The sequence below is a fragment of the Erinaceus europaeus genome, chromosome 1 (assembly GCF_950295315.1).
Source record: "Erinaceus europaeus chromosome 1, mEriEur2.1, whole genome shotgun sequence".
Classification (NCBI taxonomy): Eukaryota; Metazoa; Chordata; class Mammalia; order Eulipotyphla; family Erinaceidae; genus Erinaceus; species Erinaceus europaeus.
Window position 1 is genome coordinate 67,682,953 of NC_080162.1, and position 72,089 is coordinate 67,755,041.

The window sequence follows — 72,089 nt, forward strand, 5'->3', positions numbered from 1 at the left end:
GATTAGATGTCCATAGGTGTGGGGGCTTACATCTAGGCTCTCAATTCTACCACTAGTCAGTGTGTCTATTCATGTTCCAGTACCAAGAAGTTTTGATGACAATGGTCCTACAATACAATTTGTGATCTGGGAGTGTGATGCCTCCAGTTCTGGTCTTTCTTCTCAAGATTGTTTTGGCAATTCGAGGATTTTTCTGGTTCCAGATAAACATTTGTAGCATTTGTCCTATTCTCCTAAAAAATGTGGTTGGGATCTTGATGGAGATTGCATTAAATCTGTAGATGGCTCTGGGTAGTATATTCATTTTGATGATATTAAATCTTCCAAACCATGAACATGGAATATCTTTCCACTTCTTTGTGTCTTTTTCAATATCCTTGAGTAGTGACTCATAATTTTTAGTACATAAGTCTTTCACTTCTTTGGTTAGGCTTATTCCTAGATATTATATTCCTAGATATTTTCTGGAAATATTTTGGTTTCTTCCTTTATTTGCTCTTTGACACAGTAGTTGTTAAGTTGTGTACTGTTGAGCTTCCACATTTTGGGACTATTACTAATCTTTTGTTGATTCTTAAGTTTTAGTTTAATTCCACTGTGGTCTGAGAAGATGCTTGGGATGATTTCAATGCTCTTGAATTTGCTGATGCTGTCTTTGTGGCATAACATATGGTCTATCCTTGAGAATGATCCATGTGGACCTGAATAGAATGTGTATTCCAGTTTCTTGGGATGACTGACTCTGAAAATATCCAATAGTTCTAGTTTATCTATCTCCTCATTTAGCTCCCTCGTGTCTTTATTGATTTTCTTTCTGGATGATCTGTCAAGTTAAGAGAGTTAGGTATTGAAGTTCCCTACTATGACTGTGATGCTGTAAATATATTGCTGTAGCTCTTTCAGTAGACGTTTGATGTATTTAGATGGCTTCTCATTGGGTGCATATATGTTAATAATTGCTAAGCCCTCTTCATTGACCCCTTGATTGATTGATCCTCTAAGCATGAAGTAATGTAAATCTCTAGCTTCATTAATTTTATTTATTTTATAGTCTTTTGTGTCAGATATGAGAATAGCTGTCCCTGTTCTTTTTTGTGGGCCATTGGCCTGTATAATAGTTTTCCGTCCTTTCACTTTGAGTCTTTGTTTGTCTTGTTGAGTTAGGAGGGTTTCCTGTATATGGCAAATTGGTTGGTTGTGTTTTCTGATCCATCTTCCAACTTTGTGCCTTTTAATAGGTGAATGCAGGCCATTGACATTTATTGATATCATAGACTGAAGATATTTTAAGGCCATTCTTATAGAGTTTTAGAGTGTTCTGATATATTTATATATATTTATACATATTTATGGTGGTCTGACTGTTTATAGGAGACTTTCAGAAATTCTTTCAGGGAAAGCTTGGTGATAGTTGATGCCTTCAACTGTTGCTTGTCTGAGAAAGTTCTGATGCCTCCATCTAGTCTGAATGACAGTCTAGCAGGATACAGTAGTCTTGGTTGAAAGCCTTTCTCATTGAGTACTCAATAGATATCTTGCCGTTTTCTTCTGGCCTGTAGTGTTTGTGTGGAGAAGTCAGCTGCTAATCTTATGGGTTTTCCTCTGTAGGTGACTTTGTTTTTCTCTTGCAGCCTTCAGGATCCTTTCTTTATCCATATTCCTTTCCATTATAAATATGATGTGTCTTGGTGTCTTTAAGTCTGGGTTAATTCTGTTTGGGACCCTCTGGGCTTCTTGAACCTTTATGTCTTTTATGTTGTCTATACTAGAGAAGTTTTCAGCTATTATGGCCTGAAGAATGGTTTCTTCCTCTCCCTCTCTTTCTTCCTCTGTTAAGCCAATAATGCCTATATTGTTTCTTTTGAAGTCATCCCATAGGTCTCTGTTGTTGTTTTCAGTATCTCTTAATTTCTTTTTGAGATCTCTTACTTCTTTTTTAGTTGTTTCTATTTCATCCTTGATCTTGCCTCATTTATTCTATTCTATGTCCCCTCAAGTGTTTTCTGGAGTTCACCTATTTTGTTACTCTGTTCTGAAACTGTTTTAGCTTGTTCAGATAATTGTGTTCTTAGCTCAGCTATTTCAGCTTTCAGCTCTCTAGTAACCTTGAGATAATTAGTGTTTTCTTCCAAAGTCTCGTTTGTTTTTTCTGCATTTCTGATGAAAATTCTTTCAAACTCTTTACTCACTGCTGTGATTATTTCTTTAACTAGTGTTTGGATGTTGACCTCATTATTTTGTGCTTCAACCTTTGGGGGTCTTTTAGCTTGACTCTTGTCCTGGTTCATTTCTCCAATATTTCTTCTTGTTGGTTTAAACATTTTATATAGTATGTTATGAGGTCCCTCTCTCAGTACTTTTCAAATTACTGATCACTATTGCTTGGATTGACTTGTGTCTAAGTAAGGTAATTAAAGGGTTCACAGTTGTGGAAGTTGACAGTTGTTTCAATGTTATTCTAATCCCTGAGTTGGAGCACAGTGTTTAAAAAGCCTCTTTTGTTCTTTTTCTTCCCTGTAGCCTATGGGAGCCTGAGGGCTTTTAAACTATAAGTAGGCTTCTTAGCTTAATTACTGACTCCTGACCAAGAGATAAAGCAGGGTGGGGCAGAGATAATCCAGTGATTATGCAAAGAGACTCTCACAGCCCCACTGGTAGGCCACTGAGGTATAGAAGTTCTCCTGAGTTTCCTGGATAGTTCTGTGTCCCCTGGTGTCAGCACAGGGCCTCCCTGCACCTGCTCTAGGTTCTGGAGGCAGTAGAATGGAGACTCACAGTTGCATCTGGTGAGTCTTAGGGGAGTCCTCTCTGCCCTTCAGCTGTCTTTTTGTTGATGAAACAGACTGGAAGTGGAGTCTCAACAGGTAAACTGCTGGACTGTTACCAGCCAATTAATCTCTCCCTAGGTTTCTCTCTGTCAATGAGCCACAGTGTTTGCACTCACCGGTGATTTGGTGGGTTCCTGAAGTCATTCTAGTCCTGTCTTTGGTATTCTTAGTTGACCCGGGATAGTAGAGGAGAGAAACACAGCAGTGGCTGCTCCATAGCCCCACCCTATTTCTTTCTTATTTTTGGTTTTTTGTGGTGGTGCAGGCAATTGAACATGGGACTTCTGAGCCTCAGGCACAAAACTCTGTTGCATAAACCTACATGTTATCTCTCTAGACCTCTAGCTCAGTTGTAGTGCTACTAAAACCTAGCTTGTAAAGTCTTCCACTGGAGTGGGAATGTGGGCAGCAAAGCTCAAGAGCTGGCATTACAATCTTTTTTTTTTTTTTTTGCCTGAGCCTGAATTCTGATATGCAGATTGATCCTAATTATTGTTTGGGGATGTGATGTCATGGCTGGAAGAAGAACCAGAAAGCTGGATCAGGAATAGAATCGCTCCCAATATGGGAAAGGTGTATAAATATTGCTGATTGTAAACCCCATCAATTTGATGTGACCTGGGGTGCATATTCAGCTTAGGAGCCTATGTGACCTCTGCATCACTGTAGATCTAAGCTCACATTCTGTGGTCATAAGTAGGAATTTTCCAAGCTGCCCCAATTTCAGAACCCATCTTCCTCATGTGGAACATAGAGTATGTTGTCCATCCTCCCTTTGCAGGATGGAACATTCTCTACCATTGTTGATCCAAGTTAAGGGCAAGGTCCTATGTGGGGCCCAAAAAAGGGTCTATTCTGTTGTTCCTGATAGAGATGACAGGTAACAATGAAGAAAGGGATTTATTCAAGGTCTAAGCCCATCATGTCTGTTTGTGAATCTTATGACTCCCCGAATAGGGCCGCAGCTGATGGGGTGGCATGATAGTGACTAAAAAGTCATCATTAACGTATGCTAGTCTCTTGCACTTATTCAGCTTTTTCCATCCTTGCTTTGATAAGGTTAGCTTTAGAGTGAGGGAGTGAGAGAACTGTAACAGAATGCAGGTGAGGAGCGAATCTAAGTCTAAGTAAACACTATTTCATTATGAACGTGATACTGACTCACTACAGACTATTGTGTATTTTTGCTTTCAGGCATATATTTTGCCATAATTTATGGATACATGTGAACATATGCTCTATTATATGGGACCTGGTCTATATCTAGGATTTGGGACTTTGTTAGGAAGTGAACCTCCTGGAATGGAATTGGAGAATCCTATGATAAGAAAGGTCTCACCGGAGTAATGAAGCTGAAGGGTTGACATTCCATGCCTGACAAATCTGGACACAGTCTGAAGTGAAACATGCTGAGGTGATACTCGTTGAGTTGATAAGGCTGGGATCGGCAGATGCAATATTATTTAGTATGAATTGAGGGAAGCATGCAGGAAAGTGAGCCCCACTCTAGAGGTTCCAGAACTGGGGGAAATATAGCTCTACAGAGGAAGAGGGAGGTTCCTGCTGTCTTAGGGTTTAAGAAGGGTTTAAGATAGTTATTGCTATAATATTGCTATGATATTATTTGGCAATTGGGTTAACATTGAAAAACCCCTTTGTAAGGATATGCTCTATCATACACAACATCACCATAATTTATGTCCTTTGACATTATTTGTATATAGCTGTGCCACTGACTGCTTCTGTTCTTCTCCCTGGTCTAAGCCTTTAAGAGAGTCAACATATCAAAGACTCAGCCTATGTTTTTAAAAGACTCAGCCTGTGATTTAAAAAGTTTGAGATAATCTATCAATTTTTCCCCTCTTATATCAATTAAATAGTTATTTATCTGAGTACAAATTGATAGGAGTATACATAAACACCATTCCTACCACCGAAGTATTGTGTACCATCCCACTCCCTCCCTTCCCGCCCCCCACCCCATGAAACTGAACATCCACCCTCACCCTCACCCCAGGGTTTTATTTTGGTGCCCTACTCCAAATTCAGTCAAATCCTGCTTTGAGTTTCCCTTTCTGTTATTCTTTCTCAACTTCTGTTTATGGATGGGAGCATCCCATATTTATCTGTGCAGTAAGGTCATTTATTTGAGTGTTTTCTTGTTCTCTAATATGTGCTTGTATGGCTATGAGTTTCCCTCTCAGTACTACTTTAGCTGTGTTCCAAATATTTTGGTAGCTTGTGTCTTCATTTTCACTTGTTTCCAGGAACATTTGAATTTCTTGCTTGAGTATCTGTCTGACCCCGCAATTTATAAACAGCATGTTGTTGAGTTTCCAAATTCTGTGACTTTTAGTAATTTGCTGTTTGTTGTTAAATTTTAGCTTTACTCCACTGTGGTCTTAGAAGGTACTTGGGATGATTTAAATGCTCTTCAATTTGTTGATGCTGTCTTTGTGACTTAACATGTGGTCTGTACTTGAGTATGTGCTGTGTGGATTTGAAAAGAACATGTATTCCAGTTTTTTGGGGTGAAGAACTCTGAAAATGTCCAAGAGGTCTAGTCTGTCCATCTCTTCATTTAATTCTCTTGTTTTTTTGTTGATTCTCTGCTTCATTGATCTGTCTAAGTGTGAGAGTGGGGCATTAAAATCTCCCACTATTATTGTATTACTATTGATGTATTTCTGTAATTCTTTCAATAGGTGTTTGATGTATTTATTTAGATGGTCCCTCATTGGGTGCATAGATGTTAATAATTGTTAAATACTCTTGGTTGATTGATCCTCTAATCATTATGTAATGGCCTTGCCTATCTTTTATTTAATTTAAAATCTATTGTGTCAGAGATGAGAATGGCTGTTCCTGCCTTTTTTGTGGTCCATTAGCCTGTAGGGTACTTTTCCATCCTTTCACTTTAATCCTGTGTTTTTCTTGTTGGGTCAGATGGGATTCTTGTAAGCAGCATATAATTGGGTTGTGTATTCTGATCCATCCTCCCATTGTGTGTCTTTTAATGAGTGAGTTTAAGCCATTGACAATAATTTATATTATGTATTTAATGTATTGTAATGCATTATTCAACGTATTTTTATTTGTTCTGATATATGGCAAGTATTATAGTGAAGTTCTTGCTTATAAGAGGTCTTTTAGAACTTCTTTCAGGGCGGGCTTGGTGATGGTTGCCTCCTTTAAGTGTTGTCTGTCTGAGAAGGTTTTGATCCCTCCATCTAGTTTGAATGAAAGTCTAGCAGGATATATTATCCTTGGTTGAAACCCTTTTTCATTCAGGGCTCAATAGATATCTTGCCATTCTCTTTTGGCTTTTAGAGTTTGAGTGGAGAAGTCTGCTGATAATCTTATGGGTTTTCCCCTGTATGTGACTTTCTGTTTTTCTCTTGCACCCTTTAGGATCCTTTCTTTATCCTTATTTCTTTTCATTGTAACTATGATATGTCTTGGTGTCTTCAGGTCTGGGTTGATTCTGTTTGGGACTCTCTGAGCCTCTAGAATCTTAATGTCCTTTCTGTAGTTTAGATCTGTGAAGTTTTCTTCTATAATTTCCTCTAGAATGTTTACTTTCTCTTCCTCTCTTTCTTCCTCTGGCAGGGCAATTATACAAATGTTACTTTTTTTGAAATCACCCCATATGTCTCTGTTATTATTTTCAATGTCTCTCAATCTCTTTTTGAGCTCTTTTACCTCTTTCTTTTTTTTCTGTAGCTCATCCTCTTTCTGGATAATTCTGTTTTCTGCTTCTGTTGGACTGCTTTCCCTTCCCTCAGCTTCTTTCTTCAGTTCAATTATAGTATTAGTTTTTTCTGCTAATTGACCTTTTAGTTCAGCTTTCAGTTCTCTGATTGCCTCAAGGTAGCTTGTGTTTTCCTTGAGAGCTTCATCTGTTGTTTCCCTAATTCTGATAGCCCTTTCCTCCATAGTTGTCTTCATTTCTGTGATGATTAGGTTTATTATTGCTTGCATAATTTTCTTATCTATGGTTACTTCTGACTTATTTGGAGTGTCTTATGGGCTCCTGTCTTGATTTATTGTGATAGCAGTTTTGTTTGCTCTTGATTTAACCATTTTTTTATTCATATGATTTTTTTTTATTTTTCTGTTCTTTTATTCTTCAGTTGTTGTGTTTCAAGTACAAGCCATTCTATATGAAATACCTTTATGACAAATGTAGTCACCCAACCTCAGAAATCACAATAGTAACTGAAGCTAGGAGTGATGGAATTCAACCAATACCAGTTAGCCAAACAACACCTTCTGTCCAGGAAAAAATTGTGGCCAAATCCAAAGGGAAAAGAAAGAGAAAGGTAAAAAGGGAAATCAAGAAGAGACAATTATGCCACTCTACTCTCCACTGTAAATTCTAGGTATAGCAAGAGGAGAAAGGGAAGTAGAAAAGAGAGATATACACACAAAGAGAGTCCATTCTGAGTTAAATTTCTTCCCCAAAATAATTCACAAAGGAGTATCAGTGAATTCAGAAAGCAAAAGAAGGAGGAAAGAAGAAAAGAAGAGGAGAACAAGAAAAAAAAAGAGCAGAGAAAGAAAAAAAATTTTTTTTTTTTTAATTAGCTAAGAGGTGGGAAAAAGGAGAGTGGAGGGAAGAGGTAGAAACAAGTTCCTCTCACACTGGATAGGACACCAAGTCACCTAGCAATGAAAAAACAACAATAGTTAATTTTGGTCAACCTGAAGAAGGAGGGGGCAAAAGGGACACAAATATATATTAATAGTAGTAATAAAACACAATAGAGTAAAAAACCCTAATAGTCAGTCTGCAGATTGGACTGCTCCAGATGGATTGGCTATAGGCAGCCTGAGCAAAGACAGCCAACTGGAAGAAGTATCCAAAAAAAGAAAGAAGAAAAAAAAAACAAAAACACCCAGGTAGTCTTTAGTCTTTCCCAGGCAGGGGTGAAGCTCTGACTGTTAAGAGATTTTGTCACTCAAATAGAACTCCAGCCACTTATAAAAAGAGAGAAGGATAGGAAAAGGCTTGGAATGACACCTCTGGTGAGCCAGAATCTTGATAATAAAATAGCTCAGCAGGGAGCCTGCTAGGAGCAGCTGCCCAGCACCTGGGGGCTGGTCCTGGGGTAGGTGGGGAGGGGTGAGTTTCAGAAATAATCAAAAGATTTTCTTTCTTTTCCCCTCTGGCCTCTGTTTTCTAACCCAAGGGTGGTATCACCCTTAGGACCCCTTATTCACCCTTCTGTTGAAGGCCCAGTATCCTACCCTATCCAGAGAACTCCAAGTCACAGGCTGCTGCTTGTTGGAGCTCATGCCATCTGATGTGTCCAAGTTTCCATCTTGGCTCCGCACCCCCTAATAAATGGTGAGACAGGTTTGCAGGTATCTATCTTTCACTTCTACTCTCTATCTTCCCCTCCTCTCTTGATTTCTCTCTGTCCTATCCAGAAGCAACAGCAATGGCAACAATAACAGTAATAACAACAAGGACAATAAAAAATGGGAAAAATAGCCTCCAGGAGCAATGGATGCATGCACCAAGCCCCAGCAGTAACCCTGGGGGCAAAAAAAAAATATACTTCCATCTATCACAAGCAAGTGTTTTATTCATTTCTCTGGAAATTATAATAGACACATTCTAAGTTCCACAGAGTTAGTAGTAATATTTAAGTAAAATAAGATGTATTCATGATACTAACAGATCCAATAGTTACTGTCATTACTTTATAGATTTATTTTTGGCACTCACAATATCACTATAGAATCATTTTTGCTTTTGAACGACCAAACTGAGACATGAAATAGCAGTAATATTACAAAAAAAAAATCTAAGAAGAACCAAAATAAGAGACTAGTCTATAGAAAAAAAAGTATAAAAAGGCAGAGGGTAAGTATCCACCTGCCAATTCCCATTTCCAGTGGAGAAGCAATTACAGAGGCCAAAGCTTCCACCTTCTGCACCCCATTGTGATCCTGGGTCCATACTTCTAGAGAGATAAAGAATAGGGAAACTTCCAAGCAATGGGGTGGGACTCTGAACTCTTGTGGTGGAAACTGTATGGAATTGTATCTTACAATATTATAAATCATTATTAAATCACCAATAAAAATGTTTAAAAGTAATAATAAATAAAAAGAGACTATTCTGTACTTGGCTTCTTATTTATCATACACATGAAACTCAAATACGTATAGTGGGATTTACCATTCAAAGGTATTTTTCTCATTTTATCATACATTTAAGTGTAATAATTGTCTATTTCCTAATACTGTTAATTGTAACTTTCAATATATTTCAGTTAAACAACTCTAATCTCAAAAATATCTTAATAGTTTAAAATATCATATGGTTAAACTCTTTGAAATTATTATCTTCTTGGGAGAAATATCAATAATGTTGACAATACATTTATATAGAAATTTGGTCATGTGTTCTACAAGTGATTCATATCCAAAGGATAATTTATTCAATGTACAACTATACCAAAACTTTATTGTTGAATAAAAAAAATCAATAGATTCAAAAATCACTCAATTGACTGCACTACCCAAAATCTGGGTAAGATTTTTGGAAAATGTGGTCATCTATTAAAGCCCTTAATTGAAACTTAGTGAGGAAATATAGAGGATGTTAAAATCCAATGTGAAAAGCAGAAGGAAGATAATATTTGAAATTCTGTAGGAATTGTGTTACAAGGAAAATGATTATTTTGTACGCACAGTTCTTGATTATACTATAGACCTAACAGCCAACAACACAGAAATATCTATCCCAGCATGCTTCCAGAGATTTGAAGGAATTTTTTTTTAATTTTTATTTATAAAAAGGAAACACTGACAAGAACCATAGGATAAGAGAGGTACAACTCCACACAATTCCCACCCACCAGAACTCTGCATCCCATCCCATCCCCTGATAGATTTCCAATTTTTTATCCCTCTGGGAGTATGGACCCAAGGTCATTATGGGGTGCAGAAGGTGGAAGGTCTGGCTTCTGTAATCGGTTCTCCTCTGAACATGGGCATTGGCAGGTCTTTCCGTACTCCCAGTCTGTCTGTCTCTTTCCCTAGTGGGGCAGGGCTCTATGGATGCAGGGCTCCAGGACACATTGGTGGGGTTGTCTTCCCAGAGAATGCTGGTTGCATCATGGCAGCATCTGAACTTGGTAGCTGGAATCTTGTTGTTCTGGGAAAATTCTTACACAAAGAATGAGGGAGATAAATTTCATTGTTCTCATGTTTGAGATCTGAAGACTATAATCTACTCCACTCAGTATTTCTCTGGTATCAAGTAAAGGAGAGTTCATGTTCCTTATGGTATAACAAGCACCTTCCCCCACAAATGGGCACACATGGATTTTTGCCTTTGGTGTAGACTTTTCTCTGACTCACATTGACTGTGGATCTTTGTCTGCTTAGGTTCTGGATTCCCAGTGCGAATTTAACAAGGGCTGAAATTTTGCTCCATTCAATTTCATTTCTTTGGTTGTGAAATTATGTTCCCTGTATTAGCTGAGGTCATCTTTTGCATAGAGCTGTGACAGATTTCTGAGACAGTCATCAGAGATCCTATTTCTGTCTGAATAGTTCCTTTGGACCACTTTCCTCATCACAGCACCATCACCGGCTATATGATAAACTTCAAATGCTTGAACACATTTCTCTCAGGATTTGCTTCTTTAGTCCACTCTCCATACAATAGTTAGAATGCTCTCTTTGTATTAAAAAGACTCAGTCTGTGCATTAAAAAGTTTGAGATATTCAATCAATTTTTCCCCTCTCATATTATTTAAATAGTGATTTATATGACTGCAAATTAATAGGAGTGTACATAAACACCATTCCCACCACCAAAGGACTGTGTCCCATCCCATACTTGCCCCTTCCAATCCTGTGAAGCCGAACATCTACCCTGACCTTCAACCCAGGGTTTTTACTTTGGTGCCCTACTCCAAATTCAGTCAAATCCTGCTTTGAGTTTCCCTTTCTGTTCTTTTTTCTCAACTTCTGTTTATGAGTGGGATCATCCCATACTCGTCTTTATCTTTCTGACTTGGCTCACTGAACATAATTCCTTCTAGCTCCATCCAAGATGGTCAGAGAAGGTGGGTTCATTGTTCTTAATAGCTGCATAGTATTCCATTGTGTATATATAGCACAGCTTTCTCAGCCACTCATGTGTTGTTGATTTGCTTCCTGGTTTTAGCTATTATGAATTGTGCTGCTATAAACATAGGTGGGGAGAGTGAAGATTCAGAACTCTGGTGGTGGGAATGGTGTGGATTCAAACCCCTGTCAACATGAAATTCTTTTTAATATAAAAAAATTTAAAAAAGAAAATAAAAGCACTTTTCTAAAGCCAATTAACCTATAAATCAGTACATTTTTACACTCTACTTTTTAAAAATATTTATTTATGTATTCCCTTTTGTTGCCTTTATTGTTCTTTTTATTGTTGTTGTTATTGATGCCATCACTGTTGGATAAAACAAAGAGAAATGGAGAGAGTAGGGGAAGACAGAGAGGGGGAAAGAAAGATAGACACCTGCACACCTACTTCACTGCTTGTGAAGCGACTTCCCTGCAGGTGGGGAGCCAGGGCCTTGAACCGGGATCCTTACTCTGGTCCTTGTGCTTTGCACCACGTGCATTTAATCCGTTGTGCTACCACCCAACTCCCCACTCTACTTTTTATTATATTAGAAATCTAATATTGATTTACACAATTATGAGATAACAGGAATATAATTTCACACCACTCCCACCATCAGAGTTGTATGTCCCCATTCCCTCCATTGGAAACTGCAGTGCTTCTCCCAAATGTCAAGGATATTGATTGACTATTATTTCCATCACTATCTATATTTACATATATTTGCCTTATGGTCCTGCCTTCTCTTTTCTAAGTTACACCTACACCTACTACTACTTCGTTTTTTTTTTTCTCGGGGTCTTGATGGATTTGGAGTTCAGATCCCTCTGGTCATCTTCCCCTAACATTTACCCCCCTCTGGGAGTTTGAACCAAACTCCTTATGGGTTTCAGAAGATAGGAATTCTGGCTTGTGTAGTTACTTTTCCACTGGACATGGATGTTGGCAGGTAGATCTATACCCCCAGCTTGGTTATATCTTCCCCTAATGTCATGGGGCTCTGGAAAGGTGAGAAAGTTGAGATATAAGAACAAAAAGGGAAACACAAAGTAGAAATTGTATTGGGTTTGTAGCATTGTACCAAAATAAAGGACTGTGGGGGTAGGGGTGGGATTAGGGGGGATTTCAGGTCCTGGTGCATGATGGTGGAAGAAGACCCAAGATGAGGGTGAGACTGTTCTGCAGAAAATTGGCAAATTTTACACTTGCATCAACAGTGTATTCACTGTACACCATTAATCCCCTCAGAAAATTAAAAGGAAGCTCATGACCCTCTCTTCTCAACTAAGTCCTTATAATCACATGTTGTCAGAGTCCATGACTATAAATGAGTCAATAATGTTTTGTTGTTGTTGTTTTTATTTTAATGTTTTGTATTTATATTTGTTTTTTTATTTTAATTGTGATTTTATATTAAATTACAAAATTACATGTCAACAGAGGTATAATTCCGTACCATTCCCAGCACCAGAGTTCTGTTCCCCAATCACTGCATTGCAAGTTGCAAATCATAGCAGCTATCCTAAAGTTTCTGACATGGGTTAACTACGATTTCTACAGCTATCTGTCTACATTTGAACATAATTGATCTCATTTTTCTCCCAGGTCCAGTCCTCTCTTCCCCTCTAAGCCACACATAATCCTATTACTATATCCAAATGCCCCTCCCTTTTTCTTCCTCTATCTCCAGGTCCTGATCAGAGCCCTCTTATCCTCTTCCTCCTGTCACTTCCCCTCCACTGGGAGTATGGATCAAGATTGTTTTTGATGTGCAGGAGTTCTGGCTTCTGTAATTGCTTCTCCACCAGATATGAGTGTTGGCAGGTCTATCCATACCCCTAGATAATGACAGACAATAATGTTGATATATATTGATATATATTTCACTTTTTCAGACTGGATTTATCAACTGGTTCATAACAATTTTCTATACACCAAATATAGAACTAAATCTATCTGGGAAGGACAGTTAGGTATGAGAGTAAATTTATCAAGAAGATTCTACTATATCTAAAACCTAGAGACTGCCCTTTCATGAGAGAAAGGTTAGAGAGAATGTGTTCTTCGTAAAGGGTACTGTCTTGTAGATAAAATGCTAAAGGTGTAGAAAGAACAATTAGCAATTTCCATTATTATTCAAAAAAATTAGTGAATTAAGAGACCAAGCAATTATCAAGACATTTCTTGATTTGTAAAGGCAGGATAGGGTTTTTCAAAACCTTTAGGAGGAAGTAGTTCATTTATTGACTTCCATGTTTGGACTTGATTTATAAGCTGATGATTTCATCAGACTCAGGCTTCATAGGAGACTCTCTGCTGGACAGATATTTTATACAGGGTCAGATTGCTAGACATCATACTATTTCAGGATTGCTATGTTTTCCAGCAACTTCATTACCACTCACACTTTATGTATGCCCACTGTTTTCTCCTTTTCCTAGAGTCTTTCTTTATAGGTACTTACTTTTCCCTTATTAATATATAAACTCGAAAAATTTTAGAAAATAAGAGCTGGAAACTGCCTTGTAAATTTTGGAATAAGTTCACTTTTTCTGTATAATTTACATTTTATTTTTATCTAGTTATTTTATGTTATTTCCTCTTTGAAAATGATTAATAATTTCCTTCAGTGAAGTAACTGAGAAACATGTTTATTTTATCCCATTCTCTCCCTATACTAACAAACATAATTATCATGAAACTATGAAATTTGATGATGTTGATGAATTTAGAGAAATTTGTGTTCATGTCTTCCTACTTTTTAAGTTGTGTGTGTATCTTATATTCTCAACTTCTTAATATTTTTTACCACTTAAATTTCTACAGAAAATTATTTTACAGATACATTTGCATATAAATCTTTTGGCACTTCTTAACTGAGCATAGATTGACTGGGGGAAGAAGAAAAGAGAGACTAAAATAAAAGCAAACTCAATCATATATACAAGGAATGTAAGTTAAGAGTCCAGGCAGTGGCACACATGGTAGAACATAGATGTAACAATGCACAAGAACCTAGGTTCAAACCCCTGAATGCCAGCTGCAGAGGGAAAGTTTCATGAATGATGAAGCAGTGTTGCAGATATCTCTCTTTTTCTCTCCTTCTCTATCCCCCTTTTCCTCCCAATTTCTGTCCAATAAACTTTTAAAAGAAAGTTATACCTCTTTCTGTAATCTTTCAAATATATATATGTTATTACATTCTGATTCTCTCTTTTTATTATAAGATAATAAGGATATAATTCCATACAGTTCCCACCGCCAGACTTCTGTGTCCCGTCCCCTCTATTGGAAACCTCTCTATTGCTTATCCCTCTGGGAGTATGGACCACAGTTCTTTTTGGGGTACAGAGGTGAGAGTTCTGACTTCTATAATTGCTTCTCTACTGAGGATAGCCACTGATCTGTCAATCCATACGCCACTCTGATTCTCTTTGGACTAGTCATCTTTAATTTTTTGTGGGTATTATAATAATTTGAGACACAAATATGCATACATCTCTTTGAGTAAATCTAAGGGTCAAAGTGAGAGTTGCTGAATTAGATTTCATCTGAAAGAATAAATGGTCTTGATTTATTTAAATAAACTGGACTCCTAGTCAATTTTAGGATCACCTCAATCGAACAAATATGGTGAGAATGTCAATTAAGCACACAGTACAGAGTAATTCAACAGGAATTTTAAGATATTAGAGTAAAAAAAATATCATTACACAGAATGTCTCAGTTCAGTCATTCCAACCCACTCATTTTTACATCTTTTTTTTTCGTCTTGTGGGGTTAGTGGTTTACAGTACAGTTGTTGACACATGGATACAGTTTCTCATCCCACTGTGATAGATGCCTGTAGAAGACTCTCTCCCCCAATTTAGGTCCTTTTCTACCACACAACAAGACTTCATCACATGTCCATATACATTCTGACTCCTTCACAGATGAACAAAATGACAATAAGTTTAGGAGATATTGTATTCTCCTGTTATTTAGGTAATCTGATTTCAGATATAGATCCATTTCAAGATGACAGAGTAACTCCTCAATCCAGAATTTTTTTCCAAAAGTTAACCTCACAATAGAGCTAAAACAACAGTACCAATTCTAACAATATAGAGCAAAAATAAGGAAGGAAACTGGATTAGTAGCTAAAGATCTTGATCTTGATATAATATGTTTAGTGTGACCATTTGTATTTTTTTCATTTATAATGCCCCCTATTGTTGAGATGATATATCTTCTGACTTTGAATTTAAAAACATAATAATTCATTGTTTCCATAATGTTTCTACCTATTTCTTTGAAATGATTTTTAAGTGCTATGGTAATTTTAACTGGGAATTGCTTATACTAGCTCTGGAAATTATACATACATAAAAGAAAGGTAGCTAAAACAGTTCAGTGTTTGGGGGTTTATTGTTTAAATATCTGAAAGTATTGCAGCTGGAAAGAATTCCATTAATTTGTGGGTAGTACTGATACATCAGTTTAGAAAGCTTCCAAATAAACAGAGGGAAATTGGCATAGCTATCCCGTGGCAAGAGGTAAAGAACAGAGTGGTATAGAGTTCTCCAAGAAGGAAACATTAACCCAGATGTGAACAAGACAATGAATGAATTGTTCACCGGAACTTTTCAACCCTTCAGCTGTGAGTAGCTATTATAATCACCAGTGCATCCAAATACTCAAAAGATTTAAACCTGAAAATTACCCATTTTGGCTCAGGCACAATTATGTTTCCACAGTTCTATGAAATACAGGCATCCCAATTTAACTTAGACATGTAAGAAAATTAAACTTATCTTCAGGGAAAACCCAGAAAACCATGATGTGTTCCCTTAAAACACACACACACACACACACACACACACACACTACAATTTGAAACAACTGGCATTTATCTTCAAGAGTCAACTCTTCTTACCTATTACATAACACTCCTTTCACTTCTAATCAGAAAGGCAATCTTTCTTCTAATATTGTAAATATAATTTACTTGCAAATGTACCAGAAAGGACTGCAGCTGGCTATTTCAGGCCTCTGACTTCACAAAGTTGTCTTGTATCATTTGTTTTGCTCTGCTGAGGGACAGAAGTGTTTGTATGTATTATGCCTAGATGCTAAACTTCTGGATCATGTGATTTAATAAACAGCTTAAATAATTTTAAATGATAAACAGATAATCAGATAATATCTATTTCGGGTTACACAGTTATACTTTCGTTCTCATAGAGTTACTGTATTATATAAATCCCAGATTGGCAAGTTTTAACGTTCTTCTCAAATCATTGTGTCTCTGTATCATTAGAAGTTCAGCCAAGGGGATCGGACAGTAGTGCAGCGGGTTAAGTGTACATGGCGTGAAGCACAAGGACAGCATAAGAATCTCTGTTGGAGCACCAGGCTCCCCACCTGGGGGGCGAGGGGTCGCTTCAAGAGCAGTGAAGCAGGTCTGCAGGTGTCTATCTTTCTCTCCCCTTCTCTGTCTTCCGATCCTCTCTCGACTTCTCTCTGTCCTATCCAACAACAGCAACAGCAATGACAACAATAATAATAATGACAACAGTAGGGGTAACAACAAGGACAACAAAAGAGGAAAAATAGCCTCCAGGAGCAGTGGATTCATGGTGCAGGCACTGAGCTCCAGCAATAATCCTGGAGGCAAAAAAAAAAAAAAAAAAAGCCAAGTTCTTTGTCCTTTCATGTACCACAAGGAAATTTTCATCTGGCAATATTTAGTTGTGTAACAAGTCAATATGAATGTAACTATTTTTGATAATCTGTATTCACATTTTGCAGTAATCTCTATGATGTCATTTTGATATATATTACACAAAAATCTTCATGCATTGTCTATCTGTCCTCTGAAAAAATTTGTTAATTGCTAAAGCTATGAGCTGTGTAAAATCCTTTCCTGGTTTGTGCTAGTTAAGTTTCTAAATTATTATAGGAATGATTCTAGATAGTTATAAAGATATATATATATATGCATATATATAGAGAGAATGCATTCATATAATTTTATATAGAATATCCTTCAAAAAGAAGGCGCTAAATATTTAGAAAAGTGAATTATCTGAGCAAGTTCTATGTCTTAGGACATAATGCATATTAATTCAGGTCAGTAAGATAAATATTCAGAATAACTAATTCTAATATTACTTTGTTTTTAAAGTAACTTTTAGTGAATGAGTCCCTAGTTATAAACATGTAATAACTTTGGTTCTCTATAGTAAAAAAATCAAAAGTTCTATTGGTCTTTAGCTTGGGGTTTATTATAATGCGGGTTTATTTAGGTACAGAGGAAAACGCTAGCTAGACATGGAGTAAGGTCATGGATCCTTAAACTTAGTTCACCAATGTTCAGCTACAAACACATGTTTGTCCAGGGGATAAAACAGCATCATACAGGTCCTGGCAGAAGACAGAATCGACCAGGAGAAGGGTAAGCTAGAAAGAGAGTGGAACTTCTGCCAGACACTCTTTTAGGTAACCTTTCATACCCACAATGCCCTGTGAGTCTCCATATGTCTGTCATATGCTCTTGAATCAGCCATATGCTAATTATATTCATGTTCCATAATTCCTTTTGCTCACCTTAAGTAAAACAGTGTTCCCAACAGCACTCTATTCATAAATTGCAATAAAACACTCTTCAAAAGAGAACAGAATGTGGTCCTGAATTGCAGATCTTAGGACATTTTGCCACATAGTTTAAAACTATAGGCATACATGATTCTACTTTATTTTTGTGGAGAATTTTCTACACAGTCCGTTACACATCTGGAATTTAAAAGCTAAGGTGCTTCTTGCCATTAAATGTGGCAAGTCTATGTAAGTGTGATAATAAATCAAATAAGTATGTTTCCAGCTCTTTTGCACTTAATTAATGAAATGCTGATTTGTTGAAGGGATTTCATGACCAAGAATTTTTATGAGGGGAAGTCTTAAAACTGACATTTTCTTATAACTTGGACATGATATTTTTGTCAGAAGAACGTCCAAATAATCAATGACCATGGCAACTCAGGAATCATGAGCCCAACATTTCAAAAATCATATTACATTCTCAAAAAATCCCTGTCTCAAAGTAAGAAAACAAGCTAATGAAAAAACATACCAGTGGGGAATATACTCCCACTTTCTTCATATGAATTGTGAAAAATGTGTTTTGTATAAATATCATAATGTAACAGTACAGATTTTCACCTTAAATTTCTAATGTTAAATATAGTCTATTTGCCTCTAATATATATCTCTCTCCCACCATCACTGGTCATTTCTATCAGGAATGTCATCATAATCCCTTTTGTGGGCTTCTTCAAGACCACACCCTCACCTTACCAATGGTAAGGACAGTCACACTCTGTGAAGGGACACTGGGTTACTCTACTCTGCCACTTAAGCAAACTGGTCCTAAAATAAGTACAGTCTAGAATGTTCCCAGATGTGACCATGGACTTTGGACACAGATTGACAGGGGCTCAGAGGTTATACAGGCTCCTGTGCTAAATGAGAATAGATATGGTCCCTGGGTCAGATAGATGTCGTAAATAGTTAATTTTATTTATGTATTTTCTTCAAGTTTGGGAGCTACTGTCTGCCCTGACCCAGTTTCCTAGTCCAATTATCAATTTTGACACCACCTTCTCAGACTATATTTTCAGTCTACCTGCAAGTTTACTATCAGGGTCCAGCAAAAATTACCATAGTCTCAGTAGAGCCCTACCCCACTAGGGAAAAATAGAAACAGGCTGGGGATATGGATTGACCTGCCAACATCCAAATCCAGTGGAGAAGCAATTACAGAAGTGAGACCTTCCACCTTCCGCATCCCATAAAGATCTTTGGTCCATACTCCCAGAGGGATAAAGACTAGGGAAGCTTTCAATGGAGGGGATGGTATGTGGATCTCTGGTGGTGGGAACTATATGGAATTATATGCCTCTTATCCCACAGTCTTGTTGGTCTTTTTTTAGTCACTAATAAAAAAAGTTACCACAGTCATGGGCCTTCAAAACATACCTAAAATAGACTTCCTAGCTTCTTTCCAACCTAAAATCCCTATTCCTATCTGCTCCATTACTACTTATGCTTCTTCTTAATTAGACATTTTGTCTTGCTTTATATCTTACTGCATTTCAGCCACCAAGTTGCAATTGCTACTACTATTTCATCCTGAACTCCCTTGGCAGATAGCCTCACCAATGTGGCCTAGAACCTCTTCAGATCTCTGTCCCAGTGGGGAAAGACAGTAATAGGCTGGGGTCCTAAATCATCCTGCCAATGCCCATATCCCCAGAGAAGCAACTACAAAAGACTTTGATCCATACTCCCAGAGGAGTAACTGTTAGGGCAAGATGACCAGAGAACTCTCAACTCCAGTTCCATCAGGTCCCAGCGAGAAAAGAGGGGACCCCCAAAAAAAGGGAAAAATGGGCAAATATATATAGAGATGGATAGTTATAGAAATAATAGTCAACTAATAGTGAACTTGGGAGAACTAATGCAGTTTCCAATAGAGGGAATAGGGACACAAAACTATGGTGGTGGAAAAAAGGTATGGAATTATACCCCCATTATCTTATAATTTAGTAAATCAATATTAAATCAAGAATAAAAAATTTAAGAATATTTAGTCTAGTTATTAGAAATGACAACATTATACAGATAGTGAACCTCTCCTATATTTATCTCCATAACAGTGTATTCAAAGACATATTCTAAGGCAATGAATTTCAAACTTTTGACTAATAGCAAATGCTGGGGGGTGCTGGGCAATGGCGCATTAGGATGAATACACAGAAAACTATGCACAAAAATTTTTGTTCAAGCCTCTGGTCTCCACCTGTAGGGGGGAAGCTTCATTAGCAGTGAGGTAGTGCTGCAGAGACCTTGCTCTCTCCCTCTTATTCTTTCCCCATCTCAAATTCTCTCTGTTTTATCAAAATAAATAAATAAATTTTAAAAATTAAACAAAAAGAAAATCTGTACATTTGAGACATGTTACAGACACTTACTATATGCATGACTGGAACATAAGATTAATAAAAGTAAATTTCTCAGAACTAGGGGAAATATAGGTTCTGTAGAGGAAGTGAAAGGTTCCTGCTATCTTAGGGTTTAAAAGGCAATAGATAGTTATTGCTATGATCACATTATTTGGCAATTGGGTTAGTTTGAAATATCCCTTTGTTAGGATTTGCTGTATCATACAAACATCACCATAATTTATGTCCTTTGACATTATTTGTATATAGCTGTGCCACTGGTTGCTTCCGTTCTTCTCCATGGTCTAAGCTTTTAAGAGAGTCAAGATATCAATGACTCAGCTTGTGGTCTGCATTAAAAAGTTTGAGATATTCAATCAAATTTCCCCTCTCATATTAATTAAATAGTGATTTATATGACTACAAATTGAATGAGTGTACATAAACACCATTCCTACCACCAAAAGACTGTATCCCATCCCAGCCCCTCCTCTCCCCCCACTCCGTGAAGCCGAACATCCACCCTCACCTTCAACCCAGGGCTTTTACTTTGATGCCCACTACAAATTCAGTCAAATCCTGCTTTGACTTTCCCTTTCTGTTCTCCTTTCTAAACTTCTGGTTATGAGTGGGATCATCCCATACTCGTCTTTATCTTTCTAACTTAGCTCACTTAATATAATTCCTTCTAGCTCCATTCAAGGTGGGTCAAAGAAGGTGGGTTCATTGTTCTTCATAGCTGCATAGTATACCATTGTGTATATATACCACAGCTTTCTCAGCCACTCATCTGTTGTTGGCACTTGGTTTGCTTCCGGTTTTAGCTATTACAAAGTGTGCTGCTATGAACATAGGTGTACACATATCTTTTTGGTTGGGTGTTATGGAGACTTTGGAGAATATCCATAGGAGAGGAATTACTGGGTCATATGGAAGGTCCTGGAACCTCTAGGTGGGGCTTACTTTCCTGCATGCTTCTCTCAGTTAATACTAAATAATATTGCATCCACTAATGCCAACCTAATCAATGCAATGAGTACCACCTCAGCATGTTTCATTTTAGACTTTGTCCAGAGACGTCAAGTGTGGAATGTCAACCCTTCAGCCTCATTACTCGGGTGAGACCTTTCTTTTCATAGGATTCTCTAATTCCATTCCAGGAGGTTTATTTCCTAACAAAGTCCCAAAACCTAAACATAGACTAGGTCCCATGAGATAGAGCATATATTCACATTTATCTATAAATTAGGGCAAAATATATACCTAAAAGCAAAAGTACACAATACTCTGCAGTGAGTCAGTATGAAGTTCATAATGAAGTAGTGTTTACTTAAACTTAGATACCCTTCTCACCTACTCCCTATTACACTTCTCTCACTCACTCCAAAACTATCTTATCAAAGCAAGGACTGCAAAGAGAATAAGGGCAAGAGACTGGCATACTTCAGTAACAACTCTTTAGTCACTATCAGGCCACCCCATCAGCTGGGGCCCTATTCAGAGAGTCCTGAGATTCCCAAACAGACATGATGGGCCTATACCCCAAATAAATCCCTCTCTCCATTGTTACTGGTCATCTCTATCAGGAACAACAAAACAGACTCCTTTGTGGGCCCCCATAGGACCTTGTCCTCAACTTGGATCAACAACTGTAGAGAATGTTCCATCCTCTGAAGGGAGGATGGATAACATCCTCTATGCTACACCTGAAGAAGATGGGTAGTTATTGGAGTAGCATGGAATGTTCCTAGTCATGACCACAGAACGTGAGCTCAGATCTACAGCGATGCAGAGGTCAGATAGGCTCCTAAGCTGAATATGGGCCCCAGATCATATCAAATTGATGGGGTTTACAATCAACAAGATTTACACATCTTTCCCATATTTGGGAGCTACTCACTTTCCTGATCCAGCTTTGTGGTCCTTTTCCCAGCCATAATATCATCTCCCCAGACAATAACTAGATTCCTCCTGCATATCAGATTTAAGGCTCAGGGAAAGAAAAAAAATACTAGTATAGCCACAGGCCCTTTGGAATAGAACTAAAACATGCCTACTAGCTATCTACAAGATGGAGATCCCCCCCCCCCCCAACTCTTCATCTGCACTACTCCAGCCTTTAGGTTCATGATTAGTCAACAATTTGTTTGGCTTTATATGATTAACTCTCTTTTCAACCATCAGGTTTCAGATGGGTAGCATTTTGCCAATCAGACTTCCCTGGACAATGTGTCCTGGAACTCTGCTTCCCCAGAATCCACCCCAACAGGGAAAGAAAGAAACAGACTGGGAGTATGGATTGATCTGTCAACGCCCATGTTCAGCAAGGAAGCAATTACAGAAGCCAGACCTTCCACCTTCTGCATCCCACAATGACCTTGGGTCCATACTCTCAGAGGGTTAAAGAACAAGAAAGCTATCAGATGAGGGGATGGGATAGGTAGTTCTGGTGGTGGGTATTGTGTGGAGCTGTACCCTTCATGTCCTTTGGTTTTTTTCAGTGTTTCCTTTTTATAAAGAAAATAAAAATTAAGTAAAGAAAGAAGTTATTTTTAAAGTAAATTTCTCCTTACTATGAGTGCTGTTCTGATACATTTTAATGCTCTCATACAGGGGTATGTTACATATCATTGTTTTTACATTAACTTCTTCATAACTTTTCAATACATTTGTTTGGTTTTTTTAAATAGAAATGGACCTAGAGCACACTTCTGCATATGCTGTATCAGAGATTGAACTTTGGGCTTCACACATGCAAGTAAGTCCTGTACTATCCCAGCTCCATCACATCCCAATCCACAAATTCTTTTTTACATTTACTTATTTATTTTAGTGGGGGGGGTGGGGTTAGGGGAGAAGAGTAAGAGAGAGAAGGCAGGAGAAATCAGAGGCTAGTTCAACTGTATTATATGGTGCTGTTGTGAACTAAACTCACAACCTCTGGGTTCTCAACCATACAAATTGGGTGTGTTCCTCTGAAATAACTTCCTAGTCTCCCTGGCTTCTTAACTATTACCGATTTACTTTCAGACTTCTGCCTATTCCTTGCGTAAATTGTTAAGAGACTATTCATTTGTTTCTAAATAAGACATGACTAAAAAAATTATTGTTGAAGATTTTGCTTTGGTGCTATATGTCACACCCAATCCAAGTTTCACATATGTTTTCCCTTACTGTTCTTTGCTAGTAAGTTCTACCCTTAAATTAGATCATTTCATATTGATCTTTCTTTTCTAGCTTATATATTGGTTGATTTAATGAGAGAAAATGAGAACCATAGCATCTTTCTAGCATGTGAAATACTGTGATGAAACCTGGAACTTCAATACATGGAAGTCCCATGTTCTACTGTTGATATACTTCCTTAGTCACAAATATTACTTTTACAGTGAATCCGAAGTAATGTTAAGCATTAAAAACTATTACCTTTTAATATTAACAATAAATAGGATGTATCATTCTAAGGAAAATAATTTAAATGAATAGAGTAAAAATATTTCTAGTAGTAAATCTCAATAACATCTTAAATTTATAGGTTTATCTTTAAAGTACAAACTAAAAGTATATCTTTTTTTGGTTTTTTATTTTCTTTTTATTTATTTTCCCTTTTGTTGCCCTTGTCTTTTGACTGTTGTAGTTGTTGTTGTTACTGACGTCGTCATTGTTGGATAGGACAGAGAGAAATGGAGGGAGGAGGGGAAGACAGAGGGGGGAGAGAAAGATAGACACCTGCAGACCTGCTTCACTGCCTGTGAAGTGACTCCCCTGTAGGTGGGGGGCCAGAGGCTGGAACTGAGATCCTTTTGCTGGTCCTTGCGCTTTGCACCACGTGCATTTAACGCGCAGTGCTACCACCTAACTCCCTAAAAGTATGTCTTAAGTGGGATATATGTCAGTCATGGCTCTCCTCTTTAAAATATATAGCATAATAGAATGTGCATGTAGCAATTATGGAATAGTCCTCTCAGTACAGTTGATATAATTTGGTTTCTTACTTAATTTTTGCTGAATCCTACCCAGATGAATCATTGAATAACATATATAGTTGGTCCTTATTATCTTGGATTATTAAGCAAAAACTAAAAAGTTATATTACCTGAAGATATTTCCTCATAGTGATCAGTGAGCAGGTGATTCTGTTTCCTATGGAGAAAGAAATGATAAACAAAATTGAAAAAAATAATTTAAAACAATAAAAATTAAATAAACTTAGAGTCCCTAGATTTTGAAATCTTAGCAAATATATATCTACAGTCCAGACACTTTCTTGGAAGCAGGATACAATTACAACAACTAAAGTCCTTTTGTGTATAACTCTCCATTTCCATTAGTGCTAAAGAATACTGAATTCAACTTCTAAGACATAGCACTCTATATAAGATACCACTTATCATTTAATAAAAGCTTAGCTAGATTAGATTGTCAACTCTCAGAAGACTGGGGTTCTATTTTCTGTTTAACACAGCAACATTGTAGGACTTCATTTTCTATATCTAGTTTATATTTTACATGTACATTTATTTACATAACAAAATGAAACATAACTTGATGAACAAGAACTTTGTTTTGTTCACTGCTGTATCTCTTCAGTCTAGAACAATGCCTGGTAAGTTCTCAATAATATTTGCTGAATAAAACTGAACTTATGAAATAAGCATGACTGGGGAGGAGTTAGTAGGTAGAGCAAAGGACTTGTAGGCATGTGTAAGTCAGTGCACATAAGTCAACACACACACACACACACACACACACACACACACACACACACACACACACACACACACAGGAGCACCAGGAACATGAAGAATATGAAGAGCACTCAGGTTGCAGAAACACAAAAGCTACATGCTGAAAATTCAAAATGTATAGAACTTAGATACAGGGAGGAGTGGAGATAATTCTAGACCAAGAATTATATAACCTTTATAATTTTTTAAAATTATTTTAATTTTTTAAAATCTTTATTTGTCGTATAGAGACAGTCAGAAATTGAGAGGGAAGGGGGTGATAAAGAGGGAGAAAAACAGAGAGATGCCTGCAGCACTGCTTCACCACTTGTGAAACTTTTCACCTGCAGGTGGGGACCAGGGGCTTCAAACCTGGCTCCTTGCACACTGTAACATGTGCACTGGGTGTGCCACCACCTGGCCCCTACCGTTAAAAAAGTGTGTGTGCTGCCTTTAAGTGTCTTCATCTTCATTTTTCTTTTACTTGAGATGACATGTTTTAATATATATATATATATATATATATATATATATATATATATATATATATATGATAGGAAATTGAGTGAGAAAGTGGAACTAGGAAAAGAAGAGGACACCTTCAGCACTGTTTCACCTCCTATGAAGCTTTCTCTCTGCAGGTAGGCACTGTAGGCTTGAACTTGGATCTTTGTGCATGGTAATGTGTGCTCAACCGGGTGTGCCACCATCTAGACCCACTCATGTTTTACTATATATTTAATGTCTTGTGTTGGGAGGGGAGTGGGGAATTAGTTTAATGTGTCTTTGTGTGTTTAGACCATACTGAATATACCTGCAGCTAAAGGCAAACACTTACTTTCTCAATCTGCTGTCGTATGGGCAGTTGGAAATTGTATATGAATAGTAACGTATTTTGATTTTTTTCTGGTACTTTCAAATTGAACAAGACTAGTACATATTTATTTCCTGTTTATGTGACTTCTTTGATACATCAGGAAAGTCTTTTTTCATTTTCCTTTTTTATATAAGTTCATTAGTGATTTAATAACAACTGACAAGATTTCGATATAAGAGGGGAACAATTCCATACAATCCCCACCACCAGAGTTCCATATTCCCTCCCCATCCACTGGAAGGATCCCTAGTCTTTAATCCTCTGGGAGTATGTACCAGAGATCTTTATGGGGAGCAGAAGGTGGGAGGTCTGGCTTCTGTAATTGCTTCTCTGCTGGATATGGGCATAGACAGGTTGAATCACACTCCCAGTCTGTTTCTATCTTTCCCTAGTGGTGTTGGGCTCTGGAGTGGTAGGGTTCCAGGACATACTGGTGAGTTTATCTGCCCAAGGAAGTCAAATTGGTATAAAGGTAGCATCTGCAACTTGGTGGCTACAAAACATTAAGATATAAAGCAGAACCATTTGTTTAATAATCAGGAATCTAAAGGTAAAAGTAAGCACATGAAATTTGGGGTCTTCATTTTCTTTTTCATTCTTCTTTTCCAAAGAGACAGTCAGAGAGAAGGTGAAGCCATAGCATTGCTCCACTATGCATGGTGCTTGGTGCTGGAGCTAGACCTAGGGTCTCACACATGATAAGGCACATATCCTACTGAGTGAGCAATATCCCAGTGCTTTTCTCACTATTATCTGACTTCTACTTAAATGCCATCTTATCAGACAAATTTTCATTTTGATCTCATCACTCTTTCTATATTGAATTTATATTTTACATGTACATTTACATACACAACAAAATGAAACATAACTTAATGAGCAAAAACTTTGCTTTCTTCACTGCTGTATCTCTTGAGCCTAGAACAATAGTAGGACTTTAAAGTCTCATTGTTGTGAATCCACCAGGACTCACACTTCACTCTAAATACATAAATATATACATAAATATATAAATTATGCCCATAAGGACTCACTTCTGCTTATCATACAAATTTTGTAAGCCAACCATAACATTTCCCACCCTTAACTGCTCTTGACTATTAGAGATGATGAAGTAAAAGTTATAAAATCTTACTGTCCAGTGTATCTTTTTGCAGTCTAGGCAAGGAAATCTATATATTGGCTATGTTAAATCTCATTCTCACTAGGGAATGAATGGTGAACCAAAAGATGTGGAAAGAACTGTTCTAAAACCTACTTTGACTTCATTGGAAGTCTTGTGTCACATTCATTGGCATTTGTAAGACAAATCTTCCACCTTTTTTAAAAATTAATAATTAAGATTCTTAAGGTAAATTATGCAACAGGAAATTGACACTTCAGTGAGCTTGGCTCACACAGTTTATTGATTATGGTACATCAAATCAAAACAATAAAGCTTGAAAAAACTAAAAAAAGGACTGTTTTTTTTTCAAGCTCTACTGATATTTTATATTAGGGCAATGCTTGTCTGATGATATTTTACACAATCAAAATTGTAAAAATCAAAGAATCATAATAAAACTAACAGTAATCCAATTGTCTCACAAAAATCTAAAGGTCTTTTTAACTATTTTTTTTATTTTTTATTTATTTATTTTTTTATTTAAGAAAGGATTAATTAACAAAACCATAGGGTAGGAGGGGTACAATTCCACACAATTCCCACCACCCAGTCTCCATTTCCGACCCCCTCCCCTGATAGCTTTCCCATTCTCTATCCCTCTGGGAGCATGGACCCAGGGTCATTGTGGGTTGCAGAAGGTAGAAGGTCTGGCTTCTGTAATTGCTTCCCAGCTGAACATGGACATTGACTGGTCGGTCCATACTCCCAGTCTGCCTCTCTCTTTCCCTAGTAGGGTGGGTCTCTGGGGAAGCGGAGCTCCAGGACACATTGGTGGGGTCTTCAGTCTAGGGAACCCTGGCCGGCATCCTGATGACATCTGGAACCTGGTGACTGAAAAGAGAGTTAACATGCGAAGCCAAACAAATTGTTGAGCAATCATGGACTCAAAGCTTGGAATAGTGGAGAGGAAGTGTTAGGGGGGTACTCACTGCAAACTCTAGTGTACTTCTGCTTTCAGGTATATATTTTGTAGTAGTTTATGGATACGTGTGAACATATGCTCTCTCTCACAGAAACTGGTGTATATCTAGGTTTTGGGATTTTTTTAGAAAGTGAACCACCTGAGATGAAATTAGAGTATACTATGAAAGGAAAGGTCTCACCCAAGTAATGAAGCTGAAGGGTTGTCATTCCACACGTGAAGTCTCTGGACACAGTCTGATGTGAAGCATGTTGAGGTGGCAATCGTTGTGTTGGTTAGGTTGTGATAGGCAGATGGAATATTATTTGATATGGATTGGGAGAGCATATGGGAAAGGGGGCCCTATCCAAGGGTTCCAGGACTGGGGGAAGTAGAGGCTCTATAGTGGAGATGTGAGGTTCCTGCTGTCTTAGGGTTCAAAAAGACAATCGATAGTTAATGTTATCATCACATTATTTGGTAATTGGGTTAACTTTGAAAAGTCCTTTTGTTAGGGTTTCCTGTACAGTACCCAGTATCTTGTATATAGCTGTGCTATTGGTTGCTTCTGATATACTTGGTCTAGGCTTTTGAGAGAGTCTGCATATCAATTACACAGCCTATATATTGAAAAGATTCAGTTTGTGTTTTGAAAAACTTCGAGACATACAATTAAGTTTCCCCCTCTAATATTAATTAACTAGTGATTTATATGACTACATTTTACTAGGAGTGTACATAAACACCATTCCCACCACCAAAAGACTGTGACCCATCCCTCCCACCCACTCCCGCCCCCTACTGTCCCAGGAAGCTGCATGTCTACCCCTCACCACAGGGTTTTTACTTTGATGCCCTACTTACAATTTGGTCAGGTCCTGCTTTTAGTTTCCCTTTCAGATCTTCTTAGTCAACTTCTGTTGATGAGTGGGATCATCCCATACTCATCTTTATCTTTCTGACTTAGCTCACTTAACATAATTCCTTCTAGCTCTGTCCAAGATGGGTCAGAGAAGGTGGGTTCATTGTTCTTGATATCTGTATAGTATTCCATTGTGTATATATACCACAGCTTTCTCAGCCACTCGAGTATCTGTTGTTGGGCACCTGGGTTGCTTCCAGGTTTTAGCTATTATGAATTGTGCTGCTATGAACATAGGAGTACACACCTCTTTTTGGTTGGGTGTTATGGAGTCCTTGGGGTATAATCCCAGGAGAGGAATTACTGGATCAGATGGAAGGTCCATGTCTAGCCTTCTGAGAGTTTTCCAGACTGCTCTCCACAGAGGCTGTTCCAATTTACATCCCCACCAGCAATGTAAAAGGGTTCCTCTGTCCCCACAACCTCTCCAGCATTTGTTGCTGCTGTCCTTTTTGATGTATGCCATTCTTACAGTAATGAGGTGGTATCTTAGTGTTGTCTTAATTTGCATTTCTCTGACAATCAGTGACCTAGAGCTTTTTAACTATTTTTTATGATGAACGTAAACAGACTTACAAGTAATGCAATAACATTTTAAATTGAAAAAGAAAAAAAGGTCAAATTACACGTTCACGGCCACTTAAAATTCTGCAATCTCACACTTTTCTTTCTTTAATTCTTTTAAAAGTATAAATATTATACTTTACGGAGATCTCTTTTTTTTCTTTGTGACAGTTGCCCTAGATTTAGTGACCTGTAATAAATTAGCTCTATGGACATAGACGGTTTCATTCCACTTTGTGTGCTGGGATTGACTTGTCTGTAATTTATTTGCCCTCTGTCTTGTCTCTTCTCCACTGCCTTCACTTCAGTAGGTCATTTCAAGAAGCCATGTCCTGGGGTTAGAAAATAAGACTGACAAACAAGGTCTACCAGAGGTGAGGGAACCCCTTTCCTTTACAAGTTAGGTGAATTAATCCTCTATAAGATCCAAAATTCTTGTACAACTTTAGAAGACAAAGCATTTCCTTTTCCTCTGACTATATTTTTCTGGAAAGAAAGAATGTGATAATAAGGAAATCAAGTTTATGGACTCTATGACAACTATAAAATGCAAACTTTCCAACAATTCTAGATATATAGATATAGTGGGTGAAATAAAATATTTTTTTTCTTTTTCTGCATGTGCCTGCATTTACTCTACTCCTTTGCTTTGGATCCTCCCCCTACCTCCCCCCCTCTTTTTTTCAACTTCAGATAATGACCAACACAGAAAAAGACCATCACCATGGTTTATAAAGATACTTCTGATGCAAGTAGTATGAGAATGTGGGTCTTTGCACATTACTAAGTGAGCTATCTCCCCCACCTAAACTTAAAATTATGCATCTTCTACTCTACATAGCAAGGTCATAGATTCAATATTAACTTAACATAACTTTGTTATTAATTCTTTGTTGCCTTCATATTTATAATGACAACAATGTTGCTTTTGCCTGTTTTCCGAAGGCATATGTTTCACTGACATAAGTAAGCTGCAAGGGCAAGTCAGTTAAAATAGAATATAAAGCAGCATACTGCAAAAGAGAGAGTTTGGGGGTCAGTGGTGGCACACCCGGTTTAGCTCACACATACACTGCACAGGGGCAAAGGGTCAAGCTTCCAGTCCCCACTTGCAGGGGGAAAGCTTCACAAGTGGTGAAACAGTGCAGCAGGCACTCTCCCTCTCTATCACCCCCTTCCCTCTTGATTTCTGACTATCTCTATCCAATAAATAAATAAATATAAAAAATAAGTTAAAAATACAAGCAAACAAAAGAGTGAGTTTGTATGAGATACTTATAAAGACATATGGTACAAAGTCCAAAAGCTGAACAAGTCTCACTTTGAGGCTGTTGTTAGTTACATTAACAATTATAAAATGACTATTAAAAAGTGTTAATTATGTTATTAACCACTTATTAATTGTGTATCTTTATGAAACCTACTTATCTTTTTAAGCACTCAGTTTAATCATCCATAAAAGAGGATACAAGCCTGATTATAAAATAATTAGAAAAGCATTTTGCATTATATATTGTACTAAAGTACCATGAACACACTATTTTCTTGAATTGAAAATTACTGTTATTCTAATAAAGAAGACGTGACATTGGAGAAATAATTTGAAGAGACACAACAACAAAATCATGTAAACTCACTTCACTTTCCAATGTGAAGATAAGACAGACTTTTTCCTCATGTTGACTATGAAAATGCTAACTTACAGTTTGGATTCCTTGGGGAAATTATGGACTCAGTTTGACTTTGAAGGGACCATAAAGCTAAAGAAGTAGAGCCTTGTCTTCTTCATTCAAGTCAAAGGAAAAAATAAAGTAGTAATATCTCATATTAGCAGTAGAGGCTGCAGTTCTCAAATACTGCTTTTTTGTTGTTGTTCTTTGTAGTTAATAGCTATCATCTGGTATGTGAACAGAGTCTCAAGAAATTAAAATTTAATCCTAAATATTCTGTTTCTAAAAGTCATGTTTATCAAGTCCTCTCTCCTATTTTGACATACTTAAAGCAATCTAAGACTATCATAATTCTTTTTTTTTTTTTTTTTTTTTTGCCTCCAGGTTATCACTGGGCCTCTGTGCCAGCACTATGAATCCATCGCTCCTAGAGGCCATTTTCTTATTTTGTTTGCCTTGTTGTTGCCCTTCTTGGGGTTATTATTGTTGTTATAGCTGTTGCTGCTGCAGGATAGGACAGAGAGAAATGGAAAGAGGAGGGGAAGACAGGAGGAGAGAAAGATAGACACCTGCAGATCTGCTTCACCGCTTAAGAAGTAACCCCTCTGCCGGTGAGGAGCTGGGGGTTCAAACCAGGATCTTTATGCCGGTCTTTGTGCAGTCCTCGCACTTTGCAACATGTGCGCTTTACCCGCTGCGCTACCGCCCAGCCTCCTCATAATTCTTAAAAGGTTAAAAGTGCTGACAATACCCTTCTTTTAAAGGTATAACAAGTGTATATATATAAGAACACCGTCTACATAACTGAGAATTCCGGATACAGGGAAGTGCTAATAAAACACTGTAGTTGTCAGAACTAAATGTTTCAAAAAGGTTGAAGTTGAAGGTGATAGTCAACAATTAATGTTAAATTTAATGTTAACAATTAATGTTTAATGTTAACAATTACTGTTAAATTATTTTTTTTATTTCATAGACTTCAATATACATGGGCAAATAGAAGTCAGTTCATCCTGAAATAGAAAAGGAAAGTAAAGCACAAATTTTAGATGACATTTAAAATAAAAAGAAAAATTCTTAGAGCGTTAATGAAAATGATTTATTTTCTAAAATAATATCAATGTGCCTATTCATAAATTATTTTCTTTTTTTAATCTTTTAAATTATTTTTTCTTTTTATTTATTTATTTACTGTTAGAGATAGAGACAAACTAAGAGGGAAGGGAGAGATAGAGAGGGAGAGAAACAAAGAGACACCTGCACACCTGCTTTCCTACTCATAAAGATTTCCCCCTCCAGGTGGTGACCAGGACCTTGAACCTGGGTCTTTGTGCATTGTAATGTGTGTGCTTAACCAAGTGTGCCATTGCCTGACCTCTTCATGAATTATTTTCTTCATTTGCCTTGCTAAACACAGATACTGTGCTATTTGAATTTTATATTTCTCATCTTTGTTAACATATTTGTCCTACTCCTTGGAAAAATATATTACTCCAGCAAATTCATTATTCTTTATTTATTATCCTCAGAGAAAATGAAACTAATTAAAAAAAAAAACCTGTGTTCCCCCTCACACAGTAAATCTATAACTGGTCCTGTTATTATGTTCTAAAATATAGGAAATGCAAAACCTGGAGTGCCAGTTTCATCCCCAATCCTACCAAACATATTGTCTCACCCTACCTTAAGATGCCATCAAAGTGCAGTCCTTTATTATGAGGGAATAGTCCAGAGTGAGAACCATACAAACTTGAGTTAAAATATACTATGGACACTAGGTCATAAAGCCATCAGTGGCAACTGTATTATGCCTTTCGTGTGAACCTTATTGATCATTTCTTGGAACTACAAAGTAAAATGATTTAATGAAATTGTTGTGACTGAAGACAATAAAAAAATAGCCAAAGAATGTCAACTGAGTTGCCCTAATGTATCATTGACAGAATACTGTTAGTCTTCAAATCTAATTAATATGTTTAAATCCAGTTCCTTCTCTTTATGTGAAGTTCTTTCTGAAGTTCTTTATAGAGATGTAGAATCAAGAAAAAAAAAAAACAGCAGAACATGGAGGCATAGAACAATTAACTCCAAAAAGCAATTACATCTTCGGCATTGTGGATTTTTTTTGTTTTTTGCCTCCAGGGTTAGTTATTTCTGGGGTTGGTGCCTACGCACTACAAATCCACTGCTCCTGTGGCCATTTTTTCAATTTTTTTTTATAGGACAGAGATAAATTGAGAAAGGAGGGGAAGATAGAGAGTGAGAGAGAAAGACACCTGCAGACCTACTTCACTACTTATGAGGCAATACCCTCCCCCCACCACCTTGCAGGTGGGAAGCTGGGGGCTTGAACTGGGATCCTTGCACAGGTCCTTGTGCTTCATACTATGTGCCCCCAACCCAGTGTGCCACTGAACAGCTCCCAAAATAAATACTTTCTGATGAAGACTTAAGAAAACTTGTGTCAATGATGATTCTCATAAGATGTCTGTTGCATGAAACCATGCTAATGGACATGCCAAGTTGTCAGGCTCTTGATCCTGACACTCAACTTTAATGTTGTTTTTGTGGTAGGTCTCTTTCACTTGTGTTTTTTTCTTTCACATTAACTGTGTTGACTGTAGAAAAAATTAAGAAAAATAAATATATCACTTTCCAGGCCATAGCATCTCTCTGTGTACAGAGTTAACTGCTGCCATTGGTATGTTAGGTTAGCCTTAGGCTTCTTAGTATCTCCATCATGCCTAAGGAAATAATGATTTTTTTTTCTTAAGCATAGTTTTGAATAAGAGTCCATGACCTCTCATTTAACTCACTCCAAGACCTTGAAATGGTCTGGTTCATGATGGTGGAACATGATTTAAGCTGTGAATATTTTGCAGACACATCATGTGAAGATGAGAAATACCCATGTGTCAGCAACTGTACTATAAAACAGTAGCCCACTCCCCAATAAAATGTTAAAAAAAATAACAAAAACCTTGAAATGATCATTGAACTTTTCAGAAGCTTTTATTCAAACTTTGAAAAATAAAAAACACATGTTCCCATTTCCTTAATTTTGTCCTATTTTTATTAGTGATTTAATAGTGGTTTACAAGATCATAAGATTAAAGGAGTCAAGTACCATACCACACCCACCATCAAAGTTCTGTGACACCCCCACCTCACCCCCCTACAATAACCACTATAGTTCTCTCACAAAGTCTTAAAGACAAATTTACTCTAGGTCATGAAACTGTTCATGGACTGTCCTGAAGTTTGATTAAGGTAAAGTCTGTAAAATGTTATGAAAATTATGAATGTTTATGTGAATGCAAGAAATGACTGCATTACCTTGTCACACTCATTTCCTATCAATGTTATATTACATTATCTTTTTTATTAAAACCAATCAGATATATTCTAAGTGATGCTAAAACTCTGCTAGTATTTACTACTTTAATGAAAGAGACCCTTTTTTGACATGAAATTTCAACAAATTTTGTGTGATTAACTTTTAAAACACCGTTAGCACATTTAAAGAATATTTATGATCTCAGTAACTGTAACCCTTTGTTTTTGTTCAATATAGTCAAAATAATATTTCTATTACATCAGGACCCTTTATTTTCCTCATTTTAGACCACTTTCCAACAATTCACTCATATTCTGATAAAAGACTCAGATGATATTTCTGTATCATTTCTGTTTTTTTATTAATCACATTATTTCTTCCTTTTCTTTCACATTATCACACTTCTTAAGGAGGGATCCAACACTTTCTCACTTGCAAATTTGGAACTCATTTCCTGGCAAAAGAATCAGGTTCATATCAACTTTTGTACCTCAATACCTTAGCTCCCGAGCAACTCCTACTTCCCAGCTGTTTCTCTTCTGCAGTCACATATAATAGATATTATTAATTACTTCATTTGGAAGGTGTTTCATGTTTAAGGTACTTATTTAACATTTGGAGAGGAAGGAGGGAATAGAACAGCATTAATGCAACAAACTCATTCCTGAGATTCTAGAAGTCCCAAATTCAATCCCAAACGCCACCAGAAGCCAGAGCTCAGCAGTTCTTTCTCTGGTACTAAACAGACAGACAGACATTGGGGAAATTATATGAGTCTAGTCCTTCATTAATAAAATAAGAAAATGAATAAACTCACAGTAATTAATGAACTGCAGTAGGGGATTATGTGTAGAAATTGTTCTTCATACAAGAGAGTGTAGCGTTGTCTTCCCTCACTACAAGAGCGTGTGTGTGTGTGTGTGTGTGTGTGTGTGTGTGTGTGTGTGTGTGTCTGTGATGGTTATTTCAGGTGTAAAACTGACTCTCAAGTTTTCCAGCCCATATGGATATTTGACACATATGTATTATATTAGTTACCACAGTCACCTAATAAGAAGCAATTCTTGGAGTGTACTAACCAAACACACAGGATCTTTTATATGCCTTGGATAAGAAACAGAGTATTGAGTCATCCAAGCTGCTTGATTTTGGAATTTGGAGGTGCTGATTACTAAACTGCAAATGATATGGAGCACGTGCACAGGGAGAGACCATGTTGTTGAGTATTTTTATAAGTAATTAGTCGATGTAATTGTAGGCTGTAAAGAGATTGTTACACAACCTCATTACATGTTGTAAACACTTCATCACATGACATCTTTCCATGTCATAAATACATCATCAGAAACCATTATGTTCTCTAATGATGACTTTTCTTGTCCATTCATCATATAAAAATAAAGGCCACAATGAGAGCATATTCTGAAAAGTTTTTGACTGCTGAAACAACTTCATTTGCAGAATTTCTTGCTACTTATGTATGTATACTGCTACACTGAGTGGGAATATATGTAATTGTTCTTTACTCTTACAAGCACCTCTAGCAGATGGTATAAGATCTGACCTGATGCTTTATAATGGATTTTTAAGTAAGGAAGACAAAGAGTAAAATAAAGTGGGGAAAGGGAAGAGGAATAAAAGGGAAACAAGAATAATTTAAAATGTTAGAAAATAATTGAGCTATGTAGACCTACATGTTTGAGTTTGTATATATGTATGTGTGTTGATTCTTTCCGACTTGTCTGACATAAGGCTTACTTATAATTAATCACACATAGTGATTAAGGAAATGATTTTTCTTTTCCTTTTTAATATGGCAATTAAAAAAGGTAACACACACACATGAGCACCACTCTAACATATGAGATGTTATGGAATAACCCTTGGACCTTGTTTATATAAGTTTTGCACACTAAGGACTGAGTCTGCTCCCCATTCTCTGTGGTTAATAGGTTTTCATTGGTAAAATTTATGGAGAACAGAGTCCTCAGGCATGCACAATTTTATTGGTCTACCACTCTTTCATTCATATAGATAGATAGATAGATAGATAGATAGGCAGATAGATAGATAGAATAGTATTTTTTTTTCCATTTCATAGCACTTGCTATCCAGTTCCTGAACTCAAAATGGGACTCTACATGGCAGGACAGACATCCAGTGAGCTATCTCTGTGATTAACAATATTAATTTCAATTTATTTTATTGGGTCACATTTCATCTATTGTCTATTGTCGTTAATTCATTATTTCAACTTTTTTTTGTACCACTGCTTCCCAGTACCCATTTATTAGTGGGGGAGGGCAGTTCTAAGATCAACCTAAAGTAAAGCTGTTCAAAGTAGGTCTATTAAGCTAAGCATTAGTCTTGGTTCTCCAAAGCTCTCTAAATGTAAGGCTAGTGAGTTTTACAGTCTCAATACCCACCACCCACCTAATCATGAAAGTTTATCTTTTTTATTTACTAGAGAACTGCTCAGCTCTGGCTTATGTTGGCATTAGGGATTGAACCTGGGACCTGAGAACCTCAGGCATGAGAGTCTGTTTGCATAACCAGCATGCTATCTCCCCACTCCCACTTTCATATATTTCATAGTTTGGGTAGGAGAGCATAAAATACACTGAACTTAATACTGTGTTTCTTCAAGTCTTTTTGTTATTAGTGATTTAATACTGATTTAAAAAATTATAAACAGGGGTATTCCACAGTGATCCCACCACCAGAGTTCACTTTCCCACTCCTTCCATTTCTTTAAGTCTTAATCACATCAATTCATCAATTTTTTGTGTAATTGTCAACAGCTATTATCATGGTGGGAGTAAGAAGAGTCTCCATAACCCCATATGTAAACCTATGAATTTAGACATATAATGTTACCACCAAGTAAGACACATATAGCTGTTATGTTTGTGTGTACTCATGTGTGTTACATATTAATTTATTGCACATTAGCATAAATGTCCTTATTATTAAAACTATTATAAAAATTATAAATTATTATGTCCTTATTATTAAAACTATTATAAAAATAATAGTTTCTGTGACCCTAAATTATCATTCACTCACTTTTTACCTACAAGTACACATATATAAAATAGTTTCATAATGAAATAGTTTCTTTAAGGAAATTCAATTCAATTAGATGTAACATGGGAATATCTAACTGAAAGATTAATTATCAGAAGCTCTCACACCTACTTACAATTAAATTTTGCTAAGGGGACTCAAAACATTAGATGGAGTACAGAGATGTACAAATGGCGTTGGAAAAATGGCCTTGAAAAGTATAGATGAATCAAACTGGACCACCACATATTACCATGCACAAAAGTCAATGCCAAATGTATCAAAGAACGACATTAGACAAGAAATTATCGAATACATTGAAGAAAATATTGACAGGATACTTCACAACCTATGCTTCAGAAATTTCTTTTAAATAGCTCACTTAGTGTGCTGCTATGCTATGTGTATGAGCCATGTTCAATCCTAGCCCTTACCATATTGAAGGAAACTTTATTTTTGTGGTCTCTTTCACTTTCACGTGATAGTTCTCTTCCTCTGTGTCTCTATTAAAGAATCAAAAAAAGAAAGGAAGGGAGAAAGGAAGAAAGAAAGAAAGAGAGAGAGAGAGAGAAAGAAAAGAAGAAAGAAAGAAAGAAAGAAAGAAAGAAAGAAAGAAAGAAAGAAAGAAAGAAAGGGAGGGAGGAAGGAAGGAAGGAAAGAAGGAAGGAAGAAAGAAGAAAAAAGAGTGATAGTGAGGAGGAGAGGGGAGGGACAGGGGGGTGGGGAGAGAAACTCATCTCCCTGTGTAACTTAGTCCTTTTTCCAACACCATGCACCCAGAACTCAGTTCTTTAACTTGTGTTTCTTCATAACACTGCTCAGTGATCTGAAATGATTTCTTATCTCTTGATTTAGTATCACTGTATAGTTGTATACAATGCAAGGAGAAAACAGTTTAATAAAACTGGTCCACATTTTCATGTCCTAATGTTTTTATGTCCACTATAAAGAGAACAGTAATTACTCATTTCTGTGGATTCTAGAAAACTATTGTTTGCATTGACTATTTGAGGGGATTTACTAGAGTGAAGGTTTAGCTATGACATGCTTTTCACTCTATAGAATAGACAGAGACAGTAGACCACCACAAGGCAAGATCCAACCCCCCCCCCCACATGCATAGAGGCAACTCACTTGTTTTGCAGTTTTCTTCCTGTTTTTTTTTTTTTCCCACTAATCCAGAAGTTGTAGGTAAATATACTCTCTCATGAAACCATTTCCTGGGCTCAGATGACAGCTCGCCAGACATGACTGACATGATATGACATGAACCCCGGTTGAGTTCAAGGCCAAACACTAAAGAGGAACAACATGCACAGCACCACTGGAAAAGTTCTATGGATGATGAAGCAGTGCTGTGGTGTCTCTCTTCTCACTCTCTTCTTTCTCTCCTTTTTTTCTCTCTAAATAAACCAAGTGGAAATTTTGTGCTCAGGGAGATCACTCAGTGATTATCAGCCATGAGTAAGAGCCTGAATTCATTCTCTAGTGCCACAATTAATTATGTAAAATTATCTCAGCTTTTCACATAAAGAATCCTCCTGAAACTCCTAGGAGTTTTCAACAAAGTAGTGAGAGAAAAATAAGATTGTCTCAGTGGCTGCTACAAGAAAAAGTCAACTATTAGCTTCAGTTCAAGTAAACAAGGAAAGTTTTGTACAGTCTCAAGTTAACACTACCTTGCATTTCTTTTGAAACTATGTCCCCAAAAGAGGGTAAATACAGAGGCCTTCCCCACTGGAAAAAAAAAAAAAAGGGAGGATGATGCTGTCATGGGCATTGCTGGAATGTGTTAGAAGAATGGAATGGGAGAAGGGTCTGAAGAGAGAGGAGGGAACTATACATTTTTAAAAATATTTATTCCCTTTTGTTGCCCATGTTGTTTTATTGTTGTTATTATTGTTATTGTTATTGATGTCATCATTGTTAGATAGGACAGAGAGAAATGGAGAGAAGAGGGAAGACACAGGGGGGGAGAGAAAGACAGACACCTGCAGACCTGCTTCACGTCCTGTGAAGCAACCCCCCTGCAGTTGGGGAGCCCGGGCTCAAACCGGGATCCTTCTGCGGGTTCTTGTGATTTGCGCCATATGCGCTTAACCCACTGCGCTACCACCTGACTCTCGGGAACTATACAGTTTTAATGAGTTCAAACATCTCCCACAAATTAAGTGAAAAAAATTTAAAGGGAAGCAATATTACTTTTATTTTATTTGTCTCAGCTACCTGGTTACAACTCCACATGGACACAATTAATGGAGAAATAGAGTTTTTTATAAGCCCAGCATCTCTGTCAATCTGTGATCAAGAGAAATTCTTTGCCTTAATCACCATACATTCCTTTTGGATACCTTGTATATTGCCAAAATAATTATCCCAAGCTTAAGAAAAGATTTTGTCTGGTCATTCCCTAAAAAGTTATAGTGTTTGTGAAGTTAAGTTATGCTCTTGTGCATAAACTAATAATGAACTTTATCCTCTTTCAAAATATTTGCATTTTTAGCAACCTTTAACAGTGAACACACTTACATGTCCACATTTATGCGTACATATGAGTCACTTAAAGCTAGATTTCTGTATATCTAGGAATTGATAGTCATTATAGATACTCTGAAACTTTTGATCCTAGAAATGAAACTTCCTCAATTTTTTTCACCAATAAAATGAAATGGTTTCTAATTAATCGTGCTTGTAATGAAATGCCCTGTAAAAAAGATACATTGAGAAGAAAAGGAAAGCAATAAAAAATGAAATAAAATCATTCAAATTTGTTTAAATACTAAGAAAGAGAAAACTAACTACAAACACCAATAAGTTGAGGAAAATATCTAATGTTCTTTTCCATTATAAATAAGGAGAAGCATATTGCAAAATCCCTTATTAGTTTTCTCAGAGTTTTTCAAACTTTAGTGTCATCTTAAGTGCAATATGTATCCTTTATTTTACATCTTTTATATACAAAGAAAACCAGAGAGCTCTCAGTTTAGAGCATAATAGAGATGAAGTATCAGCAATCTCAGTGACTGAGATAAGGCAGGATTAGTATTCTGAGTACTAATCCCAAATGTAACTCCATTTCAATATTCTGCTCAGACACCATAAAAGGCATTCAATCCAAGTTCATCAGCTGAAGTGCACACTATGTGAACATTCCTAATCTCTGAAGAGCATGGCAAAATAAATAATCACTGGGTCTACTTTGTTTCTGCTTTTCTCTTCCCTCCACACCTATAAATATGGTTTATTGTATACATAGCTTTTCAGGGTCAAGTATTAATGGTGAGAACCATTAATAGGGCAAAGGTCGATGGCTCCTGACTTTAGTGAACCTTAAATTTAATCTAGCATGGTAGGAATAGAATTAAGAGTGATGAACTTACAAAGTTTGATAAAACCTGCTTTACCCACACAATTGGACAGCAACAGAAGAATGAAGAAAATTTAAACAATAAAAACGAACTTTGAAATCTAGTCACATTCCTAGAGTTAAAGGTGAACTTTCACAGTCAATTGGCATGCAGGAGGGGCAAACTCTGACATCTTTAAAGTATGTGGATTCTGAGATCAGGCAATCATCTTGGAATTTTATCAAACAAACACTGGTGTTTATTTTTATGTAGCTTCATGTCATTTTCAGTAAATGAGGTGAGAAGACAGCATTTTGGAATATGTAGAAACCAAATTTCTATAATACAACCGACTTTTATATTCCAAAATAAATGCTTTAATCAATCAAATTCTCACTTATTTTTCCTTTCCCACTTACTTGAGAATATAATATTCTGTTCTTTTCTTCTCCTCTTCCTTCCTCATTTTTCATTTTAATACGGTTATCAGTTATCTTCCCTAATACTTTGAATATTTTCAATTTATCAATATTTTTAAACACCAGCTATACACATTATTTTACTACTACTATGTGCTTTCAACAATTCTTTTTCTGAATTTTATAAGCCTGTTCTAAAAAGACAACATCCATATATTGAATAATTTTTTTTAAATATTTTATTTTATTTATTTATTCCCTTTTGTTGGCCTTGTTGTTTTATTGTTGTAGTTATTATTGTTGTTGTCGTCATTGTTGGATAGGACAGAGAGAAATGGAGAGAGGAGGGGAAGACAGAGAGGAGGAGAGAAAGATAGACACCTGCAGACCTGCTTCACCGCCTGTGAAGCGACTCCCCTGCAGGTGGGGAGCCGGGGTTCGAACCGGGATCCTTATGCCGGTCCTTGTGCTTTGCGCCACCTGCGCTTAACCCGCTGCGCTACAGCCCGACTCCCCTCATATATTGAATAATTTAAGAACAGTTTTCAACTTTTGATGCAAATGCAAAAATTCCATTATTAAAATTGCCATATTGTCTATAGCGCTACACAGATTCAATAAAATTCATATCAAAATTCCAATGATGCTATTTTAAAAAGTAGAAAAAAATCACTGAAATTTGTTTGAAACCAAAAATATATTTGAATTACCAAAGCAACTGTGAGGAAAAAGAATGGAGCAATAATGTTTCCCAATTACTATTAACCAAAACAGAGTACTGTCTGAATAAGAATAGTTACACAGATCAATGGTGTAGAATTGAGAGTGCATATACAAATGTTCATCTATATGGACAGTTAATTTCTGAAAAAACAGTCAAGAGTGTAAAAGGGAGAGAGTCTCTTCCTAAGTAGTGTTCAGAAAATTGGATAGTGACACACAGAAGAACGAAATTGATCACTAGTTCACACTATGCACAAAAGTTAATTAAAAGGGAATTATTAAGACTTGGAGTTTGAATGTGAAGCCATAAAATACATTCAAGAAAACACAGAAACACTCCAGGATATTGGCTTTAGACTAGTCTTTAGAAAATCACTAGAAAAGTAAAGGGAATTAAAAATAAAAGTAAATGAGTGGAGTCACATTAAATTAAGCGATTCTGCACAGTGAAACAAACTAACAGTAAGAAAAAAAATCCTATATTTCAGTTTTATAAATAATTTTATTATATTGTTAATTCTGTGTATTATTTTATACAACTAAATGATATTATATTTATAGAAACCTACACAAATGAAGAAAGTAAATTCATCATTTTTAATATCTGAGTAGCATTCCATACTACAACTTACTCAGCCACTCATTTGTTGTTGGACACCTGGGTTGCTTCCTTATTTTGGCTATTGCAAATTGTGCTGCTATGATCATAGATATACACACATCTTTTTTATATGAGTGTGTTTGGCCCCTTAGGATACAATCCCCAACAGAGGAATTTAAGGGTCATAGGGTTGGTCCATTTCTAGAAATCTGAGAGTTCTCGAGACTGATCTCCACAGGAGTTAGACCAACTTATATTCCCACCAACCTTGCAGGAAGTGTTTTTGTGCAAAAAATTCTTAAGTAGATCTTAAGAATTTCACTAGTAAGTCCTGAATTTTTAATTTTTTTAATTGGGGGATTAATGTTTTACAGTCAATAGTAAATAAAATACTTTGTACATGTATAACATCTCCTAGTTTTCTACATAACAATACAACCCCCAATGGGTCCTCCACCATCATGCTCCAGTGAGTCCTGAATTTAAACAACCATCAGTTGTCATGGCTAGAGTCATTAGAAATCATCAATGTCAATGGCAGAGACAAGATGGTGACTTGGAGAGAACACCCTGTGTGAGCTCCGGAAAAAAGCGGCTTGCAACAAGGGACTCTGTGGAGAGGAAATGATTTCTGACCATCGATGTTAAGGAAGAGCAAGGGGTGGTCAGGGGTTACACCACAAAAGAATCTTACAACCCACTCTTGGGCTGGCAAACAGAAGCAACAAATGCTAGAGAGGCTGTGGGAACAAAGGTACCCTTCTGCACTGCTGGTGAGAATGTAAATTGGTCCAACCTCTGTGGAGAGCAGTCTGGAGAAATCTCGGAAGACTAGACATGGACCTTCCATATGACCCAGTAATTCCTCTCCTAGGGATATACCCCAAGAACTCCATAAAACCTAGCAGCACAATTCATAATAGATAAAACCTGGAAGAAACCCAGGTCCCCCACAACAGATGAATGGCTGAGAAATCTGTGGTACAGATACACAAAGGAATACTACATGGAAGAACAATGAACCTACCTTCTCTGACCCCTGACCCATCTTGGATGGAGCTAGAAGGAATTATGTTAAGTGAGCTAAATCAGAAAGACAGATGAGTATGGGAAGATCCCACTCATCAACAGAAGTTGAGAAAGAAGAACAGAAAGGGAAACTCAAAGCATAATTTGACTGATTTGGAGTAGGGTACCAAAGTAAAAATCTCTGGGTTAAGGGTGAATGTGGATGTTTGGCATCACAGAGGACAAGGGGTGGGGGCGGGAGTGGGATGGACACAGTCCTTTGATGGTGGTAATGGTGTTTATGTACACTCGTATTAACTTGTAGTTATATAAATCACTATGTAATTAATAAGAAAGGGGAAAAGTTGATTGAAGGTCTCAAACTTTTTAATGCAGACCATAGGTGGTGTCTTTTAAATGGTGACTCTCTAAAAAGCTTAGACCACGGAGAACAGAAGCAACTAGTGTCATTACTCTATAAGACACAACTATATACAAATAATGTCAAAAGACATAAATTACGGTGATGTTGTGTATGATACAGCATACCCTAACAAAGGGATTTTCAACGTTAATCCAATTGCCAAATAATTTGATTACAGCAATAACTATCAATTACCTTCTTTTTTTTTAATTTTTTAAATTTATTTTTTATTTAAGAAAGGATAAATTAACAAAACCATAGGATAGGAGGGGTACAACTCCACACAATTCCCACCACCCAATCTCCATATCCTATCCCCTCCCCTGATAGCTTTCCTATTCTCTATCTCTCTGGGAGCATGGACCCAGGGTCGTTGTGGGTTGCAGAAGATAGAAGGTCTGGCTTCTGTAATTGCTTCCCTGCTGAACATGGATGTTGACTGGTCGGTTCATACTCCCAGTCTGCCTCTCTCTTTTCCTAGTAGGGTGGGTCTCTGGGGAAGCGGAGCTCCAGGACACATTGGTGGAATCTTCAGTCCAGGGAAGCCTGGCCGGCAGGAGGCTGGACAACATACTCTATCTTCCACTTGAGGAAGATGGGTTCTGAAATTGGGCCAGCTTGGAACGTTCCTACTCATGGGCACGGAATGTGAGCTCAGATCTACAGGGATGCAGAAGTCACATAGGCTCTTAAGCTGGATATGGACCCCAGATCATATCAAATTGATGGGATTTACAGTGAACAATATTCATACACCTTTCTGACCTTGGGAGCTACTCTCTTACCTTATATAGCTTTCTGGTCCTTTTTCCCACCATGACAACATCTCCCCAGACAATAATTTGGCTCCACCTGCACATCAGATGTCAGGCTCAGGGAAAAAAAACAAACAAAATAACACTAGTATAGTCAATGGCCCTCTGTAATATACCTAAAATAGGCCTACTAACTATCTGTAGAATGGAAACTCTCAAATCTTCATGTGCACTAATCCAGACTTCAGGTTTGTTTGGCTTTATATATTAACTATTCTTTCGACCAGTAGGTTCCAGATGCTACCGTGATGCCAGCTGGACTTCCCTGGGCAGACAACCCCACCAATTTGTCCTAGAGCCTTGCTTACCCAGAGCCCCGCCTCACTAGGGAAAGAGAGAGACAGACTGGGAGTATGGATCAACCTGCCAATGCCCATGTTCAGTGGGGAAGCAATTACAGAGGCCAGACCTTCCACCTTCTGTACCTCATAGTGACCCTGGGTCCATGCTTCTGGAGGTATAAAGAATAGGAAAGCTATTAAGGGAGGGGATGTGATACGGAGTTCTGGTGGTGGGAATTGTGTGGAGCTGTACCCCTCTTAGCCTATGGTTCTTGTCACTGTTTCTTTTTTATAAATAAAAATTATTTTAAAAATTTTAAAAAAAGAAAAGCTCCCACTTGGGAGGCAGCATAATGGTTTTGCAAAAGTCTGTCATGCCTGAGGCCCTGAGGTTCCAGGTTCAGTTCCCAGCAGTACCACAAGCTAGAGTTGATAAGTGCTCTGGTCTCTCTATATATGTATCTATTTTTATTTCTGTATCTCTGTTTTATTAAATAAATAAATAAAATATTTATATATATTTAAAAAAATAAAAAAGAAATCATCAATGTCAGTACCCTAAAACCTAGACTTCCTTCAGGTGATCAATTAACTGGATAAAGAATTAAATAATCACCTTTAGCACATGTAGATCTGGTATATTTATATTATATTTAGGAATAAATTGTATGGTTTATTGCTCCTTTAAATGCCAGAGTTAAATACCAGTAGTATGAAGACCATCAAGAATCAAATTAGGTAAGTATCATGACTCTAGAATAACTGAAGGAGAATAAAACCCACCATGAGTCCTGGAGCTCTGCCTCCCCAGGCCCTTGCCCCACTAGGGAAAGAGAGAGACAGGTTGGGAGTATGGATCGACCTGCCAACATCCTGCCAATGTTCAGTGGGGAAGCAATTACAGAAGCCAGATCTTCTACCTTCTGTACTCCACAATGATCCTGGGCCATACTGCCCAAAGGATAGAGAATAGGAAAGCTTTCAGGGTAGGTGGGGATGGGATAGCGAGTTCTGGTGGTAGGAATTGTACTCCTTCTTATCCTATGGTCTTTTCAATATTTCCGTTTTATAAATAAAACTTACAAAGAATGTGAATAACATATACCTTACAAACAAAAATAAGAAAAATATTCAAGTATTACCCCTTTTGAAATCAGTCAGTGTAATAAACTTTTATGATCTTTGCATTTACTAACATGCTTCTTTCTGGAGAATTTGAGTTTTGGAGGGAAGTTCTTTTTATTTTAGTTGTGGACATACTATCTCCCTACAGAATATGGTCGGAGAAAAGAAAATAAAGTTGGGATTTTTGTTTATTTTTTTGTTTTGTTTCCAAAAAATAGGAATGTCAAGTGAACTTTTACCCCACAAGAAACAGTTCTACAAAAGGAGTCTGCTATATATAGTTTCAAAGTTTAAGTTTTTCCTCAAGCTGACTGCATTAATGCAAAGTGCAAAAGCATTTGTTTTTCCTAGGGTTATTTGAGAAAACAAAAGGGAGAAATATGTATTGAAGCCTTATCAGGCAGGCAAAAGTGAACTTTCTCTCACTTAAAGCAGAAAAGAACAATTGCTCTGTGGGTAGAAGTCAGAGGAGGTAGAAGACAGTCAAGATAGTGGCTTAATGGATTATTCAGTTATATCCTAAGAGCATAACCAACTACACAGATTATGATCAGATAACTAGAAACCAAAATAATCTTGTAAAAACAAGAAGCATGTGTCATTTGTGCTATAAGATATCTAAGTTCAGCAAAATAGAGTCTCCTGGGAGCATCCCTGCTTTGACACACATGCAATTCAAGTTTGAGCCCAGACCTACTGCACAGGGAAAAATTATCAGTATTGTAGTGTTGGATTATCTCTCTCTCTCTCTCTTTCTATCTGAAAAGTTGATTTTAAACAGTGAAGTCCAGGTGAAGAGGAAAGAAGAAACAGACAACAGACAGACTTCAAAAGAGTAGCCTAGGAGTAGCCACTGTCAGACCCATTTCCCTATAGTTCCACAGGGTTCTTTCCTTTTAGACAGACAAGAGTAAAATGGAGAGAAAGATATATTCTTTCATTCAATGACTAAAGACCAGCATAAACAATATTTTTAGCCCCATAAAATAAATCATCTCTTCTCTCTATGACTAACAGAAACAAGAGACCAAACAACTTCCTAAGCTGGTGAGTAAGAGGCAAAGAGAACCATCATTTTATTATCCTCTGTGAGGGGGTCTTTGCAATGCTTTTTAATTTCTCATACTTAATACCTGTTATACCTTGTATACAGTTTCCAACATTGGCTTTAGGTATTAAAGAACAAAATATATACATACATATATATATATATATATATATATATATATTCCAAAATAGTGTAGTGTTTGATTATATTAAAACTCTAAATAAAAATTATCATTGTTCATATTGACTGCATGACTCTGCCAATATTCTAAGAACTTTTGTAAGAATTACCAAATCTCTTATGACAACCTTTGAATGAGGTACTTTTATGTTATTGTATGCATGGGAAAACTGGAGCACAGAGAACTTAGGTAATATGCGCAAAGTTTTCCAGAGAGTAAAGGAGCCAGAAACTAAATCAGTCTGAAATCAAAGCACAGCTCCAGTTCTAACATGAAGTGTAGCAGCTGATCTGGCATCAGAACTGAGCTTTATTTCTCTGCCTGGTCAGCCTTCTCTATCTGTACCATGTTCTATCCCAGATCCCTTAGCTCAACTGAAATAGAACAAAATAAAATTTAAAAAATTTAAGTTTCACTAAGTACTGAAGGGACATGAGATCTCCATAACCCTTCTAATATTTCTCTCAAATGGTAGCATAGGTATCCATAATTATTATTTTATTTCTGGGTCATAAACTTTCCATGAGAACAGGGCAACAGATTGCTGAGGTCATTAAGTATAATAGCTAAATAATAGCAATATTGTATCAATGGAAAGTATTAGTGTATTCTTCATCCCCCAAAAACCATCCGGTAAATTTACCTGGTAATTACTTTGAAATGTCATGGTGGATCTTAAAGGATAAAGAATATAGGAATTGATAACGGTCCCTGAGCAATGGAGCTTCCCATGTGATAAGAAGCTGGCATGGCTGAACTATTGGATTTAGACGTAAACAGGATACTGGAAAAGACGTAGGGAGAGCATATGCCACTTCTCAGATTAGGACTCAGATGGTAGAGTAGAAAGCATTAGGTATTTCCAAGACCAAAGTCTTTACTGAGAGAATTTGTTGCCATTATTTTGATTGCATTATGAATTTCTTTTTTTAATTGTTTGTTCTTTAATATCAAATAATAAAGTATTAGATCCAATTTAAGTAATTTAGAATAATTAGATGCTTGTGTAGACAGGACATGTTCTAAGCAGAACAATCTCTCCTCCTGTCTAACAGTGATGTCAGAGGTTTCTTGGTTTGAGTCTGTTTTCTCTTTTTCTCTCCTCCCTGTGGCTCAAATGTGTGGTGTACTTTCTCTTCCTGGAGTCCTGTTATCCAGTAACTCCTGAAATGGCTGGCTAATGATTGGCTGCTATAGACTTTCAACCTTGAAAGCACAACAATCTGGGATTTTAACTCAAACAAATGTGAAAATGGATTATAAATAGAATCCAGCTGCATTTCTAATAGTGGGGAGGGGGGGGAAGCTGAGACTAAAAAGTAAGGAAAAGGAAAATGAAAACACCTTGCATCCCTGTTATTACGGCCTTACCCAGTGATGCAGTCATCACCATATTGAAAGAACCTCAAGAACGTTGAAAATGTTTTAATTATATTTAATTAAATTGTCATTTGTTAGTTGGCTTCCTGAAAGTTCTGCCTAATTAAACCAGGTTCCATATTTCAGATCTCTACATCTACCTAACAGCCCAGTCATTGATAAAGAAAAAAATTGGCTTGCAGAAGCTGTCTTCTGGAGATTTCCCATTCTACTGCCAACATTGCAGCTTATATTTTATTATACAGAATTTGTAAAGAGTCTGCTGTAAAAGGCCAGCAGAGTAGCTCACTTAGTGTGCTGCTTTGTCATCTGTGTAGCCTAAGTTCTGGCCATGCCCCCCGACGCATTAAAAGAAGCTTTGGTGCCAGGGTCTCCTTTACACTCTTTCTGCCTCTATCCAAAACAAACAAACAAATAAATAAATATAAAAAATAAATCTGGTGGAAAGCCTGAGGCTTTGCTGCATGGATGCTGACAAAAATAACTCCTCCCAACCACCAATAGTTCTGTCCTCTTTCCTACAACAGTTTTTATGTAAGTCAAGATTTGGATATGGAAAATTTATGAACAAATCACGTCAAATCATTAACCCACAGAAATGGAGTAATACCTACAGCTTGAATCAGTGGGAAAACCCAAAACTCACTGTTAATAATTTACAGTGATAGATAATATTACCATTGATGACTATTTCTTAAATGTTAATCTCTGTCAGATGATTTAATTAAGTCTGGTACTACCCCTAATTGGGCCACTGTGCGCAACAGTGTGAATTATACCTAACACAACCATAGAGACCACTCCACATGATAAATTCAGCATACAAAAATGTCAGACAGACAGTAGTACAACGTCTTGATGAAAGGACCCTAAGTTGATTCACGTATATGACCTAGGGCAATGCTTAACATGAAATTTCCCACAGAACTGAATTTGAACAAAGATCAATTTATAATGTACGCTATGATTTTTCAATCAAATATTAATATTTTTCTCCTATTCTTTTGCCAAATGAAAATACTGTTTGTTAATAAACTACACAATTGCTTGGATTTGCTATTAGTTTTCACAGTGACAGATAGATCATTTATTTAACAAAAAACACTTTCCTTCTGAATTTGCTGATTAATTTTGAAGGAATTCATTGCAAGTGTGCAATGTTCATTAGAAATATATATCTTTCCTTTTTGTTTCATTGACTTAATATAAATCCCTCTGCTTTACCCCTATTAGCTCAAAAGAATCAACAACACAGACCAGACAGGAGATTTGCCTACAATGGCAAGTGCTTGCCAAACATTTCAGAAAACAATTGCTGAGTTTGTCTATTCCATGCCAATGATTGTTTGTTTCACCTGCAGACATCTCCAGTGTGAAAATGTTTATCCCATTCATTGTGAGGAAACAGTTATTTGTTTGAGAGGAAGCTTAGCTTAAGATAGCAAACTATCCTGTAAACATGCCCACAGATGAACAGTGACTAAAGTCTCCTATCCTTCATTCCCATCATTCTCCTCAGAATGTTTCTAAGATCCTAGTAAATATTCTTACTGGTCTATAAGATTCTGGGCTGGGGAAACAGCCTAATGGTTGATGCAGAAAGATTTTTCATGCCTAAGGCTCCAGGGTCTCAAGTTCAATCCCTAGGACCATCATAAACCAGAGCTGAGCAGTGCTCTGACCCCTGCCCCCTTCCCTTACTCTCTCCCTTTGTGTGAGTCTCTTTCTCACCAAAACAAAACACAGTTTTTAAGATTCACTTATATATCTTGTGCACAGGTAGGCTTGTCCAATGCTTTTAGAAAAATGTTGTGTGTCTTAGAAAGTCAGCAAACCTTAGGGAAACAGTGAGAAAAAGCTCAATTGAATTCATATATGTGACACTGAGAACATGCAACTGCCAAGGCTCCCTAAATACTTATATTTAAAAGTACTTGTGTTTACTGTCAGTAGGAAATAAGTTGACTAGATTAAAGTAAAAACAAAAAAGAACATTAGTAGGTAGATGTCATATATGCTTAATACGGGGCTGGCATTTTAATGTTAAAGAAAGAATTTTAACGCAAGAACCAGCATAAGGATCCCAGTTTGAGCCCCCAACTCCCTACCTGCAGTGGAGGTCGCTTCACAAGCGGTGAAGCAGGTCTGTAGGTGTCTATCTTTCTCTCCTCCTCTCTGTCTTCCCTTCCTCTCTCGATTTCTCTCTGTCCTATACAACAACAACAACAACAATAATAACAACCACAACAAGGGCATTTTTCCCAAAAATGGCCTCCAGGAGCAGTGGATTCACAGTGCTGGCACCAAGACCCAGTGATAACCCTGGAGGCAAGAAAAAGAGAGAGAGAGAGAGAGAGAGAGAGAGAAAGGAGGGAAAGAAGGAAGGAAGGAAGGAAGGAAGGAAGGAAGGAAGGAAGGAAGGAAGGAAGAAAAAAAGAAAGAAAGAATTATCAGGGGAAGGGATGGGATACGGAGTTCTGGTGTTGGGAATTGTGTGGAGTTGTACCCTGCTTATCCTGTGCTTTTTTGTCAGTGTTACCTTTTTATAAATTAAAATTTTAAAAAGAATATTAAAACTCCTTTAAAATACCATGATAGGATATCAAAGCTCATTGATTCTTACTAAAGTTCTAAATTTATTAATTGGATTCTAAATTTATTATTGTATTTATTCTAGATTTATTATTTTATTTAATAAAAAATGTTAAGCCATTGATTCCCACCTGCAGGGGTGAAGCTTCCCAGGGAGGTGGATCAGTGCTACATGTGTCTCTCCTTGTCTCTTTCTCTCCTTCTCTCTCTCTATTCCCATCACTGATTCTCTACTTTAAAAAATAAAAAAGCTACCTGGAATGGTGGAGTAATTTAGACACCAAACCTCAATGATATTCCTGATGATAAAAAAAATGATAAAAATGAATTTTGTTCTAAAGACTGAAAAATGAAGAAGAGGAAGAAAAATAAAGACAAGGACGGGGGCTGGGTGGTAGTTCACCTGGTTAAGCACACATAGTACAAGTGCAAGGACCAGCTCAATGATCCTGTTCAAGTCCACCATTCCCCACCTGCAGGGGGGTCGCCCCAGAAGCAGTGAAGCAGATTTGCAGGTTTCTGTCTTTTTTTCTCCCTCTCTATCTTGCCCTCCTCTCTCAGCTTCTCTCTGTCCTATCCTATATAAAATGAGGAAGGGAGTCGGGCTGTAGCGCAGCAGGTTAAGCGCAGGTGGCGCAAAGCACAAGGACCGGCATAAGGATCCCGGTTCGAACCCCGGCTCCCCACCTGCAGGGGAGTCGCTTCACAGGCGGTAAAGCAGGTCTGCAGGTGTCTATCTTTCTCTCCTCCTCTCTGTCTTCCCCTCCTCTCTCCATTTCTCTCTGTCCTATCCAACAACAACAACAATAATAACTACAACAATAAAACAACAAGGGCAACAAAAGGGAATAAATAAATAAAATAAATTTTTTTAAAAAAATGAGGAAAAATGGCCTCCAGGAGCCATGGATTCATAATGCTGGCACCAAGTCCTAGCAATAACTCTGGAGGCAAAAATAAATAAATAAATAAATAAAAAGAAAGAAAGACAAGGGCAAAGGGGAATAAAGGAAATGGAATCACAGTTAAATTTAGTTAAACGTTATGGAGGACCCTATGTATCAAATTCATTGTATGACAAAATCATTGGATCATTAATTTTTTGTTATTTATTTATAGGAAGGAAACACTGAAAAAAACATAAGATAAGAGAGGTACAACTCCACACAATTCCCACCACCAGAACTCCGCATCCCATCCCCTCCCTTGATAGCTTTCCTATTCTATAACCCTCTGGAAGTATGGAACCAAGGTCATTGTGGGATGCAGAATGTGGAAGGTCTGGCTTCTGTAATTGCTTCCCCACTGAACATGGGTGTTGACAGGTCAATCTATACTCTCTCTTTCCCTAGTTGCTCATAATTTTTACTTACAGCAACTTAATGTGTAGAAAATTTACACATAATATATATACAGTGATGTTTTCAGGAGTATAGTTTATAGTTGTGACTAACTAGAAACAATCTGGATATCTAACTACAGAACTATTTTATAAGCTTCTGCTAACTATTTCTCCCTGAGTTCCATCTCCAGAACTACTTATGTGGAGCAGTAATTTGCTCTCGCTCTCCTTTCACTTTCTTTTTTGTTAGTTTGTCTGTTTTTTGGTTTTTTTACCAGAGCATTGATCAACTCTGGTTTGCAGTAGGGGCGAGGAGGTGTCCTCTTGTTTTCATTAAATAAATATTAAATCATTATATCTCTCATATACTCCTTTCTAAATAAATAAGTAAATCTTTTTTTAATATTTATTCATTCCTTTTGTTGCCCTTGTTGTTTTATTGTTATAGTTATTGTTTTTATTGATGTCGTTGTTGTTGGATAGGACAGAGAGATGGGGAGAGAGGAGGGGAAGACAGAGAGGGGGAAAGATAGACACCTGCAGACCGGCTTCACCGCCTGTGAAGTGACTCCCCTGCAGGTGGGGAGCCTGGGGCTTGAACCGGGATCCTTACTCCAGTCCTTGTGCTTTGCGCCACATGCATTTAACCCACTGTGCTACCGCCCGACTCCCAAGTAAATCTTTTAAAGAGATAGAGTCCCTGGCTCTTATTTTATCTTCAGCACCACTTATAGCCAAGCTGAGCAATGCTCTGGTTAATGAACTCTATGGATAAAGAATATATACTTTAAAGATCACTAAATGGAAACTCTAGAAATAAAAAAAGGAAATCAAACTCAGCTGCAGAATAAAATAGAAGCACAAGCTGCAAAGACAGATAAATATCTGCAGAAATAATTGTACATTCACTTTTTAAAATTTTTATTTATAAAATGGAAATATTGACAAGACTATAGGATAAGAAGGGTACAGATGCACACAATTCCAACCCCCAGAACTCTGTATCCCATCCCTTCCCCTGATAGCTTCCCTATTCTTTATGCCACTGGGAGTATGGACTCAGGGTTGTTATGGAGTGCAGAAGATCTGGTTTCTGTAATTGCTTCCCAATGAACATGGACATTGGCAGGTCAATCCATACTCTCAGCTGTCTCTCTCTTTCCCTAGTGGGGCAGGGTTCTGGGGAGGCAGGGCTCCAGGACATATTAGTGGGGTCATCTGCCCAGAGAAGTCAGGTTGGCATCACGGTATCATCTGGAACCTGGTGGCTGAAAAAGAGTTAAGATATAAAGCAGAACAAATTGTTGACTAATCATGAACCTAAAGGCAAGAATATTGCCAATGAAGATTTGGAGGCTCCGTTTTGGAAAAGGTTTGGAGGTAGGTCTGTTTTAACTATATTCCAAGGGGTCCATGACTTGACTAGTTTTTGCCTGAGCCTGACAGCTAGTATGCAAATGGACTGAAGTTATTGTATGAAGAGATGGTGGCATAGTTGGAAAAAGGACTAAAGAGCTGGATCAGGGAAGAGAGTAGGTCCCAAATATGAGGAAAGTATATAAATATTGTTAACTGTAAACCCCATTGATTTGATCTGGGGCCCATATGCAGCACAGGAGCATAAGTAACCTCTACATTCCTGTAGGTCTGAGCTCGCATTTTGTGGTCAACAGCTAGGAACATACCAGGCTGCATTAATTTCAGGACCCATCTTCCTCGGGCTGTAGGCAGAGACTGTTGACCTTCAATTACAGACCCTTTTTCATCCAAGTAGTTATAGCCATTGAAGCACAATCATCTGATATGAACAGGGTCTCATAGACCACCAGTTTACGCACCTCCAAAGAAGGAGACAAAAACCTGGAAGATTTCCATTGTGTATCAGAATATAACACTCTTTACCATCATAAATTCCCCATTTTCACCACCTCTGTAATCCTTTGGTTGCCAGGTTATTCAGTGAATGTCCACACCAACCTTCACCAAAAAAAAAAAAAAAAAGGCAATATTCTCATGAAATGATCTGCTTATGTTCTACATAGCCAGTGTAATTACCCTTATGCATGGCTATATACTCTCTTGTGGAACTCCAGAAGTTTAAGTTCCCTGGGGTAGGATTTATCTTTTCTTCCATTTTCTGCAAAGACCATCTTAAGGAAAAACAGTATCTTCAAATAAAAAAATAGTCCTATAAAAGAAAGAATAATGGATGCATGACATACTTGGCTTTGAGCCATACTTTGAGTCCATTCTTATTCAGTATGCATATGAATGTTCCCTGTGTCTTTGGATATTGCATAGAGCCTGAAAATAATTTCAACCCTTTTAGCAATAGCTTATACACTTGATGGAAAAAAAATACTGGAATTCTTTCTAGTGCAGAAAAATCAGGTAAACAAATTGGAGATTGTTTCCACAGTTTACCTTTGAGTATAAACACAAGCGGGTCTGACATTCGACAAAAACTTAATAATAGTCCCATGTTTTATAGCTTTTTGTTGAAAAATGAGAATGGTGATATGTAGGAAAGACATGCCAATGATGCCCAAAGTTTGTACTGAAACAAAGGAATTCACTTGGGATTTCTTATAATTATGAAAATTATAATAATGTTTTTTGACCCTTGATTTCCAGTTAAGAGAATCATCTTTATATAATTGAGCTTCCCCCCCCTTGGAATGTGCTATAAAGGATTTAATTTCATTATTTTCATAATGTAATTACTAATTAATCTCAAAACTGGTTAATACAGATGGCAATAGGTAGTTGTAAGTTCCCACATGGAGGACAATGAACTTTGAAGAGTCCAGTTTGCAAAATAGGATAAGTTCAAAGACAAAAATTCTAGTACACATTCCTAAGAGAGAAACATCATATTTACAAACTTCTTTCAAAACTTACTATTGATAAATAGAGTTTTCTTCTGGAAACTGTTTTATTCAACATTAGATGTTTGAACAACAGTCTTCATTGACTTCAACGAGTCATTGTCATTTAAGAAAAAGTTAGAGGGAGTTGGGTGGTAGTGCAGCAGGTTAAGCACATGTGGTACAAGCACAAGGACCGGCATCAGGATCCCGGTTTGAAACCCCCTCGCTCCCCACCTTCAGGAGAGTTGCATCACTGGCGGTGAAGCAGATCCGCAGGTGTCTTTCTCTCCCTCGCTCTGTCTTTCCCTCCTCTCTCTCTCCATTTCTCTCTGTCCTATCTAACGACAGCAATAGCAACAACAATAATAATAACCACAACAATGATAAAACAACAAGGGCAACAATAGGGGAAAAAAATGGTCTCCAGGAGCAGTGGATTCCTGGTGCAGGCACCGAGCCCCAGCAATAAACCTGAAGGCAAAAAAAAAAAAAAAAAAAAAAAAAAAAAAGAAAGAAAAGAAAAAAGGAAAGTTAGCAAAGTCATTTAACAAAATAATTTTAATTTACTTCTCATATAGATATTTTAACACTTCTTAAAATAGAATTTTAACTACAAGTTACTTAGTTTTGAAATTATTTAGAAATTTATTATAGAAAGTACACAGTCTTGGTGATGGGAATGGTGTTTATGCACACTCCTATTAATCTGTGGTCATATAAATCACTATTTAATTAATATGAGAGGGGAAAATTGATTGAATGTCTCAAACTTTTTAATGCACAGACCATACGCTGAGTCTTTGATGTGTTGACTTTCTTAAAAGCTTAGACCAGGGAAAAGAACAGAAGCAGCCAGTGACCCAGCTATATACAAATAATATCAAAGGGCATAAATTATGGTGATGTTGTATATGATACAGCAAATCCTAACAAAGGGATTTTTCAAAGTTAACCCAAATTGCCAAATAATATAATCATAGCAGTAACTATCTATTGCCTTCTTAACAGAAGTGGGAGTTCCCTAAAACAGCAGGAACCTCCCACTTCCTCTATAGAGCCTATATTTCCTCAGTCCTGAAACCTCTAGAGTGGGGCTCGCTTTCCTGCATGCTTCTCTCAATTCATACCAAATGATATCCCGTCTCCTGATCTCAACCTAATCATCGTAACAAGCACCACCTCAGCATGCTTCACTTCAGGCTGTGTCCAGAGACATCAAGCATGGAATGTCAACCCTTAGGCCTCACTACTCCTCGGGTAAGACCTTTCCTTTCAGAGGATTCTCTAATTCCATTCCAGATGGTTCAAAAAAAAGTCTCAAAACCTAGAGATAGTCCCTTAATTTCTAGGGGTCAGAAAGTTACAGTAAAAAAAATCACAGAAAGGAATCTGGTAACACTGAAAGTTTGCTGATTCTTCTAATACAAGAATCAAGAAAGTCATTACTGAAGATTCTGGGTAAAAAGCATTTCAGCCAGAGGAAGCAGAGAAGGTAAAAAACACATATAAGAACAAGAAATTGAGGTGGAATAATAATGAGCATAAAAACTAGCTGGTGTCCAAAGAAGGCAGAGAGCCATATTACAGTGCCCTTTCAGTCAAATTAAAGGGTTTTTATTTTGTTCTAGATATAATGTAGAGTACATGGTATAGTTCAAGCCGAGGATTGGGTGAGATTTATGATTTTACTTTTAAATTGAACATGTATGTCTGTGAAATGCTCTTTATCTGTCAGTTCTCATTTTATAAATCTCTCTTTGAAACTCTCATTCCTCGTGCACTAAATAATGTGCGTGTTTAACCAGATATACCACCTCCTGGCCCCGAGATTTGAAGTTTCTAGGGAGTGAAAGAGCTCCAATGATTTCAGTTTTAAGGCTAGCTTTAAGTTAATCATCACTTAAATGATTTTGACTTAAAATAAGTATTCAGTGAGTTCTTAAGTTAAAATTATAATAACATGTCAGGTTCATAGAATGGTGCCTATGAAACTTAAAATAGTTGTTGTCTCTGAATTACCTTTCCTTTTAAGTAACTCTCTCAGGGGTAATGGATTACTCTCCTGTAAGTCTTCAGTTTAAATTCAGAAGTGGGAAGCACAATATTTTCTGGGCAAGACCAAGACCATAACTTCAGAAATCCTATCATTTTATGTTCTTACAGATAGCGTGCTTGCTGCCATTCAAGGCACCCATATATTCACTCAGGATTCTGACAAAAGGAGGTGCCTAATTCAGTTTTCTGATTTTTTTTTTTTTTTTACTGTTTAAAACTATGTTTGCTCGGTATTTTTAACCCTATGGTGAAGCAGCAATCCCATCCCAAAAATAGAAGAGGAGAATTACAAAAAATACATTAAAATTCCTTTCACCTTCACAGCCCAAGAAGAGTGGGCATATATTTTGAATTTAATCATTGCCGTGCTCAAATTAGAATGGAGCATCATGTCTGCACGTGTTAGGATTCATCACTTCCATATAATTATTTTCAGTTGTGCTAACTCGCTTTGAATGGTACCTTATAAACAGAATCACATTTCATGTATCAACTTTATTGTAGATGTTATCATAGTCCTCCTCCACATTACCACTCATAAACTGTTATACAATAGAATAGAGACATGACAAAAAGTTATTACTGAAAAGTTATTTTTATTTTTTAAATTTTTCTATTTATTTAATGAGAGAGATATCAGAGCACTGTTCAGCTTTGGCTTATGATGGTGCTGGGGATTAAACTTTGAAAAGTTATTTTTGTTTAGTGGAGTGGACATTACTGCCTTTAATTACTTTCTTCTCATTATGTAGCCTAATATTACCTCTATCCAGTTTTCCACCCACATAGTTTTATTTATAAAGCATTGTATCCAGATACACACATTCAAGTGGAACTTTAGAGCTTAATGTCTCTGCTTTCCTAGGTACATGGTTCAGTTCAATTGAGATAATTTATGCAGCCTGGATACCAACCCTTGGAGTATATACAAAACCAAGGACGATTTAAGAAATATTTTTGGAGTAACTTAGGGAAATTCTGAAATCTAAATTACCAAAGCTAAGGGTCAAATTTATTTAAAGAGATACCAGACTCAGCCTCCATTTCAGACAAGTCAGTTTTGGAATCACCCAGAGAGAAAATTCATCTGATTTCATATTCTAACTGAACTTTGCAAAAGTACTTTCTCTGACAGGTTAAATGAAGATATTTGCCCATATTCTTATAATAAAGTATTTATAAGTAAAGACAAATTTTTCTCCCCATTGTATAAACCAGAAAAGTTAACCCAGGTGAGTCTCATAAGGCTTTATAATCATCACCTTTGTATCAACTTGCCTTCTGATTTTTAAATAACATAAAAAGAAAAGATCAATATATATGGATACTTTCACTTTAAAATTAAAGTTAAGTGCTAGACATGTCTCCTTCTTCTGTTGATTCATTAACACTGGCAAATCAATTTCTATGTTAAAGAAAATCTATGAGGCCATCATCTGTCCATCCTTCAGTCTTCTGTTTGGATTCTTTCGAGACATAATCATCATCTTCATACCCTTTCTTCTTCTTTATAACTATGTTGGGTGCAAGTGCAGCAAAATGACATCTTTCTACCTTGTGTTTCAGAATATCAACTTCTTCAGTACTAGGCAGTTCATATTTATTTACCAGTTTTCTCATGTTTTTCACTATGTCTAATAACTGTGACAAGCTGGTTCTGTTCACTTTTAACATCAGACTTTCTGGTAAATAACTTGACTTCAACTCCTATTTATGTGTTTGTTTGTTTATTTATTTATTTTATTTATTTATTTGATAGGGCAGTGAAATTGAGAGGGAATGGGAAGATAGAAAAGGAGAAAGACACATGCATATCTGCTTCATTTCTAGTGAAGCCTTCCTCCTACAGATGGGGACCAAGGGCTTGAACCCAGGTCCTTGCACACTGTAATGTGTGCATTCCACCCTGTCCTCCCAATCTCTTCTTACCTTGCTCATCTCCTGCTCTAAAACAGGATTTGTCAATGCAGTGTCATTTTCTACAACTGAAGATGAGCAACCACTATTTGTAATTCTTATTGTCAAATTTAAACTTCCTATAAAGTACAGAAATAACAGCTTTGACACAAGTTCAAGTTGATGCTCTATCTCTGGTCCTCACAAGAATTTGGGAATTTAATTTAATATTACCAAGCCTCAATGACTTCATTTTCTGAAGTATAGAAGACACCAGATAGCTCATATATAGACAGGAAAGAAACCACTATCGTGGGATGCCTCTTTTTTTTTTCATTAAAATGGTACTGTTATGCAATGTTATTGGGACAATAGCTGACATAGGCTCCATAAAAGATGGCATTATATTATAAAACTGCAAGTAATGTACACCTGACCTGTGTAGAAACATCAAATAACTGTGCTTGTAGCCCTAAAGCTGACTTTAGAGTCTCCCTTACATGATTAAAATAGTGCTGTCAGGAGTATATCTCTCACCAGCACTCTAGTACTTCTCTCTGGGTTAGCTCCTTCTAAAACAAGCTTTCTCCATGTAGCGGCAAAGATGGTGTCCAAGAGTATGTGGTGTGCATTCTACCAGCATTATCTAGATAGAAGACAGCACCCCATTCCAAAAATCTGTAGCAAATTTCACCTAACTCTTTAATTTTTTTTTAATTTCTTTATTTGGGGATTAATGTTTTACAGTAGACAGTAAATACAATAGTTTGTACATGCATAAAATTTCTCAGTTTTCCTCAAAACAATACAACCCCCACTAGGTCCTCCTTCTGTCATCCTTTTCCAGGACCTGTACTCTCCCTCCCACCCACACCAGAGTCTTTTACTTTGGTGCAATACACCAACTCCAGTTCAGGTTCTACTTGTGTTTTCTCTTCTGATCTTGTTTTTCAACTTCTGCCTGTGAATGAGATCATCCCATATTCATCCTTCTGTTTCTGACTTATTTCACTTAACATGATTTTTTCAAGCTTCATCCAAGATGGGCTGAAAATGATGAAATTACCATTTTTAATAGCTGAGTAGTATTCTATCATGTATATATACACACCACAGCTTGCTCAGCCACTCATCTGTTGTTGGCCGCCTGGGTTGCTTCCAAGTTTTTGGCTATTACAAATTGTGCTGCTATGAACATGGATATATGCAAATCTTTCTGCATGGGTGTGTGGGTTGACCTAACTCTTTGACTGGATAGTAGGTCATAATTATTATTATTATTATTAGCAGTAGCCCTAATTGTTCATGTGTGTGCTGTGCTACCATCACTTACGGAAGCAGAGCCAAAGTGAGTCACTTCTGTTCAAGCCTTGGGAATGAAAGTAGGGAAGGCAGAGCTTCACAGTAAAAAATCAAAATACTGCTACCAAAATGGTATACAATGTGAGAAACAAATAAACAGACAAAAAATAACAAACAGGCCTTCGTAGAATTACAATTCAAACTCTACTTTAGAGTATCACATAGCATTATCATCGGGCCTCTTACGAAATCCTTCAGACGTGCTCTAGAATTGGTTTTAAGCTCTTCGCGTCAGCTCGGCTGCTCTAAATGGCACTCATTTACTTGCCCCGGTGTTTTCCTGGTGTTTTAGTCTGTTTGGGTTGTGGTTGTTTGGTAAGAACAGGAGGCTTCAGTTCTCTCCACATTAACCAAGAGGAAATGATCAAACCTAGAAACTAAAAAAAGCTAGACATTAACTTCAGCCATTTTTTCATAAACTAACCTAAATGTATAGTCAACTCGGGTATAAAACAAAAGCCAAAAAAAAAAAACCAGCATCTCTGAAATATTCTGGAACACACACACACACACACACACACACACACACACACACACATACACACTAGATAAAAATAGAAGACTGTCTCAAATCTCAGTTTTCAAATCAAGCCTGGATATTGGCTAACAGTTTGGTAAAGGGCCCTTGTCTTTGTGATTTCTTAAGAGTTACTATTCCAATAAGTTATCATTCTGAACTATTTTTAAAACAGGCACAATATCACTTTGAATTAGGAATTATATTGCAAATTAGGTTAGTACTATTAATAACATCATGAAACTAGTACTAAGTGAGTCATCCTGTGGGCATAGATACATAGGCCCTGGTGCCACTTTGGATGCCAGCACAGATACAGGCAAGTGGAAACCACATATTTGGCAGTCAGTTGGTTTCTTTTCACTGGCTTAAAGAAGTACTGACAGGCTTTTAGACAATCGTTGATCATTTTATTCCTAAAGGTAGGATTATATATTAATTCTCTTTGTTTTACTTCCAGTAACTCAGTCAGCTTTTGTGCAAATAAGAATAGCAAATGGAATTTCCCTATCAAGTTTCTATACCATCAAACCAGACGGATGCCTCAGTTCAAGAGAAGATGAACTGTGCTCTTTGTTGGTGGTGGATTATTTGAACAAAGAACTTAATCTAAGCAGTAAAATAATGACAGGTATAAAATATATTTATTGTTTTAAACACACACACACACACACACACACACACACACACACGTAATCAGAGGAAAGACAGGGCACATTTTCAAGTTAGTCCAAGTTTAAACAGTACCATTGCAGAAGTCCAGTGGCTATTATAGGAGTTCTCAACCATTCTTTGAACTTAAAAGAAATCCCTTACAAATAAATAAATAGATTTAAGGAAAGTGTTGCTTTATGGATGCGATTTATTATTTTTTTTAATAAGAAAGGAAAGGCAAAGAGTGGAAGAGACCACAGCACTTAAGTGACTTTCAATGTAGTAGTGGCTGGACTTGAACCTAGACTGTGCACATGGAAAAGCAGCACACTATCCAAGTGAGATATTTCACTGGTCCTTGAAGAATGAAATTTATATCAAGGGTTGTTGGAAGAAGCAAATAGAGTATTTGCAGGACCACCGATATTTCATCTGCCAAATCTTTATCACCCACTTAGTAGTCTCTTTCTCCAAGAATGATTATTAAGAAGACTGACAATGGGGGGGCCCTGCGATAGCGCAGTGGGTTAAGTGCACATGGGGCGAAGCACAAAGATCCCTGTGCCAGCTCCTGGCTCCCCAGGGGGTCGCTTCACAAGCAGCAGTGAGAGGTCTGTAGGTGTTTTGTCTTCCCCGCCTCTCTTGATTTCTCTCTTTCCTACCCAATAACAACAACAAGGGCAACAAAAGGGAAAAAAATAGCCTCTCAATGCCCATGTTCAGTGGGGAAGAAATTACAGAAGCCAGACCTTCCACCTTCTGCAACCCACAATGACCCTGGGTCCATGCTCCCAGAGGGATAGAGAATGGGAAAGCTATCAGGGAAAGCTATCAGGGGATGGGAAATGGAGATTGGGTGGTGGGAATTGTGTGGAGTTGTACCCCTCCTACCCTATGTTTTTGTTAATTTATCCTTTCTTAAATAAAAAATAAATTTAAAAAAAGGAAAAAAAATAAAAATGAAAAATAAATTAAAAAAAAAAAATAGCCTCTAAGAGAAGTGGATTCGTAGTACGGGCACCGAGCCCCAGTGATAACCCTGGAGGGGGAAAAAAAAAAAAGAAAGACTGACTATGATCAATATTTTTGTCCCACACAAAACATCATTCTAAAATATCCAGGAACTTCCTGGTTCCTTAGTGGTTAGCCAAGGCTAACGCTGAGAGATTTCATACACTATAAAGGCTAGAGGATTTCAGGGGAAAAAAATTCCCAATGACCAAATTAGTTTTATTTTAAACAGCAACACTAGTAGTAAAGTCTTGTGTTTAGTAATGCTTTGCTGTTTACAAAGACTTTCACATGAATTATCTTATTTATCAGTTAAATGATTTAAAGCATTAACTAGATAATACAACATGGAAAAAAACAGGTACAGATATACATCTGTATAGTCACTTACCTCAGTATTCACACCCTCATTACTGGAGCCGTAGAGTCACTATCTTGACTGAGCAATACCATGACTTCACAAACACATTAGTTAATTCAGCTTCTAAGATAGATAGATAGATATTAACTATCATTAAGACCCTGATTTTTTTTTTTTAGTTAGAAAACATGGAAATAACTGGGACAAGCCATTCAATAAGGCAACCAAGATTATTAAGAGAAAAGAAAGGAAGCCAGGAGGTTTATAGTTCAGAAGACACCCGCTTTCCCAGTATGACAGGATTAGCCAATTGATCCCAGAAAAAAAAAAAAAAAAACATCTGATGTCCAGCAGTTGAGCCAAGACAGCAGCTGCTCAAATGCTCGTTATTTTCTTTCTAGTCTCAGCAAACTCATAGTAATCACCTAGTGTCAGCACCACCCTGCAGGAGCTACCCTTTGTTAAGTTCTTATTATATTACACCAGGCACAGTGCCAAAAATCTTTCACATAATAGACCATCAAATTATCACAATAACTCTCTAAGTTAGGGCTATTACTGTCTCCATAGTATAGAGGCATAACTGGAAGTTCACAGAAGTTAAATGAGGGTCTAAAATCACACAGTCGAGCAAGTTTTAGAGCTGGAATTTGAACTTAACTTTGACTACAAAATCTGTTCCTGTTCTATAGTCCCAAATATCCTTATTTCCCATATTTGCTGCATATTTCCTTCCTTCCTTTCTTCTTTCTTTCCATCCTTCCTTCCTCCTTTTCTTTTTTCCTTCCTTTTTTCCTCCTTCACAATAACTTGCAGATAACAATAACAAGACAGTGAAGGAACAAAAAAGATGAAAGAAAGAAATGAAGAAATTTAGTTATGTATGTTCCAACAAGTCTTCCTCAGTATTATTCTGATAATAATACTTTCACAGAAGCTCTGTGAAAACATTACATATCACTAAACTTATTTAATGTCAGTTATTAATTCCCCAAGATAATTTAGAATATGTAATGGCTATCCATTTACATCCCTAGTTATAGTCCTAGCCCTGCTTACATTCATAGGTCTTACAAATAAGTCAACCTCTCTCATAGGTGAACTTATTTTCATAGCAAGTTGGTCTTTTGTTACAGATGCAATGTTATCAAAAGGTCAAGCAAGGCAACTTTTGAGTATGTGAAAAGCTCAGGAAAAGGCATAGTACCCAAGCCCACCTATATAAATTAACAATGGAAAGCAATAAATGGGGGTTGGTAAGCTCACGGGGGGGGGGGGTAAGTGTCTTCTAAAAACATCTAAAAGAACTACTTTTCTAACAGAAGCCTAAGGGTTAACACCAGAAAATTTATATACAGGAAGAGGGAGAAAATTATAACAAGGCAAGCTTTAAGACATTCAAAGATTTTTTAATTTTGCCTTTCTTTGTTACTTTTCTAGATGCGATTGTAAAGCATAGTCATTTTTCTTTCTTTCTCTCTACATTTTCTGAGGGTTGTATAGATGTTTAGCTTTAGACACAGAACCAATAGGTAAAAACAAAACAAAACAAAAAACAAAAAGCTCTGCTAGGGCCAAGACAAACTCAGCTGTTCATTTTCTTCTTCCACAATCCTACACTTTACCAAGATCAAGAACCACAAAATACAAAGTTGAGAAGTAGTCTCCAAACAATGATTTCTACCCTATATTGTGCCATGGATGAATGCTTCTTGGAATTATGACTCAGAATGTGTTACATACATTATTTAGAACTATTAAAGAAAAACATATTGAAATCACTGTATTTGGCTTTTTAAAGGTGATATGTATGATCATCCACAAAATTTTTAAATAGAAATGTCTTGTGGGAAATCTAATATAGACCTTATTATTTTTTTTTCATTGACACCAGACTCATCACTGGGACCTGGTGTCTTTATAATGAATCCACTGCTCCTAGAGGCCATTTTTCTGTTTTTTCTTCTCTTTCTTTACTTTCACTTACTTTTTTTTTAAGTTTATAGAACATATAGAAATTATAAGGAGAGAGGAAGATAAAGAGGGAGAGAGAAAAGGAAATACCTACAGCCCTGTTTCACTGCTCATGAAGCTTCCCCCCTGCAGGTAGAGAGCAGGATCTCAAACCTGCTTGCATGTAACTGGGTGTGCCACTGCCTGGCCCCCTACCTTAATTTCAAGATAGTGATGAGCACAAAAGAATATATTGAGTGTGTGATACAACTACAGCTGGGATACAACTGTAATGTAACATCTGACTGAGTACTAATGGTACCATGTGTTTCCTCCCCTACACACATGTATAATTGATGGGAAAGTTACATTTTGACTGAAAGGTAGGAGGTAAAAAAAAAAGTAATTTTTCCCATTTAAGTTCATGGATCCCTTTGACCTCTATTCACGTAGATTTATTGAGTCCCAAGATATAAATATTCACTCAAAGCATCTGCAGTAACTTGGGATATACCCCAGAATTGTATGCAAGAGATCCTGAGTTGGAATTCTGTATCACATATACCATATGTACTATCTCTCTTTTATTAATAAATAAACAAATAATAAATAGACAAATAATAAAAATAATAATTGATAAATTGGTTTTAAAGCTTCCTGGGAGTTTGGCAGTAGTGCAGGTGGCGCAAAGCACAAGGACCCGCATAAGGATACTGGTTCAAGCCCCCGGCTTCCCACCTGCAGGGGAGTCGCCTCACAAGCAATGAAGCAGGTCTGCAGGTGTCTATCTTTCTCTCCCCCTCTCTGTCTTCCCCCTCCTCTCTATTTGTCTCTGTCCTATCCAACAACAATAACATCAATAACAACAATAATAACTACAATAAAACAACAAGGGTAACAAAAGGGAATAAATAAATAAATATTTTTAAAAAGATATATATGGTGGTCTAGGAGGTGGCTCAGTGATAAAGCTTTGGACGCTCAAGCACGAGGTCCTGAGTTCGATCCCTGGCAGCACATGTGCCAGAGTGATGTCTGATTCTTTCTCTCTCCTCCTGTCTTTTTCATAAATAAATAAAATCTTTTTTTAAAAGATATATATAAAAAAGATTCCTAAAATATGTTTCCCATGACATTTGTAACCTCTCTGCCTTGCATCCATGACTTATAGTGCAACCATATTATTGATTTCATTTATTTTACTCTTAGACAGAGAGAAGAGAGAGAGAGAGAGAGAGAGAGACAGAGAGAGAGAGAGACACTACAGCACCAAAGCGTCCCTCAATGTGATTGTGGGTCTGACTCAAACAACAAAACAGCACATTACCCAAGTTAACTATTTTGCCAACCCTCAACCATCATTTTTAAAGTTGTTTTTTGCTATCAAAGGTATTTCTGGGGTTTAATGCTTATACAACTGCACCATTCCTAGAATACATTTTTTAATAGAGAGTAAAGCAAAGAGATAGAGATGAAGAGAGAAACAGGGAGAAGAGACAACTACAGAATTGCTCTACAGCTTATAAAGCTTTCCTCCTTGCAGCTGGGGAGTAAGGATTAAACCTAGGTCCTTGTGCATAGCAGTAGCATGTATGTTCTACTGGATGAGTCAAAACTCTTTAAAAAGGATTGTATGCTTCATATTTTGGTTTCTAGCGGTTGTCAATATGATAATCTATAAATGTGCCTTGATTACTGACTCTCCAAAAAACCAGAAATAATATGAAGTTCTGTCTTCCCCAACCATTAAAATTAAATACTAGAAATTATAATTCAGTCATCTCTAAAGAGCTTGTGTGAAAATATCCATCTGTAGGTCATCAGAATAAACCAAACTAATTTCTTATCTATGAAAATATAAAGGATCAATATGATTTAAACAATTGTACAGAGAAGTATCCTATTGGACTCTTAGTGTCAAGCATAATGTAGTATATAAATGTATTGATTTTCATCAATGAGCACCTGAAATTTACATTTTATGGGCTGTTACTTTAGAAAAAAAATAAAGAAAATTTCAAAATCACACAAAAATAATTTTCTGTGGAAAGAAGGTGCATCATTTTGGTTGTTTATCAGAGGACTGCTTAATGTTGGAGGTTGAAATTTGGACCTCTGAGACTCAAGCATAAAAGTCTTTTGCATAATTATGCTATCTCCGTGGTAGACACACACACACAAAGAGGTATTTAAAGACAGAAAAGTGGAAGTAGAAGAACAGAGCAATTCACTGAGATAGTACTACTGCTTTGGTATGCACCTGAGCCTGAGTCCAGTGGCCCCCACATCACTGGAGGAAGCTTCAAGCTGTGATATATGTCCTTCACTCACTCGATCTCTGTGTCTCTTTCTATCTGAAATATTCAAACTCTGAAGGGTGAAGCCCCGGTGATGAGAAAGTATAAACAAATAAATCTTAAAAGTGAAAATACAAAAAGTCAAGACAATGGTAAAGAAAAAGAGAGAAAGAGAAGATATAAATATAAGGAAAGAGAAAATATATTTTGCTAAAATTTTCAAGTGCAGCAAGCCCACAGTTAGTAGAGACCAAGTGACCATTAAGGTAGCCATCAGCATTACACTAGATTTATTCAAACAGCCCTGAATATTAACATTCAGTTTTCCAGAGCGATAGAGTTTGACATCTGTCACTTTTATACCAAGAGGAAAATACAGAATAGCAACTATCACTCAAGTGAAAATTACACACCTTATCTCAGAGGAGTCCATGAATTTCAAACAACTTCAAGTAAAGAGCTCCCAGACACAGTATTTTCAAAAATGACTAAGGCTATCTTAAACACATACACATATATAGCTATGCAAATTTAAAGTTTCCTTTCATGCTATTTTCAGGTTGTTTCTTAAATTAAACATTAGGTTCTACAGCACAGAAAGAATGTCAGATTAAAGGGCCCTTTGCCTTCCACAAGGTTTGGGTTTTCCACATTTGCCTATGAATAGCTTTTCTCTGGGTGGGCCAGGTAAAATGCAACAGTTATTGTTACTTAACTTCCCATTGGCTTTTTTGGGTGGAGAAAGAAGCAGAGAGAGAGAGAAAAAGAAGGAGGAGGAGGAGGAGGAGGAGGGAGAGGGGGAGGAGGGGGATGAGGAGGAGAAGGAGGAGGAGGAGAGAGAGGGGGAGGAGGGGGAGGAGGAGGGAGAGGGGGAGGAGGGGGAGGAGGAGGAGGGAGAGGGGGAGGAGGGGAGGAGAGGAGGAGGGGGGAGGGGGAGGAGGAGAAGAAGAAGAGAAAAGAGAGAAGAGAGGAAAAGAACAAGGAGAGAAATATTACTTTTTAGACTCAGTGAGGTCAGAGGGATGGGCCATCTAATTTGTTGCTGCTATTGTTTAAAGAATAAATAGAGAACAGGTAGAACAAGAATAAAAATTAAATTTTAAAAGGACTTAGAACAATGATGAAAGCAGAAATGTTCACCCATTACAACTGTATGTCAGTGCTGGTTTGCCCCTACATTGACAAAGGCAAGTGTGAAGAGATCAGGTTCAGGTCCTATTTGACTCACTCTGGCATGTCAGTCAGATGGGGCATTGGCCTGCATTGCATTCATTTATGCAAGTGATGCACTTTGGCCCAGAATTAAAAGAAGAATGTTCTCCTTGAGTATTTAATAGTATGCCAAAACTGAAATCAGGATCAGACTTTTTAAAGGGTTCCTTCTACAACTTCTTCATTAAATTATATAACCTGGCATAACTAACCATTTTTCTTTAATTTAGAGTACAACAGCAGATTTCTTCCCAGTCAAAAGAATATGTTTCTAATTATGTGATGGGTTCAGTAAATGAAGCACACCATACTATTAGCACAGTGATTGAAAAGCAGTTTTGACATGCTCAGAGCCTGTCAGGGTGAGGGACCTAAGGCTTCAGGTCAGCACTGGACACTTTTCTACCTCTAGAACCTGAATTATTCACAGTATTCACTAATGGTGGAGGATGATGTTTACATTATTTCACAGACCCTACATTTAGCAAATCTAGCAGTATCTGAAAAAAAAAAAAGCACAAGCTTTGTATTTCATAGAAAAATGGTGCTTTCAATAAACCATACCATCCATCTCCTGTTATAATTTATGTTATGACAAAGCTATAAATCAGTCATCATATCAGTTAATTTTTTCAGCAGTTATTACAGATGCTAGACTTGCTTCAGGCTATAAAGTAACAAACACAATTGTTATCGAGGAATGAATTGTGTGGAATAACAGCTTTGTCATACTGCTCTATCCAGGAAGAGGGTGAATGCTTGTACCTCCCCCCTCCCCCCTTCCTTCTGCAACAGTGCTGAGAAAGCAGCATGAGCCTCTTGAACATTGATCTCCTGACTCTTCTAATATATATCAATGCCCAAAATTATATCTTTCAAAGACCTCAATAAGGATTTTTTTTTCAGTCCTCTGGGAACTTCTCACCTCAATAAATTGTTTGTTACTGTTGCAGTAACATAACTTTACAAAGTTTCAGAGACTAGAAATCTATCTCCTAAGCATTTCCTTGACCCCTGTCCCAGTGCCAAAAGTATAACTAGAAGATGAAATTTGGGTTCTTCATGTGGGAAATTGCTAGGAAGTCTACCTTAGCTATGTACCAAAAGGCCCATGACTTTACTAATTTTTGACTGACCCCAACAGCTAACATGCAGGTGGGCTAGGAGTATTGTCTGGGAATGCTTTTCAGCCACCAAGTTTCAGATGCTACCATGATACAAACCTGACTTCCATGGGCAAACGGCCTCACCAGTATGTCCTGGAACCCCACCTCTCCAGAGCCCAACCCCACTAGGGAAGGATAAAAACAAGCTGGGAGTATGGATCAATCTGCCAACTCTGGTTTAATGTGCTGCTGGGGATCGAACCTGTGACTTCAGAACCTCAAGCATGAGAGCTTTGTTGCATAACCACTACCTCCCCAGTCCTATATTTCATCTTTTAGTTCACATAAATGCATATCTTCTTCAGCTATTTTCTGTACATGAAATGCTTTCTTTTCTCTCAGACCCTACTTCACTTTTTGTTTTCAATTTCTTTATTGGAGGATTAATTTTTTACAGTTAATAATAAAATATAATAGTTTGTACATGCATAACATTTCCCAGTTTTTCACATAACATTTCAAACCTCAATAGGTCTTCTGCAATCATGTTCTGGGACCTGAACCCTCCACCCCACCCCCACCCCTGAGTCTTTTACTTTGATGCAATACACCAATCACCTTTCTTTTAATGAGAGAGACCAGAGGACTGCTCAGTTCTGGTTTATGGTGGTGCTAGATTCAAACTGTGACTTCAGAACCTCAAGCATGAGAGCTCTATTACATAACCATTATCTCCTCAGTCCTATATTTCACTTTTTAGCTCACATAAATCACATCTTCTTTGGCTATTTTCTGTACATGAAAATCTTTCTTTTCATACCCCCAAGAAATCTTGTACCTCACTTCCTCATCTAGGCCTTTCTGGGTTCCCTGATGAAGTTTGGTCCATAGATATCTTATTCCATCTCTTGACAATTTGGACTTCTCCTTTCTTACAATGCCATTTGGTTACTTGATCTCCACCCCAACCTCAAAATTATAAACACCAGGAGTATAAGATATACCTTTGTTAATCCCCACTGTGTAGAATCCTGCCTGGGATATAGCAAATGTTTAAAGGCAATTTAATAAATGATTGAAAGTGGATCATTAGTCATTCTCCCAATTTGGATTAAAAATGTTTCTGCTTCTGGTAGCCATGTAATATCAGCACCCGCAGGATCCTGTATGTCAGCAGCACATTTCTTGTTTATGGAAAGCCAGTAGGCAAAGATGCCTATCAAAGTCTGACCTCATCTTTGGCTTAGAGGAGCACTGGAAAATCTAAAGAAATAGCTCAGGCTTTCTCTCTCTTAATATAGTTTAGGGGGAGGATAGTTGTAGAAAAGACAAATGAGACAGCCTATAAAAGTTCTATTTAAACTGAAAAATACTGACATACTGAACAGATAAATTATATTAGCTATCATGCTGACTGGCAAGTACCTCACTCACTACTAACTCTCAAATTCAACCACTGAGAATCCCTCACCTGTGGTATACAAGTATGTACTGAGAATTTTCTGCAGCCTGTAGGAAACACCAGTATAGTCTCATTAGCAATAAGGTTTATAAATTCATTTTCTTGAAGAGTATTAAAACTATAAATGTGCTATCTTGTTTGAGATTGCTTCTCCTCAGTTACATCTTATTTAGTATCTATTCTGCCTCACAACTACATCTTTCATTGGTCAAGTTAACTTAGAAGTATGAAACACTTGCTTTTTATGAATTAATGTCATGCACTATTTACCTCCATCTTTCTGTATGAAGCATATTTGTTTAACTCATCTTATTCAATTTGCCATCTAGGTCTGTCCAGTCTAAGTGAAGGGTAGCTGTTGACTTTGGAGGTGACCATCAGAGTGCTGCCACTTTTATGTCCAAATGGAAAGAGATGGTTTATTGGCAGTTAAAGAAGTCATGACATCTATGGGTTAGAATAAAGAACCAAGCTATAGGAGGCAGGCTGTGGTGCACCAGGTTAAGCAAACATAGTACAAAGCACAAGGACCCAGTTCAAGCCCCTGGATACCCACCTGCAGAGGGGTTGCTTCACAAGTGGTGAAGCAGGTCTCCAAGTGTCTAGCTTCCTCTCTCCTTCTCTATCTCCCTCCCTGTCTCAATTTCTTTCTGTCTTATCCCCCAAAAAATAAAAAATAAAAATAATGGTTATGGGAGCAGTTCAGGCACCGAGTCCCAGGGATAACCCTGGAGAGAAAAAAAACCAAGCTATACATGCAAGTTTTGTCCCCCACGAATGATGGCAATTTCTCAGCACTCCTCATCGTTCTTCCTGCAAATGGTCTCACCCACTATAAACCCAGATCTTCTCACCCTGAATGAGATTCT